The 72089-nt window shown below is 43.3% G+C and overlaps 1 protein-coding gene across 1 annotated transcript; it reads left to right on the top strand.

The window, feature by feature from the left end:
• The first annotated feature begins 37098 nt into the window (after positions 1-37098).
• LOC138246442 (mucin-6-like) lies at positions 37099-48941 on the top strand. The gene is made up of 4 exons (XM_069201056.1): positions 37099-37200; positions 38163-38220; positions 40130-40192; positions 45368-48941. Exons 2-4 carry the CDS (start codon positions 38181-38183, stop codon positions 46075-46077), a joined length of 813 nt encoding a protein of 270 aa, XP_069057157.1. The 5' UTR covers positions 37099-37200; positions 38163-38180; the 3' UTR covers positions 46078-48941.
• Positions 48942-72089: the final 23148 nt, after the last annotated feature.

The raw sequence follows: 72089 nt of genomic DNA, 5'->3' as shown, positions 1-72089 counted from the left end.
AGTTCGGCATCTGAGAACCGGGGGTGTCTTTGGGGTGCCATAGGGTGATGTGGATGAAGTGTGGGGTGGTGTATGTGTGGTAGCGTGTGGTGAGTGTGGTTATGTGTGCTGTTTTGTGCGTGGATATTGTGTGGGTGATGGTGTGGTTTGCCTCTGTGTTATGGTATTGTCTAAGCAGTGCTGTCTATCTCTGGCTTTCTGTCGGGTTTTTTTTCGTAGGGGTTTGTGGGTGATGTGGGTGTGTGTTTTATATTGTATTGGGTGTGTGGGTGTGTTGTTTGTATGTGTATCAGGTGTGTGTGTTTCAAATTGTCCAATGTGGTTGTGTTTTGTAAGAGTGTGTGTATTTTGACCGCGGCGGTGTGCACCGCCAATGGAATACCACGGTTGAAAGACCGCCGCGTGGATTCGTGGGTCGGAATGGCATGGGCGTTTTTCTGTTGGCGTGACGGTGGAGGTTTGGTCATCGCCAGTTTTTCGCTGACCTTTGGTGTGGCGGACTTTTGTGGATGTCGGGTTTTTGGCGGTTTGCCAGTTGCGGGTCAGAATGACCGTGGCGGTTTACCGCGGCGGTGTTATGGCGGTCTTCTGACCGGCGGTAAGCGCCTTTTACCGCCGAGGTCAGATTGACCCCCTAAATGTCTTGATTATTTTAACTTAAAGGTAGATATTATTACCATATTTAAGTTGAACTTTAATTTTTTTAACTGAATTTCCAAGGTTTTTTCTAACATACTTTTCAGGGTCACCACTAAGCAGTCACAAGGAAAAAAGGGAGGGTTTTCCAAAAATACATTTTCCCCATGTAATTTCCCACAGGACTTTTATGAAGGATTTTAGAAAAATGAGAGAACAGAATTACACTAAATTTAGCAAAAAGCTACTTCAGGAAGTGGGCTTTTTTATTATAAATCTGTTCAGCCACTTTTGAGAAATTAAGATTCAATTATTAGTGATATCTCAATGGTTGGTCCAGCAGGAATACCACAATACTCCTGTGGTAAAGCAAATAAGATGAATAAAGAAATTATTTCTTTGCGGCAGCTTGGTTGGTCCCACAGGACTGAGGAATGTTGTTGGGTGGCTGCAACATCAACAGAAATGTGGCATCCTCCTACACAGGGCACGGAGACTTGGTCCTCATGTCTGAAAGTTTATTAAAAAAGCCATAACAGGGATGGATGGGGGTACATTAACTGATCCTTGTTGGGAGAGGGGGGCAGGGTCCCAATGGTCCAAATTGTAAAAAAATGGTTTTCATGGATGTCATACTGCTGTGATATGCTCTTCTGCAACCACTGACTGCTACTTGCTACCTTTTAAGGCTCTAATACTATTAAGTCTCTGCAAAGCTATCAGGGCACCAATGACAACATCCAGGGCGCAATCTGCAGAAAACCATCCATAACTATATCGGTAAAGGTTAACGCCAGGGTATGTCAGGCTACAGAGTTCGAGTTGTGATTTAAAAAGAAAAGCAGTTTCTAATTTTTGTCAAATGTAGAAAGGTAATTTCTCAAACTGCACACCAACAGGCGAAATGGCAAGCATTTTGCAGTACAGCATTTTGCAGTACAACAGATGTATTAATCAATTTGCTCATAAAATCGACATTCACCGTAGGTCACAAAACCTCCTGTCCCGCTCATATTATGAGGCAGGGGACAGTTTATAGATTGGGGTAAGTGTGTGTGTAAATACAAAGAGAAAGGCCTGCTAGGGACAGTAGAATTCCAGTCAAACTCCATACATGTGATCTCATTGCTCAAATGTGTTATTTTTTGGCTTCCCATTTTCCTGAAAGGTGCATGCTTAAAAATGTGTACATTGAAGGAAAGTCAATGTGGTGTGAATAGAGTGGTTTTCTTGACCTCTCTTTTCTCCCTTCGAGAAGGAAAGAAGTGGAAGCTGCCCTATGATGCAATTTTCCCTTTCCAAATCAGTAGCAATTCCACATGAGGTATCAGTAACTAATCAACAGTTTGCAACAACAATTGCAATCTCAAACCTTTGATACATTTCATATTGACTCACAAATGCAGGTGTGTGTGCACCTTTAAATAGTCCTCCAATTTACAAACCACAATAGGTCGCATACGCTGTTCTGTGAGTTCTTTATACTCTTATGAATCATAAAATGTTTTATCTGCATTGCAACCAGCGAATTTGTGGTTGCAAAGCAAAGGATTTTGTGAATTGCAGGCCTTTCAAGGTTATATGATGAAACATTGGCTACAGACACATAGACACTAATTACGAGTCTGGTGGGCCTGGGCCTGCAAAACTTGTGGTAGAGGTCTGACCACCACCACAGCGGCGGTCGGACTGCCACATTTTGACCGTGGCGGTTTGGCCACGGTCGGACCGCCAGCACCGCCACTTTCGGTCACCCGACGGCCTGGCGGTCCCAATCTGCCAGGGTTGCGCTGCACAGGGGATTAGCGTTTACCTGGCAGTTTCACCACCATGTAAAGTCTGGCAGAAACGGGGGCACCCCTGGCCAGACTCGTCGCGCAATTCACTATCTGCTTTGCTTTGCAGACAGTGATTAGCAGGACGAGTGCTAGTGCACCCGATGCACAACAGCATTGCCGCCGGCAGTATTACGAGTCGGAGTCAATGTTGTTGTGCATTTCCCACTGACCCAGCGGGCAACTCATAAAAGGGCTAGTAGGAAGGTGACTGCACTGGCAGTATTACGAGCCGGAGTCAATGTTGTTGTGCATTTCCCGCTGACCCAGCGGGCAACTCATAAAAGGGCTAGTGGGAAGGTGACTGCACTGGCAGTTTCCTGAACACTGGAGTTTGGTGGGTGGACTTTTCTCCCACCAAACTATTAATGAGGCCCTTTGTGTTGCCAAAATATCATGCCCAAAATATTGAGGACCAAAATATCATAGAAGTAAGTTCATATAGGTAATTATCAATTTACTATTCTTAACTCCATATTTATGTACCTTAAAGATATAAATATATTATCAAAAGACATATGTGTAGAGTTAAATTGAAATGCAATTAAAATGATTGGCAATTACATTCAGCCATGATTGTCAGAAATTCATTTTTATTCATGGATACCTTGCTTTTCTGACCAAGATAGCTGCTAGGTGAACCTACGTGTCATTGCGGCATGCCAACTCTTTCTGCCCCTCCCTAAACATTGACAATATTTTTACAATTAATTTGTCAAGTTTCATGTTTTAGTTGGTTAGCTGTAATGTACGCACAAGTGATACAGGCTGCTCCAAAGTCAAGGGCCACATTTATCAACCTTCCACACAATGCAGTAAGGCACTGTCAGAGACTTGCGTAGCGGGGAATGGCCTTCCACAAGGGAGTTGGTTGCAGGGGCTGGCTGAAGGTGTTGCAGCATAGCTCTTATAATCAAAATTAACATGAAAATGTTTACGAACTAATGCATAATAATGCTGCGTAGAAAATGTATTAATGTGTTTTACTAAACGTGAGTCCGAAATGTGCCTACAGGGAGTGGCCACCCATATATACGAGGACTAATAAAATTGACTAATAATGAGTTGTTGATGCAAAAAATTTATGATTTTGTATAAATAATAAGAGTTATACATTAAGGTTTTGCTAATTAATTCACTAGGGCTTAGTTAGCATGAGTCAGGCCTAGCTGCCCGGTTTCATATTAAATGTGTTTTTCTAACGTGCAGTGTGCTGACTTGCTGAAGGACATGTAATCGTATTTTTCCAGAAGCTAGAAGATGAGTGTAACTGTAGTAGATCTGTTCTCATGAGACTCAACTTGCTCAAGGAAACATTCTTGCTGAATTCAACAGTGTAGACTTGCTACAGGTCCAAGGTCGCTTAAAGTGGTATAGACAATGGATCCACTGACTGGGGATGCGAGAGGACCACGAGAGGATGAAATTATACCGGACATTCTACCCATTGGAGACGTCAATCAAAAGAACCAATAAACTACATGAGAACTGTTATGAGGTGACAATTGTGATGGTACGACTGGAAACTCATTGGATGGAGATAGTGGGGTGCTAAACCTGCCCAATTAAAAATTAGGGGGCTGAACAACAGAAAAGGGATAAAAACCTTTGACACAGGGAGCCACTAGGAGATGCCATTGCGAACTATTCTTGCTATTACCCAGACACTTTTTCACTCTGCCTAAAACTTTGCTGTTTGACTCTTCAAACCATCCTCACCTTTGCCTTGCCCGTTCTATACTTCTTCTCCTTAGGAGGGAAGTTTCCCTACTTACCCCGACTTGCTGAACTTTGCTGTGTTTCCTGGCTGAAGGCGAATCAACTGATGCCCTGAGGACGAAGACTTACTGTGTATGCTGACCCATTACAGAGGGTAACTATATGATGATGAAATTGTAATTGTCTGTTTGCCTTTCCTTTCTAGGTACCAACTGCTTCTTTTGACAGAGACCATGGTTAGATGTTTTCTAAATTTGTGTTGCTAAATTGTTTTGCTTGAAGCCCAACATGCCAATGCTAATTAGAGGGTAGTTAAGGAGTTCACTAAATGGACGCAAATAGACAAATGACTGAATCAATGCTTTGTTGAATAATGCGCTACTGATACTCTGCTAAGGTTAACCTATGTTGACGTTGTGTCATGTTCTAATTTTCGTGATCTTTGCTTTGAAGAAATCCTTTTTGAGTTGCCATATTATGACAATGCTGTTGTGTTTCATGGTTTTGAGACTAATAAACTTGCTAGTAGAATAGTAATCAATAGGGAATAAACATCATAAAATCGTACTAAACTGGTGTGGTTATTCATGACTGAAATTTCATGGTGGTTTCCGAGTCCGATTAATTTTATTGATTAATCTAAATGATTCGTTACGGTGACTATTGATGACGTTATTGACTTATTGATTGACATGTTGCTCAGTTATCTCGTATTAAGGTGTCTTCAATCAGGGTCAAAAGATTAATCGGCCTACAATGAGTCCCAGAGTGAATAAATTAACTAGATAGGGACGCGTTAGCAAAGGCTGTGTACCACAGGGGTTGGCCATCTGCAAGAGATTAGGGGAAGGGCCTGGCTATAGCTCAGTCCTTCAATAAAACCTCTACTGAGCATGTCAAAAGGCCGAAGGCTGTGCACAGATGGGTGTTAGCTGAATATAATGAGAAAAACTCAGAAAAGTAAAGTTAGGAATGGTATTAAGATCTTCAATTACATCATGGCATGGGCATAAGTTATAGTTAGCCTAGTATGTTATAGCTGGTGAGTTTTATTGTTTTGTGGTTGTTGTCTAAACATCAGACTTTACTTTTGAGCACCTAACTATACTGTCACTCTTTTGTCACTGAATGTCTTGATTATTTTAACTGAAAGGTAGCTATTATTACCATATTTAAGTTGAACTGAATTTCCAAGGTTTTTTCTAACATACTTTTCAGGGGCACCACTAAGCAGTCACAAGGAAAAAAGGGAGGGGTTTCCAAAAATTCATTTTCCCCATGTAATTTCCCACAGGACTTTTATGAAGGATTTTAGAAAAATGAGAGAACAGAATTATACTAAATTTAGCAAAAAGCTACTTCTACTCAGGAAGTGGACTTTTTATTATAAATCTGTTCAGCCACTTTTGAGAAATTAAGATTCAATTATTAGTGATATCTCAATGGTTGGTCCAGCAGGAATACCACAATACTCCTGTGGTAAAGCAAATAAAGTAAATAAATAATTTTTTTCTTGGCGGCAGCTTGGTTGGTCCCACAGGACTGAGGAATGTTGTTGGGTGGCTGCAACATCAACAGAAATGTGGCATCCTCCTACACAGGGCACGGAGACTCGGTCCTCATGTCCGAAAGTTTATAAAAAAGCCATAACAGGGATGGATGGGGGTACATTGACTGATCCTTGTTGGGAGCGGGGGGCAGGGTCCCAATGGTCCAAATTGTAAACAAATGGTTTTCATGCAATATTCCTGTGGGATCACAAGCCCCCAGAGGGACTCTTACAGGAACCAGTGTGACTCTCCTGTGAGGCCACATGGGAGAGTTGTGAAAGAAATGAGGTGAAGATGTCCGTGTGGGATGGCATGATGGTGGATGGGGGGGACGTACAGCAATGGGTCATTCGCTGCTTTTTGGAGTTGGCTACCCATGGGGAGTTGGGCACACTGCCTTGTACTCTCTACTTTGCACAAATGTTGTGCATTTGGGTGGATATGATCAGAAATCACCACTTAATTCACGAAAAAAACAAAGATTGCAACAAGTAGATATGGTAAAAGGACCTAACTATACATTAAAAACCTTAGCAATTCACTGGATCGAAGTGAAATTATAGTTAGGTATGGTAAGTATATGGAAGTTTATGAAAAAAAAGATTGAGGCAAGCCTTTCTAAAATGTACCATCAAAGCACACTTGAGAAGAGACAGCACTGAGAATCAAATGGTCCACTTCTCTAAATGTGTGTCAGTGCTGTCAAGGGGTTGTATAATGTTACTGATGAGGTGATGCACTGGTGTATTCATACATATGAATTTTGACTTTTTTTTGGATACACTTGTTCAGGACGGGGACATGGATGGTATTATAATATTAATTCATGCTGTCCAGTTGTATCTTAACTTTCTTTAGAGGTAAGGGAATTTGCTTCACCTTGAGAGGGTCAGACCAGTGAAGAATGAGAGGGTCGATGAAGTGGTGGACTGAACATCTCATTGGTAATGATCAGCATGCTGATTGTGAAAAGAACATTGTGGGTAAAATATACATACAGAATGTTTCTAATCCTGGGTTCAAATGTAGGGACTTCTAGTTTATTGGCTTATTTTCACTATAAATGTAACTGCAATGTCTCATTAGTGCTATTGTTTTTACAGAGCAATAATCGGGGATGGCTATTTGATCTCTATTGTGATTTTGACAAATTTGTAATATATCAAGTCTCAGCTACCCTGGAGAGTCGTCGAGGTTTTAGAGGTCCACTTTTCCAATCAAGCTCCCAATGTGTGATGAATCAAAGAATTGCACCTTTGATATTGCTATGGATTCTCCTCAATTTTAGAATCAAATATAAATTATGATTATTGTCCACTCCCTGTGTGCAAGCCTTTTATAATAATTCTCATCAGCCAGTAAAAGTTATGTATCTGCCCCTAGATTGTCAACAGTTCCTTCTTCTTGACTGTCCACTTTAGGACAGTGTCAAAACGATTTTGCACATTGATCGCCCTGTCTTCAGTGGCACAGTCCATCGAAAGGATGTGGAAAGGAATAATTATTTTGGAAATGTTCAGATTGGTTTAAGTGCTTCTAGACATCATTCCTTTATTGTCCGATTGGCTGCAAGCAGCTCGAAATGTTTTCATTGCGATTAGTGGCTGGTATGGAAATTTAGGACCAGATTTACTAAGGGCTTGTGGCAGTGTTGCGTGACTTTTTTTGTAAATGTGCCCTTTAGTCCCTCTAGCCAACAAGCCTTTCATGTGCCACCAGAGTCTTAGAAAACCATTTCACCTTTGCTTGCCTCACCTCTATAGTACTTTCAAGCCAAGAGCTACAATGATTTACCCCGAAGAAAGTTTATGCGGTTTTGCAAGAAAGAAGACACCGTTAGATCAATTAAGTTATCTAGTATTCAGTGGCTTAAGGAAACTTGAAGTGCCACTCCCACTAGCAAAGTACCTGTGGGGGACCCCCTTCCGCCTGGAACCAGTCAAGGGCCTTCGACCTGTGCACATTGTACTGTAGTGAGGAGGGGCCCCTAGAAGTCGCCCCCTCCCGCTACGTGGGGGCTGCGGGGGCATTTGTTACGCCCCTGCCACTGTTTGCTATCCTAGTTGTTCCTTCATTTGGGCTGTGCAAAACAGAGGAGACATTTCCATGTGAAATCAACTTCCTCTTTACGAAAGAGAAAAACCTTTACCTGATTTCACAAAGAGCTAAACACACATTCTCTTTCAGTGACAACGATTGCTTCGTTCTAATCGTTGCCGGTTTAAATATGTTTTTCGTTCTTCCCCTTGTCCACTTTAGTCAGTGTACCAAGAAGTAATCAACTTGTGCCAAAATTAAATTAACCAATTGGATACTTTGGAACATGTTGTGACACCTTTTCTTGCAACAACAAAAATGAAAAGTTGCAAAACTCAAAATGATACTGCAATACAAGAAGAACACATTGGCAAAGGCACTACGCCTGTGCTAAGAGAGTCATTCTCAACCAATTTAACATGTTCCATCATGCACAAATGCGTTTTATCACATTAAAGCCTGCTGTGATTGCTTTATTAAAGATAGGGTAAAAGTATGAAAAAAGAGTTGTTTCTGTATAGAATGCATAAAGGCAGGAAATAACTTCACCGTTTGATGATTGAGTGTTGAGTGTAGTTCTGAAATATAAAATAGTTCTGTGCATTCTAGAGGAAGCACTTTGTTGGAGTCGGAATTATAGAACAAATAATTTAAAGTGTGAGGTGGAGAGTAATACTACTTTGGGTGGGTTCAAAGCTCACTCTATGTATATGTTGTATATGTTCGACCTGACCCTTTCTTCAGGGTCATCCCCAAACATTTTGTCCCCCTCCCTCTCTTTTTTTAACCTCATTTTTGTTGGCTTTAGGACTCTAGGCACTTTACCATTGCTGACCAGTGCTAATGTGCAAATGTTCTCTGCTTAAAACATGCTAACATTGGCTTATCCACAATTGGCATATGTAATGTACTTTTAAATCTCTAGTTCACCATGTGTGCCCAAGGCCCTTAAATTAGATTCTACTAGTGGGTCTCCAGCGCTAATTGTGCCACCCAGTTAATTAGCACTTCAACATGTCTCAGGCCTGTCATCGCAGAGCATTTGCAGAGCATTTGTGTGCAATTTTCAACTGCAATGTTGACCTGGCCTCTTGCCAGGCCCACACCTTCCTTTTTAATACATAGAATTCACCGCCAAGATAAGCCCTATACAGGGTGCAGTGTATGTAAAACAAACAGGACAAGTACTTTTAAGTTTTACATGTGCTAATAGTGAAAAACTCTTTTCAATTCATTTTCACTACTGCAGGACCTATCTCTCCCTTGGGATAACATTGAGAATGCCTTACTACATTTCACAAATGCAGTTTCTAATTAGGAGACGATGGGATGCCCAAGTTTCGTGGTTCTGGAATCACAGTTTAAAATCAAAATTTATGGAGAAGTCAGATTTTAAGTTGTAATTCTGAAAATGTCACTTTTAGAAAGTTGGCATTTTCTTTAACCATCTGGTGTGTTCTTGGGCATTCCCTCCAGACAGCCACACACAAAGGCAACTTAGGTGTCACTGAAGGGTCATCCTGAGCCTTATTGGAAATCTTGGGCAGGATGAATGGAGGATACACCTGAATTGGCTGTGTTCTGATCCCACGCAAAGGTCCACATAACCCACTGTAGTGAGTATGGAGCCATGGCAGGACAGACAGTGTCTCTTTGTACTTAAAAGGCCTCTCTTGAAAGTCTTCCCCACTTGAAAGACACAACTGGGTATATGTACTAGACCCCAGACACCATCAACTCAGTATTCATCTGGGCTTTGGATACTCTGCAAGTAAGAAGGACTGCTGTGCTGCTGAAAGGACTGTCCCTCTGCTGGACTCCCGCTCTGCTGACCTGCTGCCTGCTGCCATTCTTGCTTGGTAGTGAAAAGGACTGGATCTGAATCTCTCTAACCCAGAACTAAAGTGAATCCAAGGGTTTGCTGGCTTGCCTCCTGTTTTGTGAAGTCTCAGGAATGAAAAAGACTTCCAACTCACCTGCTACAGCTCCTAGGCCTGTCTTCAACCAGCTTCTGACCCCCAAGAGGCACCTTTCGTGACCTAGGCCCTTGGAAGTGTTTTTTGGCTCCTGAAATCAAAGCACATTCGCACTGGTACCACACCGCTCTTGAGAAGAATCAGCGTGGGCACAGCAAATTTGTCACTTCGCACAGCAAGCATTGACAGTCATCAATGTGAGGCTCCAGTCCCCCCATCTGCAACACCTAGCTGACACATCGTGCCCACAGACCACCACCAGCGACGCTCTCCTTGCTCCCAGCAAACTTCTGCCCCACAAACAGACTGTTAGACTAATTCTTGAGAAGGTAAAATCTAAGCATGACTTGTCTAGGACTTTGTCAAACCCATGCTTTATCGCTGTCAGCCTGATCTTTTGGATTTAACCTGGTCTAGCGCAACAAGATAGCTCAGTTTGACACTTTATGGTTTTACGTGCTACATTTCAGTTTATTTAAAAAAAATTCATATATCTACTTCTACTGACTACACTTTTGTTGTTTTGGTCTTGTTTTGTTCATTAAATAAAGCTCTATTTTTCTAACCAGGTGTGGTGATATTTTTGTGTGGTGTTTTCACAGTTTTACTGTTTGAAGTGTTGCACAAATACTTTATACATTACCTCTTAAGCCTGACTGCTCTGTGCCAAGCTATCAGAGGATGAGCACAGGCTAACCTAGGGTGTGTTTGTGATTTACCCCAACTGGGATTGTGGTTCCTGCTTGGAAAGGGTGCATACCTCTGCCAACCAGAAACTCAGTTTCTTACAATATATGTGAAAATGTGCTAAGAATACATCTTGCACACATATGTACTGTCAAACCAAACCTAAAACATTGAAAGCTGAGATGCAAGTTGTGTAACTTAGTGACAAAGAGTCTCAAATCAGGTACTGGAAGCGGGCGTTGGCTCAAATAATGCAATCATCAGAAATGACTAAAAAACAGCATTTGGTGCCCCAGGGAGTAATTTGGACTATGTGAACGCTCGCGCTGAGATAATCTGCTCATTCCCAGCCGACCTGTGTTGGAAGAACTTCGGAAGTGCTAAGGTTGACAACAGGCATGTTTCAGTTCGCACTGCTTTCGAGCTCTTAAATTAATGTCCATGAGTTGGGTTTCATTAACATGTTTTCATATTCGCTGTTTTCAGCAATGTTTGGGACCAAAATGTTTAATTTCAGTACGTGATTAAACTATGTCAATATATTACACGAGTGAGAATTCCCAGTGAAAATTGGTGGTTATTTGCCATTTCTCTTTTCCTTCTTAAATACCATTCCAATACTGATATTTAATTGTCCTCCGTTTAATTAAATTGTTTTAGTATGTTTACATTTTTCGACTACTGCCTAATAGCAAAGCAGGCAAAGAATACAAACTAAGAACCTTTTTAGAGAAAGAGTACATGAAAGCGCAAAATAGAGTGATAAAATCAGGGTGAGAGGAAATAATTGACCGCCAAAATCCGAACTCTGGACTGCAAGAACAGAGAAAGTCACAGACTAATGCTGACAAGTGACAGAGAAAAAGAAGACATATGCAAAAGTCAGAGCGAGAATTAGGGACTAAAAAACACTTTGGCCTAGATTTACACTTTTTTTGTGCCACATTTTCTTCATTTTTTTTTATGCAACAACAGCGCAAACATACAAAATTCAATTACATTTAGTAAGTTTGCGCTGCTTTTGCTTCAAGAAATGGAGCAAATGTGGTGCTAAAAAAAGTATAAATCTGGGCCTTTGGGCCTCATTTACGAGGCCCATGGCGCAGGGCGGTGCAGCAAGTGCCCATCACACATTTCACCCTTACAGCGATGTATATAGGGAAGAGAAATATGCATCAACACCGACAAAAGAAAATTAGATAAAATTTTTGCAAACAGTAGGAAAGAAAGATAACTAGACCGTGAAGGTGCTTTGCAAGCACCATTACATATCGCACCTTCCCCCTCAGTCATTCATGAACCCCTGCCTTCTAAAACCAAATCCACATCGCCTTCTCATGGTTACTTAACTTCTTTTCTTTGCAGGACAGCTTGACCCTCAGAATGGTGAAGACAACTTATAATCTTCTTGGGCTGGCAGCAGGTGAGTGGAACCCAAGCTTAAGGGAGAGAGCCTGGAAGATCTAATAGAAGAGTAGATTATAATTTAAGACCACACGCCCTCTTGTTCTCAGCCCCTTCAAAGGCCAGGGGTTGTGAGGTTAATAGCCCTATTACTGGGAGGGACTTGAATTTTGTTCTCCATTTTTAACAAGTCATAGAACTAGCCCAAATTGTGTATTGTGTCATCACTTCATATTCTATTGAGTTGGCACAATAACTTCTAGATATTGACTGAACATTTGTCCAACAGTTAGTCCTTGACCTCTGGAACAGCACCGCCATCATCTCTTTACTTACTAGGATTCTCTTTATGGCCCTTTCAGTACTTGCTTGCAAAACTATAGGGAACGGTGAAATCGACCCACACATCTAAAGCACATCCTATACACTTTCATGCAGAAAAAAACAGCAAGAATTACATTAAAACATCTCCAAAGCGCCATTGGCTGATTCCAAGACCAGGAGCGTAGCTTGCTCACTAAGACTGAGGAATGTGGGAGTGGGAGGATTGTGCGGAATGAGCTTCAAGTTTCCAAAATATCATGCTGGGATTTCATGTTAACAAACATTATATGAGAAGCACAACAAGATGGGGGTCTAAAGGGGCAGTGGAAAGAGAGAGGAGCTTGGATTGCTAGGCGCACTGAAAACACAACATGTTTTAAACAAATCAACATTTTAATGCCTTCAAAACAGAGGCAGAGACAGTGTGAGAGTGTGTGTTTATGGAAAGTATGATGGAACAATGCATGCGTATATTACGATTGCCTCAACAATGAGGTCTCAAAAACGACCACATCTTTACAACGCATGCCTTTACCACGCATACCTTTACAATGAATTTCATTGTAAAAGCATGTTTGGTAAAGGAACACGTGTGATAAATTCTCTCCTTATCTGTCCCCTAACATCTGATACCATACTCCACAGTGCCTAAGCCCTTACAGCTGCCCCTTCCACCACCTGCCCTGACCCCTCAACCCCACCCTGACCCTTAAAAGTAACCCTGCCCTGTCCTAAGAACTGCCCTAAATAACCTTCCCCACCCCCAACCTCACCACCTCCACCCTGAACCCTAATACCTACCCCGCCCTGTCATTAAAATCGTTGACGCTAGTGTAGCAAAGCACCACAATAGCATCAAAAATGTTGATGCTATTGTCCTAAAGACTGCCATGATGTGCCGTATTGTAAATATGGCACAACCATAGTGTCGTTGGGTAGATATGTAGGCAGAGGAAACACAAGAAAAGTTGCCCATTAGACTGGTGCACCACGTTCTAGTCAACATTCCCCTATATTCCAGCAAAATACATGTTACAGAAGGGCCACTTCATAATACTGAATTGCTCTGGGGGATGCAAAAAGTGGGCATACACGTCGTTGCACCACAGGGGCAATTTCTGTCTTTCCTATGTGTGCTCGTGACTAAACAATTGGTTGAAGTAAATAATGTCTGTTTTTTATCACTTGACCTAGGACCTGATAGATTTGATCCAAAATCTAATTTGACCCCCTATATAATTGGATGAAACCTACATGGTTTAGTATGACATTTTTCATAGTAAATATTTGGTGGAGAGTCTTTTTGAGCAGTACTTTCTATGGTGTCCAATGAGAAGGCAATTGCTTTCCATTTGACTTTTTTTTCACATTTTATTTACTTTCTGCTGCTGCAAACTAAATGGCATATTGATCTTCAGAATAATTCTAGCATGGTGATCCTAATTTCTATGTTTATCGATAAAGAAATTTGCAAAAAGATAAGTTACAATATGGTGCTTCCATTTTTGTTTATATTCCAGTGCTGACTGCAATGCTTGGAACTATAAAATGTGATGATGATGATGATGGCGATGATGACGATAGTAAGTAAACATCACACATGTATCATTCTGGGCGCAGGGATCCATTACTCTTCATGCCTCATTTTGTATCATAGTATATTATCTTTTCACAATTAAATTGATTGAATTAATCTGCTTTGCGATGTCACTATAAAAGTTTTGTTTACCTGAAGGCAATGCCAGGGCTAACACAAAGAAGAGGGTAAGGGATACGAGAAATGGTAGCTGTAGGTTTGAAGAAAATGCCAACATAGTAATTGTCAGAGGTTGATCCTTGCGTTAAGTCTAATTATATTTTCCAAATCAACAGTGAGGTTTCTTCCTGTTGCTTTTGTTACTATTCTTTTTCTTGTCACTCTTCATCTCATTCCATACTCTCCCTTTTGTCTTTCTTTTCTGCTGTGATCACTTTCTCCCTCTCTCTCTTAGAGCAGAGCTGTCTGTCTGGGCAGAATCTGATCCTATGCACCTCAGCGACTGTATCTCTCAAAAACTCACCTCTGAGCTGCTTTTCCTTAATACTTTGGAAATCTCACTTTGAGTGAGTCTCATGCAGGAGATTGTGACAGGAGGAGGTGAGATGCCTGGGTCATGGCATATGGTTTGGCCACACTCCAGTAACAACTATTGCAATGTGATGTGGCAATCACACTCCCTAAGAAGAGGTCAGCAGAGATATTAATCACAAAACATCAATGCTTCCCCTTGCAAGAGGGGTGGATGCCTTCAAGCGCTAACATTAGGAGCTACTTTCATTGTGCATCATTCACACCTTCACAAAAAAATGGTTATGTTAGACTTTTCATCCTTGACGTGGTCTCCCTTAACTTTTTGCCTCCGTTTCCCAAGTTGTTGATGTGCGCTGGACTCTGTTTTTGCTTTTTTTGTTACTCTGGGCACTTTACCACTGCTAACCAGTGCTAAAGTGCAAGTGCTCCTTTCCAAAATATGTATGTAATTGGTTACCCATGAGTGAAATATTTGATTTACTATTAAGTCCCTAGTATAGTGCACTAGAGGTGCCAAGGGCCTGTAAACCAAATGCTACTAGTGGGCCTGCAGCACTGGTTGTGCCACCCACATAAGTAGCTCTGTAATCATGTCTCAGACCTGCCACTGCAGTGTCTGTGTGTGCAGTTTTAACTGTAAATTCGACTTGGCAAGTGTACCCACTTACCAGGCCTAAACCTTCCCTTTTCTTACAAGTAAGGCACCTCTAAGGTAGGCCCTTGGTAGCCCACAGGGCAGGGTGCAGTGTATGGTTATGGTAGGGCATATAGTAACGTGTTTTATATGTCCTAATAGTGAAATACTGCTAAATGTGTTTTTCACTGTTGCAAGGCCTGTCCCTGTCATAGGTTAACATGGGGGCTACCTTTAAATATTATTAAAGTGTAGATTCCCTTTGGGAACAGATGGACATGTGGAGTTTTGGGTCTCTGAGCTCACAATTGGAAAATACATCTTCTACTAAAGTTGATTTTAAGATTGTGTTTTTGAAAATGTCACTTTTAGAAAGTGAGCATTTTCTTGCTTATACCATTTCTGTGACTCTGCCTGTTTGTGGATTCCCTGTCTGGGTCAGTTTGACAGTTGGGCTGGTTGCACCTCACACTAGACAGTGACACAAACGGAGCTGGGGTGTAGTCTGCATTTCCTCATGAGCCATCTGTGGTAGGAGGGAGGGGAGGAGTGGTCCCTCACACTTGAAAGGGCTGTGCCTGCCCTCACACAATGCAGTATCCAACCCCATGGTGAGTGTCTGGGGCCTGGCCTGGGCAAGGCAGGATTTCACAAACAAGAAAGACTTTGCTTTGAAGTAGGCCTACTTCAAAGGAGAAATTGGGTATAAGAAGGGCACCCAAAACCACAGACTTTAGAACACTTCAGGAAACCAAGAGGAACCTCTGCCTGGAGAAGAGCTGAAGAGCTGAGGAAGAAGAGCTGACCTGCCTGTGACTGTGCTTTGTGGAGCTATCCTGCAGTTGCTGCTTCTGCCTGTGCTAGAGGACAAAGACTGGACTTTGCGTTGCCTTCCTTCTTGTGAAGATCTCCAAGGGCTTGATTTAGAGCTTGCCTCCTGTTGTTTGAAGTCTCAGGGACAGCAAAGAATTCTCTCTGCCAGCGCCTGGAGCCACTGGAGAGACTTCTACTCTGCCAAGTGGTGACTATCCAGTTCCTGGGACCCTGAGAAGAGAAGCTGGCAGCCCAAGAGTGAGAGATCCACGCAAAGACCGCCATGCGGGCAAAAGATCTGGAAGATCGATGCCCGCGGCTGGAGAAATGACGCGCAGCATCGCTGACAGAGGCTGGTGAGATTGCAACCCGCGTTGCGTGGTTTTTGGATCATCGTGCAGCTGGATTTCTGTGCAAACACTGCTGGGCGTGTAAAAACAATGCACGGCCTGCCCGGACCTGAGAGTGCTGATGCATCGCTCTTCTGCGGAGAGAAGAAGCAACACCCCCTCCGACCCGACGAAAGGAGAAATGACTCAAGGTCTCCCTCGTGAGCGAAATCGAAACATTGCAAGCCCTTTTTGATGCACACTTGCCCGAGCGGGTTCATTTTTGACGCGCCCAAGGTACATTTTCACGCTAACAGTGTTAGTGTGAGTTTAAAATTACATGAAGTCTCTTTTTGCATTTTCAGTGATAACTTGACTTGTGTATTGTGGATTTTTGTCGTTTTGGTCTTGTTTTGTTTAGATAAATACTTCCTATTTTTCTAAATCTGTGTTGTGTCATTTTGTAGTGTTTTCATTAAGTTACTGTGTGTGTTGGTACATAAACTTTAAACCTAGCACCCTGAAGTTAAGCCTACTGCTCATGCCAAGCCACCAAGGGGGTAAGCAGGGGTTAGCTGAGAGTAATTCTCTTTTACTCTGAGTTGAGTGTGTGAGGGTACTTTTCGTAGACAGGAGGTAACCTGACAGCCAACCAAAGACCCCATTTCTAACAGGCTACAACTCGGAAATTGATGTGTTCTACCAGTATTTGTAACACCTTTTACATGTATAAATGGTATATTCAAGTCATGTTATTTGCAATCTATTTATGTCAAATATGATACAAATAACTTTAAGTATCTACTGTATATTGCTATATGCATTTTTCTGCAGCTCTTTGACGTTACTAGCATCTCCATCCTTGCTTTCCAGCTTATATTTGGTGATTTTTGTTGGCAATCTAACATCCTCTTGTGGATAGTTGTGGAACCATCTTACAAGTAGGTAGTACTTATGTACATCTCATCAACAAGGCTCTGGTCTCAGCACTGACTTCATGGATATTTCCTTTTTGCTCCAAGTTACAATGTACATAATGTCGAATTGTTCCCTTCTCTACTAATTGTTGTGTCATTTTTTTCTTTTGTAACCAATACTTTGTCTCTGGGTAGGTTTAACCTTTAGAAGCAACAAAACACACATGCAGCTAACTGGACTGATAACCAGTGGAAAGACAAACCTTAGTCTTGAAATAAGTTGACTTTTTCCCCAAAATGTTAAACATTATTGTGCTTAGGTAGTAAAAGGAACTGGAAAAGTGCATATATGGGGTCCTATTTAAGGAAAGAGGTGCTGAATGCATTGCAGCACCACCTTTCTTATGCCCCATAGTGCCCCCCCAAAGCCAAGATGTGGGCGTCATATTCAAGATACAGTGCACCATGGCAGTAGTCACGGAACTAGTGTCAAAATCTTTGTTGCTAGTTTGGCGCTTTGGAGTATTAACGTAAAAAATGTGGACTCTAATCCTACAAAGCACATTGAGGCCCAAGCATTAAAATCTTTTAGATTTCTTTGCACCATTTTTTTCAGCACCCCTAAAGGAGGAATGCCCCCCTTGCATGCATTATGCCAAGTGCACGCATAATGTGGAGCAAGGGTTTATAAAGTGGTGCATTGCATGCATTGCGCCACTTTGTAAATATGGTTCAGTGATTTTGGACTCGTATGGCCACATTACCGTAAAATAAATGACACTAATGTGGTGCAAGGAGGCGCTAGGCCATCTCAAATCTGGGCTATAGTCTTTTGCAGCACCAAAGCACCACCAAGGTCTATAGATAAAAAGAAATACAATTTCCACTAAAGAATCTATTTTATTGATTTCAGTTGCACAAAATGATGCAGCTCCGATGTAGGAATGAGGCAACATTTTAAAAAAAATCAATGTTATTTGTTTTCAAACAACTTGGACACTGGGGAACAGCTGTGCACTGAAACAATACAAAGCCTCCAGAGTGTATTTTTGAGCAGTTCAGTTTGAAGAAATAATGTCTTCCAAAAACACAGCCGTAGTCACTTGCAGGAAGTGATTGGAAATTCATGTCACAATCTTCAGAACTTGTGGTGAGCAGTCTGTGCTTCAAGGGTCCCAAGCCTCCAGGAACTCTTCACACTCTTCTTGAGGTGAAACACCGTGGATTTCCATGAGAGACAGACTTTTTTAGCACTCTCAGAAGGACCACTACCTGGTATTCAGTTACTAATGTTTTTCATATGGCATTTTAGTACACCCCTTGGTATATTTACTAAGGATTCCTGCAATGAGGCCTAGCATTGTGTGGTCAGGAAAAAGATGAACAGCTCCATATTTATAAAGATATAGCACTATTCAGCGCCTTCTATGCACTGACACATGGGTGGCTTTCTAGTGGTAATGCAGGTACTTTGTGCATGGTTCAAGATACCTTCCTACACAAAGACAATCTCTAGTGGCATATTTCTCTTTCTATGTGTGCTGTATAAAACAGCACACATGGAAAGAGGAAGTCAGAAGGAGAAAAGAAGATATTACTCTCCTTGTTACGCCTCTGTCAGGTAGGTGCACCATTTTTGTTTGTAAATCTGGGTGCGTGTCAAAATCCATGCTTGGCTGCACTGGCACACCCATATAATGTCTACCCAATTCAAAGTGACTCAGGATCAGTCTAAGGTCAAAGGCTCCTTCTCGTCAATGACACTCTTATACATATATGGTACAACCTTCTTGGGAACCCAAATTCAGCAAATCTACAAAAAACATTTGTCTATTCATTGACGTTTACAATTGGTTATATTACTTTCTGCTAGAAAAACAGGTGGTGATTCAGTGCCTATTGTTGCAGAGCCCCTACCTTCTGCCCCATCCTTGCTTCTCATACAGCACGAGGCTCAGGTCAGAGCCTTGAGATATCTGTGAGTCGAAAACATGCTATGGTTGTATGCTGCCATATTGTACTAAATCTAATAAATATTAATACCAGAAGCTGTTTTTAAAAATGCATTGATATATGATTATAAACTCCAGTGCACTAGGACATTTGATAAATGATTTATATTAATACTATCATTTCCCTTGTAGAAAAGTGTGATGAAAACATGGAATTCTCACCCTGTGGTAGATCCTGTCAAAGAACCTGTCAGAATATTTCCAATATGGGGCCAACTAAGAGCTGCACAGAGGAATGCAAGCCAGGATGCTCATGTGTGTTTGGGTATGTCCTACAGAATGGGAAATGCATACCTGAAAAGAACTGTCCCTGTCCCGAAAACGCAGAATATAAGAAGTGTGGTGGGGTCTGCCGATTTACTTGTGAAGATGTGGCCAACTTGGGGGCTCGGAAGATTTGCCCAATGATCTGCACTGGAGGATGTGCCTGCAAGGATGGATATGCTTTCAAATCTGGTAAATGCGTCCCACAGAAAGTGTGTCCCTGCAAGGAAAATGCGCAATACAATGACTGTGGTACTTGTCGGAGAACCTGCGAGGATGTGGCCAATAACGTCACTGCAAAACCTTGCACAAAGGACTGCCAGGACGGATGCTTCTATAATAAGGGATATGTCTTAAACTCGACTGAATGTGTCCTTGAGAAGCAATGTCGCTGCAATAAACATGCACACTATGAGACCTGTGGCACTGCATGCCCAATCACATGTGATAATCACCTCAATCCATCAAAATCTTGCATAGAGCCATGTGTGCTAGGGTGCTTCTGTGACAAGGGATATGTGAAGTCTGGTAACACGTGTGTACGTCCAGAGCAGTGCCCCAGAACAATCACCTCATAAAGCGGTGGGGCAATGTCTTCATGGCTCTCTGAACTCTATGTAGGAAGTAAACATACCTAATTCACAATGGTAAACTTATAAATGTACAATCAAGGGGATTTTTCTGCAAGGCAAAACAGATAAAATAAATGTACTCCACTGAAATAATGTTGTACATCAGGGACTTCCAATTTAAAAAAATAGAAGTGCGATTAAGAATATCATAGAGAACGGTAGCAGAGTTAAGGTTTCGACAAAAACTACACATTCAAGGCATGCTAGTTTACGTTTTTTGCGAATAAATTCATGGTGAATTTGTTTCTTACTCGTGCCCTCTCCCCTACACACATATCTCCACTTCGCCTGTAAATATGTAATTGCACAAGTGGCACAGGCAAAACAAAACACCATATTCCCAACCCTGCAATGATAATGTCCAAGCCTTAGGTCTGCAGTGTCTGGGATTTGTAAACACTGTCGTGCTATGATACCAGTTATTCTCTGGGGAGCATTAACTAGTAAACAAACAATACAAAGCTACTAAAAGTCACACTTTCGTGGTCTATCATTCACAATGCACATACCAGCGAAAATACTCCATATCGTGTGATTGCAATGCTCTGTGTGTTGGGAGCCATTAAGAGTAAAAGATAAACTATGGTTTCTAATAAGCATTGTAATGGCAGTTAAAAGCTTGAGCTGGCTGACTTCGGTCTGATTCATTCGACATTAATATGTTCATCTAACTTGAACATTCTTTCGAAGTGGAATGAATGAAATATTTAGATCTCTGCTGTAGAGATGTATTTGTAGTGTCTATGCCAAAAGTTACAATCTCATTAAGGTAGCTCAGTAGATAAGGTGCTAGGTTTGCGAGCACATACAGGTTTTCCCCCTCATGAAAGGCTCAGTGAGTTATGTATGTGCCTGTAGGAGAGCACCAAATGCAACACGAAAAAAGGAAACAGCATTCAACAAAATGTGGGCCTCATTTACAAAGTTTTGGCGCAGGGAAGTGTCGCAAGCCTTTTTGCTTCTCTGCCCTGCGTCAAAACAAAACGGTAGGAATGCACCATATCTGCAAGATACTGTGCATTCCTGTACTTGTACCCTGCACTGCCTCACAAGTTGCTGCAATGCGCCAATGCAAGCACCCTTGCACCATGCTGCAAGGATGCCTCCGTTGCAGGGATGATTTTTTTTTATGCAGGAAGGCACAACTTCCTGCACGACACCTTCCTCCACAAAAACAATCACAAGAGGAATTTTCCTCCTTCTATGTGTGCTGGACAGTATGTAAGCGGTATTTCTACAGCACCAGCCTAACCATGAGGCAGCTAAACACTTAATATGGTCAAAGTGATGCTTAAAGTTGGCGAATAATAGGAGAGGAAGCTGAGTTGTAATTGATTAATGCATTTTGATGTTATATTTGTTAGAGGGGAGTCTTTAAATCTTTTCTAAATTGGAGGATGGTGTGGCAGTCCTGATGAATAAGGGGATGTTGTTCCAGATGATTTGCACATAGAGAGAAAAAGCCTATTGTTTAGTTTTTACTTCTTGCACTTATTAGTCTGCAGTGTGAAGATATCCTGACTGAGACTGTGGAGAGAACAATCAGAGTCTGGTCAGCTTGTCTGCAATCTAAGCGTGGATGCATGCACAGACTTTGCAAATGAAGCAGGTAGTTTGGATGACGTTGCATGCTGGCCAATGGAGTATCCATCAGGCTTGTGGTGATGTGATAATTGTTGATGAGATGGGCTGTGATATGTATAATGCCCTTAATGGGTGCCTGTGTGGGGTCTGGGAAGCTGAGGAGTAGGGCATTATCAGCATTCAGATGCAAGAGTATAAGGGCATAAACAGAAGTTCAGAAGTCACTTGCTGGAATAATTTTTTGATTATCCTTAGAGGAGAGAGCTGGTAACAGGCTGCCTTTGACTTTAGGCAAGGTTTTCCTTTAGGGAGATGTTGGTGTCCCGGGTGATTTCCAAGTGATTTTGCATTTGGTAAGAGTTGTAGTTCAAAACTGCCAGGGTTTTTGTCATTGAGCCAAGAAGGTTCTGTATCTTGTTTGTTGTTCTGAATAGATATTCTGTCTTGATTGGGTAGAGCTTCAGGTAGGCGCTAGGCATCCATGTCTGGATGATGTGCAAGGAATCTTTGAGGCAGAAATACATTTTTCTTTCAAACATCTAATGCTCTGCAGGAGGAACAGCCCTGAATTTGCTTTTTCATTAAAAAGCCTGCAGGAGGAGGAAGGACCCAGCTGGAAAGTGAAGCCTTCTACGAAATATGTATTTTGCCAGTCAACGTCAAATTCCAATACTACAATGCCCATTACTGTGAGTCAGATAAAACACCTGGTGTAGCAATTTCACCTTCAGAAGTAACAATAATCTGTGATCCTGGGTGCAAAATATCCAGGGCACTGTAAGAAAGCCCCTATGAAATGGGATATTACAGCAATGTTTTGTCATTATTTTCCTTGGGAAATTCTCTAATTCTGGTCCATTTTTCTGGAATAAATTCTGCCAGGATTTACTTCCCAAAAATGCTTTCTTGTAAAAACACTTCTACTATTGCCACAGTGTTAGCAATACTATATTAGGCAGACACTCCACTTTCTTCCCATATCTAAAACGCAAGATACCTGGAATGAGGGCTTCTAGATAATGCTATAACCACATGTGCCATTTTAGAACATTACTCAACACTGTAAATTGCAACTGTCTGTACTTTTTACTAAAGTTCACAGTAAACAGGTTAGTGAAACTACAGTTATGTGCAAAACATTCCACTTTGTATCAGGTGTGCCCGACCATTAAAAATACATCATTCAATTTCCACACCCATTCCTGAAGCTGTAATGCTCAAACATTATGCTGAAGACATTGCTTTATTTTTTTAAACCTAAGCTCACTACTATGCTATCTGCTCGGATGTGAGAAAGTGACTCTTTTTTATGGTCATTGCGATTTTCTGTTGGCTGATACTGGTGTGGTTTTGACTATATAAACTTGGACACTGCTAATCAGGCCCCAGTGCATGTGTTCTTACACTTAAAACATATTGAAATCGAGTCCTAAATGTCATATTTAACTTTCTATGATACTATTGTATATAGTGCCAAAGATACACCCATAGCATGGAATGGTAAATGTAATCTATGGAATCCAGCACTACTGTGCCATCTGCACAACTGTAGAACAGCTTACCATCCTCATTAAGAGGATGTCAGAACCTGACATTATTTAAAAAAACACTGAAGACTTAGATCTTCCCTGTTTAGTGGTCTTAGGTTCTGTGTGGAATGCCAAGGACACAGTTCCATCACTAAGACTGAGACTCACACCTTCACCCGAGCTGATGACCTCATCAACGGACTAGGCACTGCTAAGTTCCTCAGCCCCCATGATCTTATATCAGGGTATCTGCAAACTGCTCTGACTAAGGGGGGCAAACTGAGGCCAGCATTCTAGACCCCAGAGCACCACTTACGCTTTTAGGTGATGCCCCTTTGTTTAAAGAATGCACCTGCCAGCTTCCAGAATCTGGAGAACAAGGTGCTGGCCGGAATGGAGGCCTTTAGTGCTGCTTACTTCGATGACATAGCTGTCAAAACGAGCAGCTGGGAGGACATCCTCTTCCACCTCGAGGAGGTACATCAGGCTCTGCAACAGGCAGGCCTGATTATCAAGTCCTGCAAGTGCCAGATAGGTCAGAGCTCTATGGTGTACTTGGGACACCTTGTAGGCGGGGGCAAGATGCATCTCCTCCAGGTCAAAATAGAGACTATCTTGTCTGGGAACCTACTAAAATCCAAACAGAAATGAGGACCTTCCTGAGCCTCACTGGATAATATAGAAGTTTGTCAAGGGGTATGGCACCATTGACTGAGCTGATTTACAAGAAGCTGCCCAAGAAGGTGATCTGGACGGAGCCTGATAAAAAGCCTTTGACACCCTCAAAGCGGCCATATATACAGCACCTATTCTCAACTCCCCTGATATCTCCTAGGAATTTATAGTGCAGACAGATGTTTCACAGCACGGCAAAGGGACTGCACTGTCACAGTTAAGTGAGGAGGGCCTTGACCAACCTATAGCCTTCAACAGTAGAATGTTGTTTCCCAGGGAACAGAGGTGGAGAGGTCTAGAGAGAGTCTTTTGTTTTAGTGTGGGTACTCAAGAAGCTAAGAGCAGACCTGTTTGTGGACTTATTTCTGAGTTCAGACAGATCACAGAACCCTCAGACAGCTCATGGTAATGAGGGGTGAGAATCCCTACCTGTTGAGGTGGTCATTCCCCCTGCAGGGAATGGATTTATGATGGAACACAACCCTGGTTCAGACCACTTCAATGCTAATGATCTGTCTGAATTATTCTGTTGTAGTAATGAAAACACCCAGTAGGTTGGGTCGTTCTCCCCACTTTCAGATGGGAGTGACACATATTAGACCTGTCAGCCTTAGAGCGGTCTTCCCTCAAATGTTTTGCCTTCGCCCCTCCTGTTTTGAAGAATTTGTTTGTTTTTTTAGCTGTAGGACTGCCAACCTGTGCTAAAGTGCTTGTGCTCATTCCCTAAACCATGCTAAAACTGGCTTACTCCTGATTGGCATATTTAATTTACTTAATAAGTCCATAGTAAAGTGGTATAACATATACTGAGGGCCCGTGCTACTAGTGGGCCTGCAGCAGATATTGTGCAGCCCACTTCATTAGCACCTTAAACTAAAACAAATTCCTTGCCAGGCCTAAAACTCCCTAACTAGCCCATAGAAAGGGTGCATTGTTCTAAAAAGTGGCACATGCATTTTTATGTTTCACATGTTTTACATGTGGAAGAAGTTTGGGAGAGGATTGGGCTGCGTACATTTGGGTTACCACTAGTAGCGTCTTCAACTTCAATGCTGGCACGAGGACTAAAAATGGGATCCTCAGACCCACCCTTTAGTTTACTTCTGTACCCATGGAAGGACTCTCAGAGAACTGCCCTATTGCCTGCTGTGTTCTAGGACTGCCCTGCTGCACCAAGATGACTGTCCTGCTGCCAGAAGCCTTCCTTGTGCCCTCTGAAGACTTTCCTGCTGCTTGACCCCTGCTTTTGTGCTTGAATTGGGGACTTCCAGAGTGACTGCAATGGCTAGTTGGCTGGTCTCCTAGTCAGAGCCACAGAGACAGGAAAGATTCCAAATATCTTGAACGCCCACCCGGATCCAGCCTGAGTGATTCCTGACCCTCCAAGTGGTGCCTTGAAAGTGGTGTTAACAGTGCCTAGATAGCCCAAATCCAAAACTTCGAACATTTTCAACCAAAAAGTGCTCTGAGGGCCTACCTGCTTGCTGATCCACCTGAGGGGTATTGCTGGTTGCAGTGGATCCTACTATGTTCTTCTCCACATCAGCAAATTTTCTTCAGCGACTGCTCACTGTAGTTTTCCAGCCTTGTGGAATTATAGTTCCATAAAAGAGACATTGAGACATATTTATATTTGCTGCAGGGATGGCACCTCTATTGTGTCTGCCCTAGTACCAGCCCTATGACGTTTATGCTGTGCCTGTCAGTGAGTCATCCAAGGCGGAGACCCAGTCAGTTGTCCAACCTGCGATCCCTGGAATTTCTGGTCTAGCCATTCTCTGGCCACCGCTGGTGTGTCAAGAAAAAGAGATTGCCACTCATGTATGATTTTTAGTTTGGCTGGGAATATCAGTGCATAAAGAAGCCCAAGGGTTCTCGGATGACGTTTCACTTCCTGAAAGGAGGCCCTCTGTCGTTTCACCGCAACTATGTAATCCTTATATATACACACTTTTGTTCCCTCAATGGTGAGCTGCGCATGTTCTCAGGCTGCACGGAGTGGCATGTCTCTGTCTCTAAAGTTCAAAATTTTTGCTACTATCGATCTCGGGGGGCACCTGGAACTGTTTTCCCGGTAGGTACTCAGTGTGCCTGCTCCAGTGTGAAAATGGCAGGCAGCCTCTTTGGAACCACCTGTCTTGATAAACTGAGTTTGGTGGGTGCTTCAGCTCCCTCTGGCATGCCCACTATGCAGATATTATTCCTGCACACCCTGCCCTCCTCATCTTCAGAACGCTCTTGAAGTTGTTCCACTTGTTTACGTAACTGTACCACCATTGATCCATGTTCCGCATTCTCTGGAGTTAAAGTGGCTAATGTCTGTTCTGTCGATTTGACCCTGTCTGCAAGTTTATGGTGATCATCCTTAAGTTGCTGTTCAATTGCCACCCTGTAATAACGTATTTCCTGCAATTTAATGTCCAGTTTATCTACTGGAGGTTGGAGGTGTCACCATTGTGGGGGGAATGCAGTCTGCAGGAGTCAAGGTCACGTGGTCCTTTAGAGTTCCATCGAGGGCGGGGAACGCACCCACAGGCAGTCTTGAGGGCTTGGTGCGCTCCATAATGAAAGCTAATGCAATGATCTTAAGCAGCAATCAACATACAGCAAGTGTTGTCTACGAGGAGGGTTTCCCGCCTCAGCCACCCTTTCAGCGGGGTCTCAATGTTGGCCATCGGGTATCTTTACATAGTGCCCGATCACTGGATCCCGGGCAGCGCCGTCACAAGAAATCAAGCCAATACAGAAGGGTCATCCCCCTGTAGCGATCCGCCTTCCATAGATCCCAATTACAGTGTCACGGGTGAACCAGTTGCCAGCACTTGTTGCAGACAAGGGTTGTTCAGCAGAGAACTAGTTAAAGGTGGGTGGCTCTGATCTGCTCCAGCCCTGTTCACAGAGGCCGTACACACCTCTGTGCGGGTCCCCCGCCTGTCCCCAGCCAGCCCTCACAGGTGTCCAGTTGTGACATTTAAAAGGCTCACCTGGACAGCCGTGCGGCGCCATGAGCCCCTCCCACCACACCGGGCTGCCACTCCTCACTGGAACAGGTCAGTGCCCCCTTCCCGGGCTGACGCCGGCAGCCTAGCACCTCTGGTGCCCCCCAGGTACCTCCGTATATCAGTGGGCCGCACAGGGTTAAGGTGTATGAACAGACTCCAGCCGCTGATGAGTATGACCCCACACGGGTCCCCCGCAGCTAGGCTGCTGCTCCCATCCGCATCTTCGGATCCCACCCAGGCCCACTTTGTATTCCTCCAATCAGGCGTGCCACCCCAGAGACCTTCACCACACCACTGGGGGGCCAGATAAGGTAGGAGAGCAATCAAGGCCTCACCTCTCCTTCGGGCCGACTGCGGATTAACAGGACTCTCAGGGGCTGGGCACATTACCACCTCCGACACCAGTGTCAAAAAAAGCACGTCCCAGCTCAGCACTGCCGCAGCTAGGCTGCCGCCTTGTCCGCACCTCCGGATCCCGGCCCTCTCCTCACCTCAGCCGACCCACTCAAAGTGAACCAAGTCCTTCGCCGGGGACTGAACCAGTCTATTGGGGCAGCCTAGACAGCCCACCGGCGGGAGCATCACCGGGGGCCGAGCACCAGGCCTTCACCTGGTGTGGCATTGCCAAGCCCGGTCCCAGCCCTGCCACAGTCACCGAGGAGCCCCCACTCATTGACTTCCCTGTCTCTGGTGCAATCTACTCTCCGCGCAGCGTGGGCTTCCCTGGGGCAGTGTATTGTGCCGATTGCAGCTAATAGTAATAATAAATTATGGGTTCGGAGCCGCATAGTTAGGCGTCTGCCACCGTTGGCCCCTGGCCATGCCCGCAACTAAAGTTAGTTAACAGCGCCTTATTGACAAAATATCTCGGATTTCGATAGTCAATGGTTTGACGATTAACAAGAAGAAAACTAAGATCATGGTAGTGAGAAACTGATTTCAGGAAAAGCATACATGGTAACTATAAGGCCAACAATTGGCAGAAGTTATAACATACAGATACCTGGGAGTACTATTTGATGAATGAGACTCCTTCCAACAACATAAGGATGACATGGGAAGGAAGGGAAATACGTTACTCCTCGCATTTCATACAGACAAACAGAGATCAGTAGGTGGTCCAGGCTATACACCACTACCAAAAGTGATATCTGCTAAATTATTACCAAGTATCACCTATGGAAACAAGTCACTGCTGAGCAGGGATGCTTTAAGCTTGACTATAATTCTTTCCAAAACATAGGTCGCTTTTTCGCCTTCCCCACAATGTCTCAGCAGCTCGCCGGCTCAGATAAGGCTGGAGTTTGGCCTATTAAATCAAACTATTGCAAAGAAAGGCGCATATGTTAAAATTTGGAAAAGAATAAAGCCATATGAATCAAATCAACTATGTCAAGCTCTTTGATAAGACTTGCAAATAAATATAAATGCCCCATCACGGCAGTACTTACAAGCAGCGATTGATGATTTGATGGTTCGCCCATTATGGGAAATGCGTTTGTCGCGGGTATCGATCCCAGGGCATTTTAGATGTGTGACAAATGCATTTTGGTGTGGTTAGGTGGACATCAGTACTAAAATGTGTCTCTCTAACCCCTTAAGCTTGGTACTTGGCAGCGTTGGTTCTACATGTAAGTAAATTATTTCCGCGTTTTGCTTTATTCCTCCTGCAATGACATATCGGACGTGTAAAGCTCATTGTTGATTTTGAATATTTGTAGGCATATTGTTTAGGCCCTAAAATTACAACATAAAAGGATAAACGTTGACTCTAAATGTTAGTACTGTCTGGGCGTATTTTAAAAGTGTGCTAATTTTCCATTCAGATGTAGGATGTCAAGGGTTGTAAGCTATGACTAATCCACAGGGATTCAGGTGAGCTTAACTTCTGAGGTGAACAATTTCGCTACTTCATCTTTCTGCAGTTTCTCAGAGCAGGCAAGGTTTCCACCATGATTATGCGAACCCAGAATTTGTCATGAAGCTGTCCCATGTCATTAGGCAACCCAGCAGGACCTGTGGCAGATGATTACCCTGGATAGTTACTCTCACCAGGAGTGAAACAGTACTTCTCAGGCTGCCACTAGACCAGATGAAATTAATCACCTATTTCACTAGGATAAATTGAGAATGGCAGGGGTCTCTAAACTGGGAAGGGCCTACATTTCGTGTGGCGCTCAACAAGAAAGGACTCAGGATGGTGAGAGTAGAAATGGCAGCCAGTTCTTAGAGGCTCCTATTGACATTTTTGCAGGGGTCTGCATTTCAAAAAATAGCTAAACTTTCCTTTTCCATTTCTTAGGTACCAGTCTTCTCATTGTGTTTGCTTCTGGTCACACAACCACAGATGTCATACTGCTGTGATATGCTCTTCTGCAACCACTGACTGCTACTTGCTACCTTTTAAGGCTCTAATACTATTAAGTCTCTGCAAAGCTATCAGGGCACCAATGACAACCTCCAGGGCTCAATCAGCAAAAAACCATCCATAACTATATCGGTAAAGGTTAACGCCAGGATATGTCAGGCTACAGAGTTCGAGTTGTGATTTAAAAAAAAAAGCAGTTTCTAACTTTTGTCAAATGTAGAAAGGTAATTTTTCAAACTGCACACCAACAGGCAAAATGGCAAGCATTTTGCAGTACAACAGATGTATTAATCAGTTTTCTCACAAAATCGACATTCACCGTAGGTCACAAAATCTCCTGTCCCGCTCATATTATGAGTCGGGGACATTTTATAGACTGGGGTAAGTGTGTGTGTAAATACAAAGAGAAAGGCCTGCTAGGGACAGTAGAATTCCAGTCAAACTCCATCCATGTGATCTCATTGCTCAAATGTGTTATTTTTTGGCTTCCCATTTTCCTGAAAGGTGCATGCTTAAAAATGTGTACATTGAAGGAAAGTCAATGTGGTGTGCATAGAGTGGTTTTCTTGACCTCTCATTTCTCCCTTCGAGAAGGAAAGAAGGGGAAGCTGCCCTATGATGCAATTTTCCCTTTCCAAATCAGTAGCAATTCCACATGAGGTACCAGTAACTAATCAACAGTTTGCAATAACAATTGCAAACTCAAACCTTTGATACATTTCATATTGACTCACAAATGCAGGTGTGTGTGCACCTTTAAATAGTCCTCCAATTTACAAACCAAAATGGGTCACAAACACTGCTCTGTGAGTTCTTTATACTCTTATGAATCATAAAATGTTTTATCTGCATTGCAACTAGTGAATTTGTGGTTGCAAAGCAAAGGATTTTGTGAATTGCAGGCCTTTCAAGGTTATATGATGAAACATTGGCTACAGACACATAGACACTAATTACGAGTCTGGTGGACCTGGGCCTGCAAAACGTGTGGTAGAGGTCTGACCACCGCCACAGCGGCGGTCGGACTGCCACATTTTGACCGTGGCGGTTTGGTCACGGTCGGACCGCCAGCACCGCCACTTTCGGTCACCTGACGGCCTGGTGGTCCCAATCTGCCAGGGTTGCGCTGCCCTGGGGATTAGTGTTTACCTGGCAGTTTCTCCACCATGTAAAGTCTGGCGGAGACGGGGGCACCCCTGGCCAGACTCATCGCGCAAGTCACTATTAATGTGTTTTACTAAACGTGAGTCCGAAATGTGCCCACGGGGAGTGGGCGCCCATGTACACGAGAGTTTGAAATTATACCGGACATTCTACCCGTTGGAGACGTCAATCACAAGAACCAATAAACTACGTGAGAACTGTTATGAGGTAACAATTGTGATGGTACGACTGGAAACCCATTGGATGGAGATAGTGGGGTGCTAAACCTGCCCAATTAAAAATTAGGGGGCTGAACAACAGAAAAGGGATAAAAACCTTTGACACGGGGAGCCACTAGGAGATGCCATTGCGAACTATTCTGGCTATTACCCAGACACTTTTTCACTCTGCCTAAAACTTTGCTGTTTGACTCTTCAAACCATCCTCACCCTTACCTTGCCCGTTCTATACTTCTCCTCCTTATTAGGGAAGTTTCCCTACTTACCCCGACTTGCTGATCTTTGCTGTGTTTTCTGGCTGATGGCGAATCAACTGATGCCCTGAGGACGAAGACTGACTCTGTATGCTGACCCATTACAGAGGGTAACTATATGATGATGAAACTGTAATTGTCTGTTTGCCTTTCCTTTGTAGGTACCAACTGCTTCTTTTGACAGAGACCATGGTTAGATGTTTTCTAAATTTGTGTTGCTAAATTGTTTTGCATGAAGCCCAACATGCCAATGCTAATTAGAGGGTAGGTAAGGAGTTCACTAAATGGACGCAAATAGACAAATGACTGAATCAATGCTTTGTTGAATAATGCTCTAATGATAATCTGCTAAGGTTAACCTATGTTGACGTTTTGTTATGTTCTAATGTTCGTGATATTTGCTTTGTAGAAATCTTATTCTAGTTGCCATATTATGACAATGCTGTTGTGTTTCATGGTTTTGAGACTAATAAACTTACTAGTAGAATTGTAATCAATAGGGAATAAATATCATAAAATTGTACTAAACTGGTGTGGTTATTCATGACTGAAATTTCATGGTGGTTTCCGAGTCCAATTAATTTTTATTGATTAATCTAAATGATTTGTTATGGTTACTATTGATGACGTTATTGACTTATTGGTTGACATGTAGATTAGTTTTCTTGTCTTAAGGTGTCTTCAATCAGGGTCAAAAGATTCAACGGCCTACAATGAGTCCCAGAGTGAATAAATTAACTAGATAGGGACGCGTTAGCAAAGGCTGTGTACCACAGGGGTTGGCCATCTGCAAGAGATTAGGTGAAGGGCCTGGCTATAGCTCAGTCCTTCAATCAAAACTCTACTGAGCATGTCAAAAGGCCGAAGGCTGTGCACAGATGGGTGTTAGCTGAATATAATGAGAAAAACTCAGAAAAGTAAAGTTAGGAATGGTATTAAGATCTTCAATTACATCATGGCATGGCCATAAGTTATAGTTAGCCTAGTCTATTATAGCTGGTGAGTTTTATTGTTTTTTGGTTGTTGGCTAAACATCAGACTTTACTTTTGAGAACCTAACTGTACCGTCACTCTTTTGTCACTAAATGTCTTGATTATTTTAACTGAAAGGTAGATATTATTACCATATTTAAGTTTAACTTTAATTTTTTTAACTGAATTTCCAAGGTTTTTTCTAACATACTTTTCAGGGTCACCACTAAGCAGTCACAAGGAAAAAAGGGAGGGGTTTCCAAAAATACATTTTCCCCATGTAAATTCCCACCGGACTTTTATGAAGGATTTTAGAAAAACGAGAGAACAGAATTACACTAAATTTAGCAAAAAGCTACTTCAACTCAGGAAGTGGGTTTTTTATTATAAATCTGTTCAGCCACTTTTGAGAAATTAAGATGCAATTATTAGTGATATCTCAATGGTTGTTCCAGCAGGAATACCACAATACTCCTGTAGTAAAGCAAATAAAATAAATAAAGAAATTATTTCTTGGTGGCAGCTTGGTTGTTCCCACAGGACTGAGGAATGTTGTTGGGTGGCTGCAACATCGACAGAAATGTTGCATCCTCCTACACAGGGCACGGAGACTCGGTCCTCATGTCCTAAAGTTTATAAAAAAGCCATGACAGGGATGGATGGGGGCACATAGACTGATCCTTGTTGGGAGCGGTGGGCAGGGTCCCAATGGTCCAAATTGTAAACAAATGGTTTTCATGCAATATTCCTGTGGGATCACAAGCCCCCAGAGGGACTCTTACAGGAACCAGTGTGACTCTCCTGTGAGTCCACAAGGGAGAGCTGTGAAAGAAATGAGGTGAAGATGTCCGTGCGGGATGGCATGATGGTGGATGGGGGGGACGTACAGCAATGGGTCATTCGCTGCTTTTTGGAGTTGGGCACACTGCCTTGTACTCTCTACTTTGCACAAATGTTGTGCATTTGGGTGGATATGATCACAAATCCCCACTTAATTCACGAAAAAAAAAAGGTTGCAACAAGTAGATATGGTAAAAGGACCTAACTATACATTAAAAACCTTAGCAATTCACTGGTTCGAAGTGACATTATAGTTAGGTATGGTAAATATATGGAAGTTTATGAAAAAAAAAGATTGAGGCAAGCCTTTCTAAAATGTACCATCAAAGCACACTTGAGAAGAGACAGCACTGCGAATCAAATGGTCCACTTCTCCAAATGTGTGTCAGTGCTGTCAAGGGGTTGTATAATGTTACTGATGAGGTGATGCACTGGAGTATTCATACATATGACCTTTGACTTTTTTTTTTATACACTTTTTCAGGACGGGGACATGGATGGTATTATAATATTAATTCATGCTGTCTAGTTGTATCTTAACTTTCTTTAGAGGTAAGGGAATTTGCTTCATCTTGAGAGGGTCAGACCAGTGAAGAATGAGAGGGTCGATGAAGTGGCGGACTGAACATCTCATTGGTAATGATCAGCATGCTGATTGTGAAAAGAACATTGTGGGTAAAATATACATACAGAATGTTTCTAATCCTGGGTTCAAATGTAGGGACTTCTAGTTTATTGGCTTGTTTTCACTATAAATGTAACTGCAATGTCTCATTAGTGCTATTGTTTTTACAGAGCAATATTCGGGGATGGCTATTTGATCTCTATTGTGATTTTGACAAATTTGTAATATTATATCAAGTCTTAGCTACCCTGGAGAGTCGTCGAGGTTTTGGACGTCCACTTTTCCAATCAAGCTCCCAATGTGTGATGAATCAAAGAATTGCACCTTTGATATTGATACGGATTCTCCTCAATTTTAGAATCAAATATAAATTATGATTATTGTCCACTCCCTGTGTGCAAGCCTTTTATAATAATTCTCATCAACCAGTAAAAGTTCCGCTTCTGCCCCTAGATTGTCAACAGTTCCTTCTTCTTGACTGTCCACTTTAGGACAGTGTCAAAACGATTTTGCACATTGATCGCCCTGTCTTCAGTGGCACAGTCCATCGAAAGGATGTGGAAAGGAATCATTATTTTGGAAATGTTCAGATTGGTTTAAGGGCTTCTAGCCATCATTCCTTTATTGTACGATTGGCTGCAAGTAGCTCGAAATGTTTTCATTGCGATTAGTGGCTGGTATGGAAACTTAGGACCAGATTTACTAAGGTCTTGTAAATGTGCCCTTTTGTCCCTCTAGCCACCAAGCCTTTCATGTGCCACCAGAGTCTTAGAAAACCATTTCACCTTTGCTTGCCTCACCTCTAAAATACTTTCAGGGCAAGAGCTGCCATGATTTACCCCGAAGAAAGTTTAAGCGGTTTTGCAAGAAAGAAGCCACCGTTGGATCAATTAAGTTATCTACTGTTCATTGACATAACTAAACTTGAAGTGCCACCCCCACTAGCAAAGTACCTGTGGGGGACCACCTTCCTCCTGGAACCAGTCAAGGGCCTTCGACCTGTGCACATTGTACTGTAGTGAGGAGGGGCCCCTAGAAGTCGCCCCCTCCCCCTACGTGAGGGCTGCGGGGGCATTTGTTACGCCCCTGCCACTGTTTGCAATCCTAATTGTTCCTTCATTTGGGCTGTGCAAAACAGATGAGACATTTCCATGTGAAATCAACTTCCCCTTTACAAAAGAGAAAAACCTTTACCTGATTTCACAAAGAGCTAAACACACATTCTCTTTCAGTGACAACGATTGCTTCATTCTAATCGTTGCCGGTTTAAATATGTTTTTCCTTCCTCCCTTTGTCCATTTTAGTGAGTGTTCCAAGAAATAATCAACTTGTGCCAAAATTAAATTAACCAAAGTGCTACTTGGGAACAAGTTGTGACACCTTTTCTTGCAACAACAAAAAAGAAAAGTTGCAAAACTCAAAATTATACTGCAATACAAAAAGAACACATTTTCAAAGGCACTACGCCTGTGCTAAGAGAGTAATTCTCAACCAATTTAACATGTTCCATCATGCACAAATGCGTCTTATCACATTAAAGCCTGCTGTGATAGTTTTGTAAAAGCAGGGTAAAAGTATGAAAAAAGAGTTGTTTCTGTATAGAATGCATAAAGGCAGGAAAGAACTTCACAGTTTGATGATTGAGTGTTGAATGTAGTTCTGAAATATAAAATAGTTCTGTGCATTCTAAAGGAAGCACTTTGTAGGAGTCGGAATTATAGAACAAATAATTTAAAGTGTGAGGTGGAGAGTAATGCTACTTTGGGTGGGGTCAAAGCTCACTCTATGTATATGTTGTATATGTTTGACCTGATCCTTTCTTCAAGGTCATCCCCAAACGTTTTGTCCCCCTCTTTTTTTTACCTCCTTTTTGTTGGCTTTAGGACTCTAGGCACTTTACCATTGCTGACCAGTGCTAATGTGCAAGTGTTCTCTGCTTAAACCATGCTAACATTGGCTTATCCACAATTGGCATATGTAATTTACTTTTAAATCTCTAGTTCACCATGTGTGCCCAAGGCCCTTAAATTAGATACTACTAGTGGGTCTCCAGAGCTAATAGTGCCACCCAGTTAATTAGCACTTCAACATGTCTCAGGCCTGCCATCGCAGAGCATTTGTGTGCAATTTTCAACTGCAATGTTGACCTGGCCTCTTGCCAGCCTCACACCTTCCTTTTTAATACATAGAATTCACCGCTAAGATAAGCCCTATACAGGGTGCAGTGTATGTAAAACAAACAGGACAAGTACTTTTAAGTTTTACATGTGCGAATAGTGAAAAACTCTTTTCAATTCATTTTCACTACCGCAGGGCCTATCTCTCACATAGGATAACATTGAGAATGCCTTACTACATTTCACAAATGCAATTTCTTATTAGGAGACGATGGGACGCCCAAGTTTCGTGGTTCTGGAATCACAGTTTAAAATCAAAATTTATGGTGAAGTCAGATTTCGAGTTGTAATTCTGAAAATGTCACTTTTAGAAAGTTGCCATTTTCTTTAACCATCTGGTGGGTTCTTGGGCATTCCCTCCAGACAGCCACACACAAAGGGAACTTAGATGTGACTGAAGGGTCATCCTCAGCCTTATTGGAAATCTTGGACAGGATGAAGGGAGGATACACCTGAATGGGCTGTGTCCTGATCCCACGCAAAGGGCTACATAACCCACTGTAGTGAGTATGGAGCCAGGGCATGACAGACAGGGTCTCTGTGTACTTAAAAGGCCTCTCTTGGAAGTCTTCCCCACTTCAAAGACACAACTGGGTATATGTTCTAGACCCCAGACAAAATCAACTCAGTATTCATCTAGTCTTTGGATACTCTGCCAGTAAGAAGGACTGCTGTGCTGCTGAAAGGACTGTCACTCTGCTGGACTCCCGCTCTGCTGTGCTGACCTGCTGCCTGCTGCCATTCTTGCTTGGTAGTGAAAAGGACTGGATCTGAATCTCTCTAACTCAGAACTAAAGTGACTCCAAGGGTTTGCTGGCTTGCCTCCTGTTTTGTGAAGTCTCAGGAATGAAAAAGACTTCCAATTCACCTGCTACAGCTCCTAGGCCTGTCTTCAACCAGCTCCTGACCCCCAAGAGGCACCATTTGTGACCTAGGCCCTTGGAAGTGGTTTTTGGCTCCTGAAATCAAGACACACTCGCACTGGTACCACACCGCTCACCAGAAAAATCAGCGTGGGCACAGCAAATTTGTCTCTTCGCACAGCAAGCATTGACAGTCATCAATGTGAGGCTCCAGTCCCCCCATCTGCAACACCTAGCTGACACATCGTGCCCACAGACCACCACCAGCGACGCTCTCCTTGCTCCCAGCGAACTTCTTCCCCACAAACAGACTGTTAGACCAATTCTTGAGAAGTTAAAATCTAAGCATGACTTGTCTAGGACTTTGTCAAACCCATGCTTTATCGCTGTCAGACTGAACTTTTGGATTTAACCTAGTCTAGCGCAACAAGATAGCTCCGTTTGACACTTTATGGTTTTACGTGCTACATTTCAGTTTATTTTTTAAAAATTCATATATCTACTTCTACTGACTACACTTTTGTTGTTTTGGTCTTGTTTTGTTCATTAAATAAAGCTCTATTTTTCGAACCAGGTGTGGTGACGTTTTTGTGTGGTGTTTTCACAGTTTTACTGTTTGAAGTGTTGCACAAATACTTTATACATTACCTCTTAAGCCTGACTGCTCTTTGCCAAGCTATCAGAGGATGAGCACAGGCTAACCTAGGGTGTGTTTGTGATTTACCCCAACTAGGATTGTGGTTCCTGCTTGGAAAGGGTGCATACCTCTGCCAACCAGAAACTCAGTTTCTTACAATATATGTGAAAGATGTGCTAAGAATACATCTTGCACACATATGTACTGTCAAACCACACCTAAAACATTGAAAGCTGAGATGCAAGTTGTGTAACTTAGTGACGAAGAGTCTCAAATCAGGTACTGGAAGCAGGCGTTGGCACAAATAATGCAATCATCAGAAATGACTAAAAAACAGCATTTGGTGCCCCAGGCAATATTTTCGACTATGTGAACGCTCACGCTGAGATAATCTGCTCATTCCCAGCCGACCTGTGGTGGAAGAACTTCGGAAGTGCTAAGGTCGACAACAGGTATGTTTCAATTTGCACTGCTTTCGAGCTCTTAAATTAATGTCCATGAGTTGGGTTTCATTAACATGTTTTCATATTCGCTGTTTTCAGCAATGTTTGTGACCAAAATGTTTAATTTCAGTATGTGATTCAACTATGGCAATATATTCAACGAGTGAGAATTCCCCGTTAAAATTGGTGGTTATTTGCCATTTCTCTTTTCCTTCTTAAACAGCATTCCAATAATGATATTTAATTGTCCTCCGTTTAATTAAATTCTTTTAGTATGTTTACATTTTTCGACTACTGCCTAATTGCAAAGCAGGCAAAGAATACAAACTAAGAACCTTTTTAGAGAAAGAGTACACGAAAGCGCGAAATAGAGTGATAAAATCAGGGTGAGAGGAAATAATTGACCACCACAATCCGAACTCTGGACTGCAAGAACAGAGAAAGTCACTGACTAATGCTGACAAGTGACAGAGAAAAAGAAGACATATGCAAAAGTCAGAGCGAGAATTAGGGACTAAAAAACACTTTGGCCTAGATTTATACTTTTTTTGTGCCACATTTGCTTAATTTTTTTTACGCAAAAACAGCGCAAACATACAAAATTCAATTACATTTAGTAAGTTTGCGCTGCTTTTGCGTCAAGAAATGGAGCAAATGTGGTGCTAAAAAAGTATAAATCTGGGCCTTAGGTCCTCGTTTACGAGGCCCATAGCACAGGGCAGTGCAGCAAGTGCCCATCACACGTTTCACCCTTACAGCTAGGTATATAGGGAAGAGAAATATGCATCAACACCTACAAAAGACAATTAGATAACATGTTTGCAAGCAGCAGAAAAGAAAGATAATTAGACCGTGAAGGTGCTTTGCAAGCACCATTACATATCGCACCTTCCCCCTCAGTCATTAACGAACCCCTGCCTTCTAAAAACAAATCCACATCGCCTTCTCATGGTTACTTCTTTTCTTTGCAGGACAGCTTGACCCTCAGAATGGTGAAGCCAACTTATTATCTTCTTGGACTGGCAGCAGGTGAGTGGAAACCAAGCTTAAGGGAGAGAGCCTGGACGATCAAATAGAAGAGTAGATTATAATTTAAGACCACACGCCCTCTTGTTCTCAGCCCCTTCAAAGGCCAGGGGTTGTGAGGTTAATAGCCCTATTACTGGGAGGGACTTCAATTTTGTTCTCCATTTTTTAACAAGTCATAGAACAAGCCCAAATTGTGTATTGTGTCATCACTTCATATTCTATTGGGTTGGCGCAATAACTTCCAGATATTGACTGATCGTTTGTATAACAGTTAGTCCTTGACCTCTGGAACAGCACCGCCATCATCTCTTTACTTACTAGGATTCTCTTTATGGCCCTTTCAGTACTTGCTTGCAAAACTATAGGTAACGGTGAAATCGACCCAAACATCTGAGGCACATCCTATACACTTTCATGCAGAAAAAACAGCAAGAATTACATTAAAACATCTCCAAAGCGCCATTGGCTGATTCCGAGACCAGGAGCGTAGTTTGCTCACTAAGACTGAAGAATGTGGGAGTGGGAGGATTGTGCGGAATGAGCTTCAAGTTTCCCAAATATCATGCTGGGATTTCATGTTAACAAACATTATATGATAAGCACAACACGATGGGGGTGTAAAGGGGCAGTGGAAAGAGAGAGGAGCTCGGATTGCTAGGCGCACTTAAAACACAACATGTTTTAGTCAAATCAACATTTTAATGCCTTCAAAACAGAGGCAGAGACAGTGTGAGAGTGTGTGTTTATGGAAAGTATGATGGAACAATGCATGCGTATATTACGATTGCCTCAACAATGAGGTCTCAAAAACGACCACATCTTTACAACGCATGCCTTTACCACGCATACCTTTACAATGAATTTCATTGTAAAAGCATGTTTGGTAAAGGAACACGTGTGATAAATTCTCTCCTGCTCTGTCCCCTAACATCTGATACCATACTCCACAGTGCCTAAGCCCTAACAACTGCCCCTTCCACCACCTGCCGTGACCCCTCAGCCCCACCCTGACCCTTAAAAGTAACCCTGTCCTGTCCTAAGAACTGCCCCTAATAGCCCACCCCTGCTGTGAACCCTAAAATCTATCCTGCCCTGTCCTAAAATCTACAGACCCCCTTCCCCTGCCCTGTACCATAAAACCTTCCCCACCTCCAACCTCACCGCCTCCACCCTGAACCCTAATACCTACCCCACCCTGTCCTTAAAATCTTTGACGCTAGTGTAGCAAAGCACCACAATAGCATCAATAATGTTGATGCTATTTTCCTAACGACTGCCATGATGTGGCGTATTGTAAATATGGCACAACCATGGTGTCGTTGGGTAGATATGTAGGCAGAGGAAACACAAGAAAAGTTGCCCATTAAGACTGGTGCACCACTTTCTTGTCAACATTCCCCTATATTCCAGCAAAATACATATTACAGAAGGGCTACTTCATAATACTGAATTGCTCTGGGGGATGCAAAAAGTGGGCATACACGTCGTTGCACCGCAGGGGCAATTTCTGTCTTTCCTATGTGTGCTTGTGACTAAACAATTGGTTGAAGTAAATAATGTCTGTTTTTTATCACTTGACCTATGACCTGATAGATTTGATCCAAAATCTAATTTGACCCCCTATATAATTGGATGAAACCTACATGGTTTAATATGACATTTTTCTTAGTAAATATTTGGTGGAGAGTCTTTTTGAGCAGTACTTTGTATGGTGTCCAATGAGAAGTCAATTGCTTTCCATTTTACTTTTTTTTCACATTTTATTTACTTTCTGCTGCCGCAAACTAAATGGCATATTGATCTTCAGCATAATTCTAGCATGGTGATCCTAATTTGTATGTTTATCGATAACGAAATTTGCAAAAAGATAAGTTACAATATGGTGCTTCCATTTTTGTTTATATTCCAGTGCTGATTGCGATGCTTGGAACTATAAAATGTGATGATGATGATGATGGCGATGATGACGATAGTAAGTAAACATCACACATGTATCATTCTGGGCACAGGGATCCATTACTCTTCATGCCTCATTTTGTATCATAGTATATTATATTTTCACAATTAAATTGGTTGAATGAATCTGCTTTGCGATGTCACTATAAAAGTTTTGTTTACCTGAAGGCAATGCCAGGCCTAACACAAAGAAGAGGGTAAGGGATACGAGTAGTGGTAGCCGTAGGTTTGAAGAAAATGCCAACATAGTAATTGTCAGAGGTTGATCCTTGCGTTCAGTCTAATTATATTTTCCAAATCAACAGTGAGGTTTCTTCCTGATGCTTTTGTTATTATTCTATTTCTTGTCACTCTTCATCTCATTCCATACTCTCCCTTTTGTCTTTCTTTTCTGGTGTGCTCACTTTCTCCCTCTCTCTCTTAGAGCAGAGCTGTCTGTCTGGGCAGAATCAGATCCTATGCAGCTCAGCGACTGTATTTCCCCAAAACTCACCTCTGAGCTGCTTTTCCTTAAAACTTTGGAAATCTCACTTTGAGTGAGTCTCATGCAGGAGATGATGACAGGAGGAGGTGAGATGCCTGGGTCATGGCATATGGTTTGGCCACAGTCCAGTAACAACTATTGCAATGTGATGTGGCAATCACACTCCCTAAGAAGAAGTCAGCAGAGATATTAATCACAAAACATCAATGCTTCCCCTTGCAAGAAGGGTGGACGCCTTCAAGCGCTAACAATAGGGGCTACTTTCATTGTGCATCATTCACACCTTCACAAAAAAATGGTTATGTTAGATTTCCATCCTTGACGTGGTCTCCCATAACTTTTTGCCTCTGTTTCCCAAGTTGTTGATGTGCGCTGGACTCTGTTTTTGCTGTTTTTGTTACTCTGGGCACTTTACCACTGCTAACCAGTGCTAAAGTACAAGTGCTCCTTTGGGTCCCCATGAGTGAAATATTTGATTTACTAGTAAGTCCCTAGTAAGGTGCACTAGAGGTGCCCAGGGCCTGTAAACCAAATGCTACTAGTGGGCCTGCAGCACTGGTTGTGCAACCCACATAAGTAGCTCTGTAATCATTTCTCAGGCCTGCCACTGCAGTGTCTGTGTGTGCAGTTTTAACTGTAAATTCAACTTGGCAAGTGTACCCACTTACCAGTCCTAAACCTTCCCTTTTCTTACAAGTAAGACACCCCTAAGGTAGGCCCTTGGTAGCCCAAAGGGAAGGGTGCAGTGTATGGTTATGGTAGGGCATATAGTAACATGTTTTATATGTCCTAACAGTGAAATACTGCTAAATTTGTTTTTCACTGTTGCAAGGCCTGTCCCTGTCACAGGTTAACATGGGGGCTACCTTTAAATATTATTAAAGTGTAGATTCCCTTTGGGAACAGATGGACATGTGGAGTTTGGGGTCTCTGAGCTCACAATTGGAAAATACATCTTCTACTAAAGTTGATTTTAAGATTGTGTGTTTGAAAAGGCCACTTTTAGAAAGTGAGCATTTTCTTGCTTATACCATTTCTGTGACTCTGCCTGTTTGTGGATTCCCTGTGTGGGTCAGTTTGACAGTTGGGCTGGTTGCACCTCACACTAGACAGTGACACAAACAGAGCTGGGGTGTAGTCTGCATTTCCTGATGAGCCATCTGTGGTAGGAGGGAGGGGAGGAGTGGTCCCTCACACTTGAAAGGGCTGTACCTGCCCTCACACAATGCAGTCTCCAACCCCATGGTGAGTGTCTGGGGCCTGGCCTGGGCAAGGCATGATTTCACAAACAAAATAGACTTTGCTATGAAGTAGGCCTGCTTCAAAGGAGAAATTGGGTATAAGAAGGGCACCCAAAACCACAGACTTTAGAACACTTCAGGAAACCAAGAGGAACCTCTACCTGGAGAAGAGCTGAAGAGCGGAGGAAGAAGACTGCGCTGCCTGTGACTGTGCTTTGTGGAGCTATCCTACAGTTGCTGCTTCTGCCTGTGCTAGAGGACAAAGACTGGACTTTGAGTTGCCTTCCTTCTTATGAAGATCTCCAAGGGCTTGATTTACAGCTTGCCTCCTGTTGTTTGAAGGCTCAGGGACAGCAAAGACTTCTCTCTGCCAGCGCCTGGAGCCACAGGAGAGACTTCTACTCTGCCAAGTGGTGCCTATCCAGTTCCTCGGACCCTGAGAAGAGAAGCTGGCAGCCCAAGAGTGAAAGATCCACGCAAAGACCGCCATGCGGGCAAAAGATCTGGAAGATCGATGCCCGCGGCTGGAGAAATGACGCGCAGCATAGCTGACAGAGGCTGGTGAGATTGCAACCTGCGTTGCGTGGTTTTTGGGTCATCATGCGGCTGGATTTCTGATGCAAACACCGCTGGGCGTGTAAAAACAACGCACAGCCTGCCCAGACCTGAGAGTGCTGACGCATCGCTCTCCTGCGGAGAGAAGAAACAACCCCCCCCCCCTGAGCCAACGAAAGGAGAAATGACTCAAGGTCTCGCTCGTGAGCGAAATCAACACATTGCAAGCCCTTTTTGACGCACACTTGCCCGAGAGGGTTTATATTTGACGCGCCCAAGGTACATTTTCACGCTAACAGTGTTAGCGTGTGTTTAAAATTACATGAAGTTTCTTTTTACATTTTCAGTGATAACTTGACTTATGTATTGTGGATTTTTGTTGTTTTGGTCTTGTTTTGTTTAGATACATATTCCCTATTATTCTAAACCTGGGTTGTGTCATTTTGTAGTGTTTTCATTAAGTTACTGTGTGTGTTGGTACATAAACCTGACAGCCAACCAAAGACCCCATTTCTAACAGGCTACAACTCGGAAATTGATGTGTTCTACCAGTATTTGTAACACCTTTTACATGTATAAATGGTATATTCCAGTCATGTTATTTGCAATCTATTTATGTCAAATATGATACAAATAACTTTAAGTATCTACTGTATATTGCTATATGCATTTGTCTGCAGCTCTTTGACGTTACTAGCATCTACATCCTTGCTTACCAACTTATTTTTGGTGATTTTTGTTGGCAATCTAGCATCCTCTTGTCTATCGTTAGGGAACCATCTTACAAGTAGGTGGTTCTTAAGTACATCTCACCAACAAGGCTCTGGTCTCAGCACTGACTTCACGGATATTTCCTTATTGCTCCCAGTTACAATGTACATAATGTCAACTTGTCCCCTCCTCTACTAATTGTTGTGTCATTTTTTTCTTTTGTAACCAATACTTTGTCTCTGGGTAGGTTTAACCTTTAGAAGCAACAAAACACACATGCAGCTAACTGGACTGATAACCAGTGGAAAGACAAACCTTAGTCTTGAAATAAGTTGACTTTTTCCCCAAAATGTTAAACATTATTGTGCTTTGTTAGTAAAAGGAACTGGAAAAGTCCATATATGGGGTCTGATTTAGGGAAAGTGATGCTGCATGCATTGCAGCACCACCTTTCTTATGCCCCATAGTGCCCCCCCAAAGCCAAGATGTGGGCGTCATTTTCAAGATACAGTGCACCATGGCAGTAGTCACGGAACTAGTGTCAAAATCTTTGTTGCTAGTTTGGCGCTTTGGAGGATTAACGTAAAAAATGTGGACTCTAATCCTACAAAGCACATTGAGGCCCAAGCATTAAAATCTTTTAGATTTCTTTGCACCATTGTTTCAGCACCCCTAAAGGAGGAATGCCCCCCTTGCATGCATTATGCCAAGTGCACGCATAATGTGGCGCAAGGGGTTATAAAGTGGTGCAATGCATGCATTGCGCCACTTTGTAAATATGGGTCAGTGATTTTGGAATCGTATGGCCACATTACCGTAAAATAAATGATGCTAATGTGGTGCAAGGAGGCGCTAGGCCATCTCAAATCTGGGCTATAGTCTTTTGCAGCACCAAAGCACCACCGCAGTCTATAGATAAAAAGAAATACAATTTCCACTAAATAATCTATTTTATTGATTTCAGTTCCACAAAATGATGCAGATCTGATGTAGCAATCAGGCAACATTTTAAAAAAATCAATGTTATTTGTTTTCAAACAACTTGGACACTGGGGAACAGCTGTGCTCTGAAACAATACAAAGCCTCCAGAGAATGTATTTTTGAGCAGTTCAGTTTTTGAAGAAATAATGTCTTCCAAAAACACAGCCTTAGTCACTTGCAGGAAGTGATTGTAAGTTCATGTCACAATCTTCAGAACTTGTGGTGAGCAGTCTGTGCTTCAAGGGTCCCAAGCCTCCAGGAACTCTTCACACTCTTCTTGAGGTGAAACACCATGGATTTCCATGAGAGAGAGAGACTTTTGTAGCACTCTCGGAAGGACCACGTCCTGGTATTCAGTTACTAATGTTTTTCATATGGCATTTTAGTACACCCCTTCGTATATTTACTAAGGATTCCTGCAAAGAGGCGTAGCATTGTGTGGTCATGAAAAAGATGAACAGTTCCATATTTATAAAGATATAGCACTATTCAGCGCCTTCTATGCAATGACACATGGGTGGCTGTCTAGTGGTAATGCAGGTACTTTGTGCATGGTTCAAGATACCTTCCTACACAAAGACAATCTCTAATGGCATATTTCTCTTTCTATGTGTGCTGTATAAAACAGCACACATGGAAAGAGGAAGTCAGAAGGAGAAAAGAAGATATTACTCTCTGTGTTATGCCTCTGTCGGGTAGGTGCACCATTTTTGTTTGTAAATCTGGGTGCATGTCAAAATCCATGCTTGGCTGTACTGGCACACCCATGTAATGTCTACCCAATGCAAAGTAATTCAGGTTCAGTCTAAAGTCAAAGGCTCCCTCTCATCAATGACACTCTAATACATATATGGTACAACCTTCTTGGGAACACAAATTCAGCAAATCTACAAAAAACATTTGTCTATTCATTGACGTTTACAATTGGTTATATTACTTTCTGCTAGAAAAACAGGTGGTGATTCAATGCCTATTGTTGCAGAGCCCCTACCTTCTGCCCCATCCTTGCTTCTCATACAGCACGAGGCTCAGGTCAGAGCCTTGAGATATCTGTGAGTCGAAAACATGCTATGGTTGTATGCTGCCATATTGTACTAAATCTAATACATATTAGTACCAGAAGCTGTTTTTAAAAATGCATTGACATATGATTATAAACTCCAGTGCACTAGGACATTTGATAAATTATTTATATTAATACTATCATTTCCCTTGCAGAAAAGTGTGATGAAAACATGGAATTCTCACCCTGTGGTAGATCCTGTCAAAGAACCTGTCAGAATATTTCCAATATGGGGCCAACTAAGAGCTGCAAAGAGGAATGCAAGCCAGGATGCTCATGTGTGTTTGGGTATGTCCTACAGAATGGGAAATGCATACCTGAAAAGAACTGTCCCTGTCCGGAAAACGCAGAATATAACAAGTGTGGTGGGGTCTGCCGATTTACTTGTGAAGATGTGGCAAACATGGGGGCTCTGAAGATTTGCCCAAGGATCTGCACTGGAGGATGTGCCTGTAAGGATAGATATGCTTTCAAATCTGGTAAATGCGTCCCACAGAAAGAGTGTCCCTGCAAGGAAAATGCGAAATACAATGACTGTGGCACTTGTCGGAGAACCTGCAAGGATGTGGCCAATAACGTCACTGCAAAACCTTGCACAAAAGAGTGCAAGCACGGATGCTTCTGTAATAAGGGATATGTCTTAAACTCCACTGAATGTGTCCTTGAGAAGCAATGTCCCTGCAATAAACATGCACACTATGAGACCTGTGGCACTGCATGCCCAATCACATGTGATAATCACCTCAATCCACCAAAATCTTGCATAGAGCCATGTGTGTTAGGGTGCTTCTGTGACAAGGGCTATGTGAAGTCTGGTAACACGTGTGTACGTCCAGAGCAGTGCCCCAGAACAATCACCTCATAAAGCGGTGGGTCTTCATGGCTCTCTGAACTCTATCTAGGATGTAAACATACCTGATTCACAATAGTAAACTTATAAATGTACAATCAAGAGGATTTTTCTGCAAGGCAAAACAGATAAAATAAATGTACTCCAGTGAAATAACCTTGTACATCAGGGACTTCCGAGTTAAAAAAATAGAAGTGTGATTAAGAATATCATAGAGAACGGTAGCAGAGTTAAGGTTTTGACAAAAACTACACATTCAAGGCATGCTGGTGTACGTTTTTTGCGAATAAACTCATGTTGAATTCCTTTCTTATTCGTGCCCTCTCCCCTACACACAAATCTCCACTTCGCCTGTAAATATTTCATTGGCAAAACAAAACACCATGGGCCAGATGTAGCAAATTTGGAAATTGTGACTTGCAATTTGCGAGTCGGAGCGACTCGCAAATTGCAAGTCGCAATTTCCAATGCAGAACGGTGTCTCAGACACCGTCTGCGACTCGCTATGGGGTCGCAATGACCCACCTCATTAATATTCATGAGGTGGGTCGCAAATTGCGGCCCCATAGCGAGTCTAGGCACTCGCAAACATGGAGGCCTGCTGTAGTCAGCAGACCTCCATGTTCGTGACTGCTTTTAAATAAAGCAGTTTTTTTTTTTTTTAAGTGTAGCCCTTTTTCCTTAAAGGAAAACGAGCTGCACTTAAAAAAAAATCCGTAACCTTTAGTTTCGTTTTTTTTTCAGGGCAGGTAGTGGTCCCTTAGACCACTACCTTCCCTGAAAAAATATTTGTGGGTCCATTCACAAAGTGGAAGTTGCGAGTGGGTTACCATCCACTTGAAGTGGATGGTAACTGCGACACCATTTGCAACCGCATATGCGGTCGCAAATGGTATTGCATACCACTCCGAATTGCAAATAGGAAGGGAAAACCCTTCCTATTTGCGATTCTGAAATGCATATTGCGATTCGGTCCTGACTCGCAATATGCATTTCTGAATAGGAAAATGCGATTTGCGAGTCGCAAACGGCAATTTTTGCCATTTGCGACTCGCAAATGCTTTCCTACATCTGGACCCATATCCCCAACCCTGCAATGATAATGTCCAAGCCTTAGGTCTGCGGTGTCTGGGATTTGTAAACACTGTCGTGCTCTGATACCAGTTATTCTCTGGAGGAGCATTAACTAGTAAACAAACAATACAAAGCTACTAAAAGTCACACTTTCGTGGTCTATCATTCACAATGCACATACCAGTGTAAATACTCCATATTGTGTGATTGCAACGCTCTGTGTGTTGGGAGTTGGGAGCCATTAAGAGTAAAAGATAAACTATAGTTTCTAATAAGCATTATAATGGCGGTTAAAAGCTTGAGCTGGCTGACTTCGGTCTGATTCATCCGACATTAATATGTTCATCTAACTTGAACATTCTTTCGAAGTGGAATGAATGAAATATTTAGATCTCTGCTGTAGAGATGTATTTGTAGTGTCTATGCCAAAAGTTACAATCTCATTAAGGTAGCTCAGTAGGTAAGGCGCTAGTTTTGCAAGCACATACAGGTTTTCCCCCTCATGAAAGGCTCAGTGAGTTATGTATGTGCCTGTAGGAGAGCACCAAATGCAAAACGAAAAAAGGAAACAGCATTCAACAAAATGTAGTCCTCATTTACAAAGTTTTGGCGCAGGGCAGTGTTGCAAGCCTTTTTGCTTCTCTGCCCTGCGTCAAAATGGTAGGAATGCGCCATATCTGCAAGATACCGTGCATTCCTGTACTTGTACCCTGCACTGCCTCACAAGTTGCTGCAATGCGCCAATGCAAGCACCCTTGGACCATGCTGCAAGGATGCCTTCGTTGCAGGGCTGATTTTTTTTTATGCAGGAAGGCACAAGTTCCTGCACGACACCTTCCTCCACAAAAACAATCACAAGAAGAATTTTCCTCCTTCTATGTGTGCTGGGCAGCACACATGTAAAGAGGAAAAAACAGGGAAATATAAGGTTATTTCTCCCCATTATGCCACTCTTACGCCACCCTGAGGGAGGCGTAGGAAACTGACGCATTCCCAGGTTTACAAAAACGTGTAAATCTGGAAATGCGTCAGATTCCATGGGTGTTGCCTGGGGCCACCCACAACAACACCCATGGAATGGCCCTTCAAGCATGCATGAAAGGGGGGGCCATATCAACAAGGACATGTAAAGCCACACAAAGTGGCTTTGAGCGGCCTTGTAGATATGGCCTTGCAGGCTGTCCCGTCTGTGCACTGGCGGCACAGGCCGTTTGTAAATGTAATCTGCATGTAAAGTCCCATTAAAATCTTTTCCAAGACTCTTGAAAAATTGGTCTTTCCCCCATCCAGTCTAATGAGTTTTCAAATCCACTCTGCCATAATACATTGCTTATGGAGGAAACACCACTTAAAGAGATCTTCAAATGTACCATTTATGGTGCTGGCAGAATGTACTTGGTGTGGTTCTCACTCTATGTTCAAATGTCTCCTAAAACATCTTGCTTTGGCCTAGTTTGCTGAACTAATGCACTATTTATCACTGCTTGCATTCACATATCCTGAAGGTATGTCCTACACAGAAATAAATAATTGTGCTGGTCTAATTTCGTCATATATGTACATTTTATTCTTCTAACTACTTCAGCTACACCTCTACATGGCATGACATGCCCAGCTGTATTCATTCCCAGCTGTATTAATCCCAGGCTCCATTAACACTTGTTATCCAGATACATAGGTTGCTTAGATGCCCATTTTATTGTATATTCCTCCATTAACAACACTTTTCCGTCAGACCAATATTTGGTGGTTTTTTTCATCCAGATGCTGCTCAATAAATGAAAATAAATTCTTATAAACATTGACATTCCTTGCAGTGTGACGTTTTTGACTCTAGTATTGGGCCCTGGCAGAATTTTATCATCTCAAGTATCCCTTGCGCTGCGTGCTCTGAACCCCACCACAACTCATGCCCGATTATGGGTGGTCCATTAACTTTGATGAGCTGGGGCTCACAGGAGTTACTGGTCCCACTGAATTAAAACGTGTGCGTTTCACCCAGGCAAACTGGTGAGAACGGCAACTAAAATCCTGTGGTAAAGCTCTGGGGAGAACCTGGATAAGGACGCAGAAAGACCTATTCACACATTTTATTACAAAAAAAAAGTATAATTCCTCTGTTTCCTTGCCCAGAATTTACCAGGGTCCTCGGTAATGACAATTAAAAGGCACAGATAATGGGGATCACAGAGTCACTCAATATGTTACACTGTGAAATATTGGGGACTAGTGCTCCTGCAAGGGGTCTGTGAAGTCCCATAATTGCAACCAGGGTGAGACTGGAGAATCAAAAGCAGCCCTGGCACAAAAGCTCCAACCAGGTGCGCTCTCTTCTTCTCCTCACCCTCTCTCTTTCCATCCATCCTCTCTCCTTCACTCTCTTCTCCATATCTGCGAGCTCTGCCCCTCTTTCTCTTGATGCCTGCTGTGCCTGCTGCAATTAATATCAAGCAGCTGTGAAAAGTGGAAGAGGCACCAGGGGCGGCCCAGGCTTTTAAACTGGCAGCAAATGGTTCCAGCCATGCAGCGGCATGCCCAGTGGAATAAAAGGCAGACCAGCCCTGTTTGTAAGCACCTGTAAATATTGTAAAAACGATGTTCACCGCAAGAAATACCCGAACATGCTTCCACAAGAAAACTGTGACTGAGGAAAAGCTAAACATGGCACACAGTCCTAGGCATCAGAAATACTGCAAGTTACCAGAAGGACACATTTTCAGAGTACTGCTGATAATCTGATGTCAGTGCATTTTTCAATACTTAGACATAGTAGTGTCATTTTTAACATAGTATTCCCATGGCTCACCTCTGGCCTACAAATAGTAGTGGGTCAATTTCGAAACTTCATATCCTCTCCACTTAAACCCGCAGTGGAACTAGAAAGTACAGTGGAAAATGCACAGAATATACGTGTGCCAGTATGTAAGCGGCATTTCTACAGCACCAGCCTAGCTATGAGGCAGCTAAACACTTAATATGGTCAAAGTGATGCTTAAAGTTGGAGAGTAATAGGAGAGGAAGCTGAGTTGTAATTGATTAATGCATTTTGATGTTATATTCGTTAGAGGTGAGTCTTTTCTAAATTGGACCATGGTGTGGCAGTCCTGATGAATAAGGGGATGTTGTTCCAGATGATTTGTGCATATAAAGAAAAAGCCTGTTGTTTAGTTTTTACTTCTTGCACTTATTAGTCTGCAGTATGAAGATATCATGACTGAGACTGTGGAGAGAACAACCAGAGTCTGGTCAGCTTGTCTGCAATCTAAGCGTGGATGCTTGCGTAGACTTTGCAAATGAAGCAGGTAGTTTGGATGATGTTGCATGCTGGCCAATGGAGTATCCATCAGGCTTGTGGTGATGTGATAATTGTTGATGAGATGGGCTGTGATATGTATAATGCCCTTAACGGGTGCCTGTGTGGAGTCTGGGAAGCCGAGGAGTAGGGCATTATCAACATTCAGATGCAAGAGTATAAGGGCATAAACAGAAGTTCGGAAGTCACTTTCTGGAAGAATTTTTTGATTTTCTTTAGAGGAGAGAGCTGGTAACAGGCTGGCTTTGACTTTTAGGCAAGGTTTTCCTTGAGGGAGATGTTGGTATCCCGGGTGAATCCAAGTGATTTTGCATTTGGTGAGAGTCGTAGTTCAAAACTGGCAGGGTTTATGTCATTGAGCCAGGTTGGTTCTGTATCTTGTTTGTTGTTCTGAATAAATAATAGATATTCTGTCTTGATTGGGTAGAGCTTCAGGTAGGCGCTAGGCATCCATGTCTGGATGATGTGCAAGGAATCTTTGAGGCAGAAATACATTTTTCTTTCAAACATCTAATGCCCTGCGGGAGGAACAGCCCTGAATTTGCTTTTTCATTAAAAAGCCTGCAGGAGGATGAAGGACCCAGCTGGAAAGTGAAGCCTTCTACACAATATGTATTTTACCAGTCAACGTCAAATTCCAAGACTACAATGCCCATGACTGTGAGTCAGATAAAACACCTGGGGCCAGATGTAGCAACAAACCAAATTGCGAGTTGCAATTTGCGAGTCCATCCGACTCGCAAATTGCAACTCGCAATTTGGTATGCAGTACGGTGTCTCAGACACCGACTGCGACTCGCTATGGGGTCGCAATGACCCACCTCATGAATATTCATGAGGTGGGTCGCAAATTGCGGCCCCATAGCGAGTATAGGCACTCGCAAACATGGAGGCCTGCTGTCGTCAGCAGACCTCCATGTTCGTGACTGCTTTGAAATAAAGCAGTTTTTTTTTTTTTTAAGTGTAGCCCGTTTTCCTTGCAGGAAAACGAGCTGCACTTAAGAAAAAACAAAACCTTTAGTTTCGGTATTTTTTCAGGGCAGGGAGTGGTCCCTTGGACCACTCCCTGCCCTGAAAAAATATTTTTGGGTCCAGTCACAAACTGGAAGGGGTCCCATGGGGACCCCTTCCAATTTGCGAGTGGGTTACCATCCACTTGAAGTGGATGGTAACTGCGATGCCATTTTTCGACCGCGTACGCGTTCGCAAATGGTATTGCATCCCACTGCGAGTCGCAAATAGGAAGGGAACACCCCTTCCTATTTGCGAGTCGGAAATGCATTTTGCGAGTCGGTTCCGACTCGCAAAATGCATTTCTGCATAGGAAACTGCGTTTTGCGACTCGCAAACGGCAAATTTTGCCGTTTGCGACTCGCAAACAGTTTCCTACATCTGGCCCCTGGTGTAGCAATTTCACCTTCAGAAGTAACAATAATATGTGATCCTGGGCACAAAATATCCAGGGCACTGTAAGAAAGCCCCTATGAAATGGGATATTACAGCAATGTTTTGTCATCAATTTACTTGGGAAATTCTCTAATTCTGGTCCATTTTTCTGAAATAAATTCTGCCAGGATTTACTTCCCAAAAAGCTTTCTTGTAAAAACACTTCTACTATTGCCACAGTGTTAGCAATACTATATTAGGCAGACACTCCACTTTCTACCCATATCTAAAACGCAAGATACCAGGAATGAGGGCTTCTAGATAATGCTATAACCACATGTGCCATTTTAGAACATTACTCAACACTGTAAATTGCAACTGTCTCTACTTTTTACTAAAATTCACAGTAAACAGGTTAGTGAAACTACAGTTATGTGCAAAACATTCCACTTTGTATCAGGTGTGCCCGACCATAAAAAATACCCCATTCAATTTCCACACCCATTCCTAAAGCTATAAAGCTCAAACATAATGCTGAAGACATTGCTTTATTTTTTTAAACCTAAGCTCACTACTATGCTATCTGCTTTAGTGACTATTTTTTATGGTCATTGCCATTTTCTGCTGGCTGATGCTGGTGTGGTTTTGACTATATAAACTTGGGCAATGCTAATCAGGCCCCAGATCAGGTGTTCTTATGCTTAAAACATATTGAAATTGGGTCCTAAATGTCATATTTAACTTTCTACTGTATGATAGTATTGTATATGGTGCCAAAGATACACCCATAGCATGGAATGGTAAATGTCATCTATGGAATCCAGCACTACTGTGCCATCTGCACAACTGTAGAACAGCTTACCACCCTCATTAAGAGGATGTCAGAACCTGACATTATTTTAAAAAACACTGAAGACTTAGATCTTCCCTGTTTAGTGGGCTTAGGTTCTGTGTGGACTACCAAGGACACAGTTCCATCACTAAGACTGAGACTCACCCCTTCACCCGAGCTGATGACCTCATCAATGGACTAGGCACTGCTAAGTTCCTCAGTCCCCTTGATCTTATATCAAGGTATCTGCAAACTGCTCTGACTAAGGGGGGCAAACTGAGGCCAGCATTCTAGACCTCAGAGCACCACTTACGCTTTTAGGTGATGCCCCTCTGTTTAAAGAATGCACCTGCCAGCTTCCAGAATCTGGAGAACAAGGTGCTGGCCGGAATGGAGGCCTTTAGTGCTGCTTACTTCAATGACATAGCTGTCAAAACGAGCAGCTGGGAGGACATCCTCTTCCACTTCAGGGAGGTACATCAGGCTCTGCAACAGGCAGGCCTGATTATCAAGTCCTGCAAGTGCCAGATAGGTCAGAGCTCTATGGTGTACTTGGGACACCTTGTAGGCGGGGGCAAGATGCATCTCCTCCAGGTCAAAATTGAGACTATTTTGTCTGGGAACCTACTAAAATCCAAACAGAAATTAGGACCTTCCTGGGCCTCACTGGATAATATAGAAGTTTGTCAAGGGGTATGGCACCATTGACTGAGCTGATTTACAAGAAGCAGCCCAAGAAGGTGATCTGGACGGAGCCTGATAAAAAGCCATTAACACCCTCAAAGCGGCCATATACACAGCACCTATTCTCAACTTCCCTGATATCTCCTAGGAATTTATAGTGCAGACAGATGTTTCACAGCACAGCAAAGGGACTGCACTGTCACAGTTAAGTGAGGAGGGCCTTGAACAACCTATAGCCTTCAACAGTAGAAGGTTGTTTCCCAGGGAACAGAGGTGGAGTGGTCTAGAGAGTATCTTTTGTTTTAGTGTGGGCACTCAAGAAGCTAAGAGCAGACCTGTTTGGGGACTCATTTCTGAGTTCAGACAGATCACAGACCCCTCAGACGGCTCATGCTAATGAGGGGTGAGAATCCCTATCTGTTGAGGTGGTCATTCCCCCTGCAGGGAATGGATTTATAATGGAACACAACCCTGGTTCAGAACACTTCAATGCTAATGATCTGTCTGAATTATTCTGTTGTAGTAATGAAAACACCCAGTAGGTTGGGTCGTTCTCCCCACTTTCAGATGGGAGTGACACATATTAGACCTGTCAGCCTTAGAGCGGTCTTCCGTCAAATGTTTTACCTTCGCCCATACTGTTTTGCAGAATTTGTTTTTTTTTAGCTGTATGACTGCCAACCTGTGCTAAAGTGCTTGTGCTCATTCCCTAAACCATGCTAAAACTGGCTTACTCATGATTGGCATATTTAATTTACCTAATTTACTGAGGGCCCGTGCTACTAGTGGGCCTGCAGCAGATATTGTGCAGCTCACTTCATTAGCACCTTAAACTAAAACAAATTCCTTGCCAGGCCTAAAACTCCCTAACTAGCCCATAGAAAGAGTGCATTGTTCTAAAAAGTGGCCCATGCACTTTTATGTTTCACATGTTTTACATGTGGGAGAAGTCTGGGAGAGGATTGGGCTGCGTACATTTGGGTTACCTCTAGTAGCGTCTTACAATTCAATGCTGGCACGAGGACTAAAAATGGGATCCTCAGACCCACCCTTTAGTTTACTTCTGTACCCATGGAAGGACTCTCAGAGAACTGCCCTATTGCCTGCTGTGTTCTAGGACCTCCCTGCTGCACCAAGATGACTGTCCTGCTGCCAGAAGCCTTCCTTGTGCCCTCGGAAGACTTTCCTGCTGCTTGACCCCTGCTTTTGTGCTTGAATTGGGGACTTCCAGAGTGACTGCAATGGCTAGTTGGCTGGTTGGCTGGTCTCCTCGTGAGAGCCACAGAGACAGGAAATATTAGAAATATCTTGAACGCTCACCCGGATCCAGCCTGAGTGATTCCTGACCCTCCAAGTGGTGCCTTGAAAGTGGTGTTAACAGTGCCTAGATAGCCCAAATCCAAAACTTCGAACATTTTCAACCAAAAAGTGCTCTGACGGCCTACCTGCTTGCTGATCCACCTGAGGGATATTGCTGGTTGACCTGATTTTGCAGTGGATCCTACTATGTTCTTCTCCACATCAGCAAATTCTCTTCAGTGACTGTTCACTGTAGTTTTCCAGCCTTGTGGAATTATTGTTCCATAAAAGAGATATTGCTGCAGGGATGGCACCTCTATTGTGTCTGCCCTAGTACCAGCCCTATGACGTTTATGCCGTGCCGGTCGGTGAGTCGTCCAAGGCGGAGACCCAGTCAGTTGTCCAACCTGCGATACCTGGAATTTCTGGTCTAGCCATTCTCTGGCCACCACTGGTGTGTCAAGAAAAAGAGATTGCCACTCATGTATGATTTTTAGTTTGGCTGGGAATATCAGGCAGTCTTGAGGGCTTGGGCTTGGTGCGCTCCATAATGAAAGCTAAGGCAATGATCTTAAGCAGCAATCAACATACAGCAAGTGTTGGCTACGAGGAGGGTCTCCCACCTCAGCCACCCTTTCAGCGGTGTCTTAATGTTGGCCATCGGGTATCTTTAAATTGTGCCCGATCACTGGATCCTGGGCAGCGCCGTCACAAGAAATCAAGCCAACACAGAAGGGTCACCCCCCTGTAGCGATCCGCCTTCCATAGATCCCAATTACAGTGTCACGGGTGAACCAGTTGCCAGCACTTGTTGCAGACAAGGGTCGTTCAGCAGAGAACTAGTTAAAGGCGGGTGGCTCTGATCTGCTCCAGCCCTGTTCACAGAGGCCATACACAACTCTGTGCGGGCCCCCCGCCTGTCCCCAGTCAGCCCTCACAGGTGTCCAGTTGTGACATTTAAAAGGCTCACATGGACAGCCCAGCGGCGCCATGAGCCCCTCCCACCACACTGGGCTGCCACTCCTCACTGGAACAGGTCAGTGCCCCCTTCCCAGGCTGACGCCGGCAGCCTAGCACCTATGGTGCCCCCCAGGTACGTCCGTATATCAGTGGGCCGCACAGGGTTAAGGTGTATGAACAGACTCCAGCCGCTGATGAGTATGACCCCACACGGGTCCCCCACAGCTAGGCTGCCGCTCACATCCGCATCTTCAGATCCCACCCAGGCCCACTTTGTATTCCTCCAATCAGGCGGGCCACCCCAGAGGCCTTCACCACACCACTGGGGGTCCAGATAAGGTAGGAGAGCAATCGAGGCCTCACCTCTCCTTCGGGCCGACTGCGGATTAACAGGCCTCTCAGGGGCTGGGCACATTACCACCTCCCAGACCAGTGACAAAAAAAGCACGTCCCAGCTCAGCACTGCCGCAGCTAGGCTTCCGCCTTGTCCGCACCTCCGGATCCCGGCCCTCTCCTCACTCAGTCGAGCCACTCACCCAGTCCTTTGCCGGGGACTGAACCAGTCTATTGGGGCAGCCAAGACAGCCCACCGGCGGGAGCAGCCCCAGGGGTCCAGCACCAGGCCTTCACCTGGTGTGGCATTGCCCATCCCTGTCCCAGCCCTGCCACAGTCACCGAGGGGCCCCCACGCATCGACTTCCCTGTCTCTGGTGCAATCTGCTCTCCGCCCAGCGTGGGCTTCCCTGGGGCCGTGTATTGTGCCGATTGCAGCTAATAGTAATAATAAATTAGGGGTCCGGAGCCGCATAGTTAGGCGTCTGCCATCTTTGGCCCCTGGCCATGCCCCGCAACTAAAGTTAGTTAACCGCCTTATTGACAAAGGGGACGCGCAACTCTGGTCATTTTTTTTTGCTTACCTTGCTACAGGACACAGGGCTGTCGGCTCGGACCACCGCAACTAGCGGCACCCGCTTCGCGGCCGCCGCCGTTGTAGGCTGCCTGCTAAAACACGCTGGGAGGACTACAATACCCAGAATCCTCTGGGTTTCCTGTGCGCCAAGTGGCCCGAAAGTGCTGTTACGCCCCCCGGGCCCTTAAATTGCAACAAGGTACACCGCACCGCGGGACGCGCAACTCTGGTCATTTTTTTTTGCTTACCTTGCTACAGGACACAGGGCTGTCGGCTCGGACCACCGCAACTAGCGGCACCCGCTTCGCGGCCGCCGCCGTTGTAGGCTGCCTGCTAAAACACGCTGGGAGGACTACAATACCCAGAATCCTCTAGGTTTCCTGTGCGCCAAGTGGCGCGAAAGTGCTGTTACGCCCCCCGGGCCCTTAAATTGCAACAAGGTACACCGCACCGCGGGACGCGCAACTCTGGTCATTTTTTTTTGCTTACCCTGCTACAGGACACAGGGCTGTCGGCTCGGACCACCGCAACTAGCGGCACCTGCTTCGCGGCCACCGCCGTTGTAGGCTGCCTGCTAAAACACGCTGGGAGGACTACAATACCCAGAATCCTCTGGGTTTCCTGTGCGCCAAGTGGCGCAAAAGTGCTGTTACGCCCCCCGGGCCCTTAAATTGCAACAAGGTACACCGCACCGCGGGACGCGCAACTCTGGTCATTTTTTTTTGCTTACCTTGCTACAGGACACAGGGCTGTCGGCTCGGACCACCGCAACTAGCGGCACCCGCTTCGCGGCCGCTGCCGTTGTAGGCTGCCTGCTAAAACACGCTGGGAGGACTACAATACCCAGAATCCTCTGGGTTCCCTGTGCGCCAAGTGGCGCGAAAGTGCTGTTACGCCCCCCGGGCCCTTAAATTGCAACAAGGTACACCGCACCGCAGGACGCGCGCGGGCGGCGCCGGGCTAAGCCCGGGCAAACGGCGGGCCCTCTGTGGCCCTCAGAGGCCTGAAGAGTCTGGACTGGGCACGGGACTCTGCCTAAACTGTAAATTAGCTGTATTACATCTTGATTACGCGATTTTGTGTTTTGTATTGCTGAATTATAGCTGGTGGTATTTACTGCAACCAACCTATGAAGGCTAACTGTAATAACTCTGCCAAAAATCTAGGGGCTACTATGCTTGATAACTACCTGGTTAAGGTGGTTAAAAAGTTTAATAGCGATCGCAGAGTCTCCCTAGGGAAAGGAGGTTCCCCCGTTCAGACACACCCTAGTTCCTCCCCACATATAGTGTCTACTTTTGAGGATCTGGGCGCCAACACTGATAAGGATATGATACTAACTGAGGCACAGATACATTCTAATCCCTTAGACTCAACGGGTATAATTGGCGAGAGCCCATCTAGCCCCGTGGTTATGGCAGAGACTCCCCCCCCAACCAGCAAGAGCAGTTAGGGCTTGTAGAAAGTCGTTGGGCAAAAGAGGAGTGGGGAAGGTCAGCAATTCTCGAAAGCCCCTCGAAGCAAAATCCCATACTATTAAAACAAAAGGATTAGACGGGGGATCTGATAAGCCAGTGGGTTGCTGTCATAACAGGCAGTATATAGAAAATATACTGGCAACAGTAGAGGATAAGTTAGCGACAAAAATGGCTGACATTTTTAGCACATTATTGCTGAAAATTGAAGTACTTACCCAAGAGGTTCATAGTCTGAGGGTACAAGCAACATCGACACCAGCAGATGTACTAACGGTACCTCTAGATTTACCATCTGGAAATTGTGTTGAGCAGGCAATACTCGCGGGCAGCAGTTTAAGACACAAAGCCCCATGTAACGAAACAAGTTTGGAGGCGGAGCCCACTATACTTAGGGAACCCGAAGTGATTCGAGGGTCCCTAGAGGGTAGGCCTCAACCAACTCGAGTCCATAAGGAAGCAAGAGAGCACAACAATAATTATAATGTTAGGATTGATCTCCCACCGGAGGCCGCTCCATTTGTATGTATATTGTCAGGAGTCCCAGAACTTAGTCCAGGTAAAAAAGAAGGTTACAATGACTTAAAAAACAAAGTAGCCTTCTGGCTTACTAAGAATAGACCCCTCCCCCCTACCATTGATGGTAAAATCTTAAATGTGAGAAGGGTGGGTTGGCTTGGCCACATGATTAAAGATATCCCAGGTGATCTGGTAATAGTTAATTTCAGGAGTACTAATGTGGTCCCATTTTTGAGAGGCTGGTGTCCGCAACTTGCAGATGGACCAATAGTCACGTGGGAACTACCAGACTTTTATCCTACGGTGTATCCCGAGGTGAAGGTGCTTTCCCAGATTAACAAAAATGTCATTAACCCTCCCAGTGGATGGTTCGCACCAGAAAGCATTGAACCCTTGATTACTGTCGGGAGATATGGGCCGTTATCCTGCCTAGATGAGAATGATTGACTCATCGGGAGAGAAGAAATAGTTAATTTAACTTTATTGAAATCCCCCCACATAGAAGATATAAGTTGGAAGGCTATTGCCACAGATCAAAGTAATAATCCTGACACTACCCCTGTTGGTACATTGTCTGCATTACCCAATTTTAGTACGGACTCACCCTCTGCTTTAGCTGAGCCTGTTGATATGTTATCAAGGTATATATCCTGGAATATAGCCGGTCTGGAGTCCAGCCAGTGTATTCCTGATTGGAGGGACTTCATAGATCAGGGCGATATAATTGCATTCCAGGAAACATGGGCTATCACACCGATATTTCGGGTGGGGTATCTGAATTTTAGCAAGCCAGCAATTAGAGGCCAGAAAGGGCGTCCTGTTGGAGGTCTTACAATTTGGGTCCGCCAAAGTGCGGGTGTAAGAGTTGAAGAAGTGACAATTGATAGTCCAGACATAATTGCCTTAAAGATAAAGTCCAACCAAGGTACAAACATCCTGTTGGTTAATATTTATGTCAGGGGCCTCCAGGGAGGAAGGGTTTCTCCGACCCTCCTCCTGTTGGATGACATTTTATCAGGAACAACGACCGATGGCCACAAGATTGTGATGGGGGATTTTAATACTTGTTTTGAGCCTTTGGGTATTGAGGATGGCCCGCTCACCGAGGATGAGGATCTATCCTGGGGTATTCCCCAACTCGAGATACCTCCGATTGCTAAGTGGTCGAGCTCAGCCACCTATATCAAGGGGCTATGCCTGGATATGGGTCTAAGAGCTGTTAATGGAAGGGTCAAGTCAGATAGGAAGGGCAGGCATACGTTCAACAACGGCAGACACAGTAGTCGTATCAACTATATTTTGGTCGATGTGAGGCAGTGGTTTGCAGTTGTTGATATGCTAGTTACGGAACGCCCAGAGAGCGATCATGACCCGCTGGTTTTGACCTTAAGGGATTCCAGCTTTCAGAGGTCTGAGGGCAGTGGTCCTAATATAACAGAAAAAGAGGTCATTGTGAGCAATGATACGCGCAGGGTACGCTGGCCTAAAATAGCTATGGACGCTGGGGCCCGCAGGGCGATAAGAACCTTAGTGTCTAGTTCTGTGGAGCTTTTAAACAATTGTGGCTCACAGGACGAGATTAACAGCAAACTTATACGTACCCATTCTGACTTGTTTCAGGAACTTAAAAAGTTGTTCATCAAATTTAGCCCTAAACAACCTAGGACCAAGAAATACTCATCCACTACCTGGTTTGATAAAGAGTGTAGCAAGATAAAAAGAGTTCTCTTTGAGGCTATTAAAAACAAAAATCATAGCCAGATTAGATCTTGTAGAAAACTCTACAATGAGGCAAAACGCAAAGCAAAACAAAAGTGGGATGAGGAACGCTGGCTTATGCTGTCAGAAGCCTGTGGTAAACGCAATATGCAACAGTTTTGGTACCTCATAAAATGGGTTATCTCGCAGGACGCGCACTATAGCCCAGCATCTGTCTCTAATCATCAGTGGGTAAAAAAATTTGAGGATCAGTTTAAGTGTCATACAGTAGAAGTGACTATACCCTACTGTCTTGAGCCCGTCGAGCCGTTAATATTCTCAGTTACTGAAGTTATCAATTGCCTGCAAAACATCCCCAAAGGGAGGGCCCCTGGCCCAGATGGTATTCCAGCTGACATTTTTTTGGAAGACCAGGTCCTGTGGGTACCTTATATACTCCACCTGGTGAATGCAGTTGCAGCAGGCGCTAAAATTCCTGACTCATGGTATGGGGCAGAAATCCTTCCTATATACAAGAAAGGCGATCGCTCAGTACCCTCAATTTACCGGCCTATCAGCCTTATTGATGCGATCCAAAAAATCATAGCGCGCCTCATTTTAGGGAGGATACAGGAATGGATAACAGACTCAGATATTTTGACTCCGTTGCAGGCGGGTTTTAGACCTCATGTAAGCACCCTTGATCAAGCCTTTCGTTTTGCCTTTTTATATTGGAAAACAGTTTTTTTGGGTAAGGGCAAGTTGTATGCAGCTTTTGTGGATTTAAGATCTGCATTCGACTTGGTCCCTAGGACTAAATTATGGGATTGCATACTGGAACAGGGAATGCCCAGGGCTCTAGTGCGACTCTTAATGAATCTTCATGCATACACTTATGCCCAAGTCCGCTGGGGTAAGCCTGGCGAGGTTACGGACAGGTTTCATGTTTTGAAAGGTGTTAGACAAGGATGTGTCCTGGCTCCCACTTTGTTTTTCCTGTTTATTAACGGGGTTACCAAATATTTTGCAACACATCCCACGGATGCTCCCCAGACAGCGGGAATGAAAGTACCATTGCTCATGTTCGCGGATGATACCTTGTTATTATCAAAGACAAGGCAAGGGCTCCAGCAGGCCCTACTCAGATTTGAGTTATTTTGTGACGAGCATGAGCTAGAAGTAAATGTTTCTAAAACAAAATTCATGGTACTAAGAGGTCAAACACAAACTGTGGCAAGGGTTAAAATGGGTGGTGCTATTCTTGAGCAAACTAATGAATTTACATACCTGGGTGTGCATTTTAGTGATAATTTTAGTTGGAAACCCCAGATTGATATCCAAGCACTTAAACATGTTCAATTAGGCGGTGCCCTTCTTAAGGAATATAAAAGATCATTTACCCGCCCAATGTCCCCACTTATGGAAATCTATGGGTCAAAAATTCTTCCCTCAGTCTTGTATGGGGCAGAGCTTTGGGGTTATAGCAATCTGGACCGACTGATGCTGGCCCAAAATAGATTTACAAGAGGGGCGGTTGGTCTTCCGAGGTCATCCCCACGCATCCCGCTCCTTTATGATCTTGGGCTCCAACCGGTGGAAGATCAAGCCAGATTTCGGCCCTTGGCCTTCTGGCGGAGGTTGTGGTCTACCCCAGAGCTGTTATTATATGCGAAAGCATGCCTCGAGGTAAGGGAAACCCTAGGATCCGATAAGATTGGTTGGTTTAAGGGTGTTAGAACCACCCTTTGTGCCATGGGTTTAGGTGCCCTTTGGCACAACCCAGACTCAGCTACTTTTCCTTCAAAAAAAGAGCTGAAACAACTATATTGGGAATGGGTGGTAGGCATAAGACACTCATCCCTTATAGGTAGTTCCCTTACAACAACATTTGTACACGTGAAAGATGTCTCTGCAATTGAAAAGTACTGGGATGTTATTACAAAACCTATGGACCACAAATTATATCACCAAGTTAGAGTGGGCTCAATACCATTAAGGTGTTTAACCTCAACCTGGGGCACTGGAGGCCCAGATAATTGCCCATTGTGTACTGAAATGCGGGAAAATGTGAGCCATTTGTTTTTTGTCTGTCCATTATATGCTGCCCCAAGGAAGAAGTGGTTGGTACCCCTATGCAAAAGTCTGGGCACACAATCGGCCGAGACTGCGTGTAGGATCCTTAAAACTGATCTTTCACCTACTATAGCAATAGGGATGGCCAAATTCCTGGGGTGGGCATGGATAATTCGTTCTGAACTACTAAAACAGCTACATGTTTTAGATAAGTAAATTATCTTGAACTTTAGAACTGAGTTTTTAAAGTAATGTACTTCTTTTTTTAATATGTTAAAATATTTAACAAATGAAGCATTAGATAGATTTATTACGTTCTTAGTAGCTTTTATGAAATATTGTATTTATTGTTTTAATCGTTAGCACTGATAATTTTATAAGTATTATGACGTGTAGCATGTCTTTTATGATGAAATATCGAATAAAGACTTCATTGACTTGACTTGACTTGACAAAGTATCTCGGTGTTCGATAGTCAATGGTTTGACGATTAACAAGAAGAAAACTAAGATCATGGTAGTGAGAAACTGATTTCAGAAAAAGCATACATGGTAACTATAAGGCCAATAATTGGCATAAGTTATAACATACAGATACCTGGAAGTACTATTTGATGAATGAGACTCCTTCCAACAACATAAGGATGACATGGGGAGGAAGGGAAATACATTACTCCTCGCATTTCATACAGACAAACAGAGATCAGTAGGTGGTCCAAGCTATACACCACTACCAAAAGTGATATCTGCAAAATTATTGCCAAGTATCACCTATGGAAACAAGTCACTGCTGAGCAGGGATGCTTTAAGCTTGACTATAATTCTTTCCAAAACATAGGTCGCTTTTTCGCCTTCCCCACAATGTCTCAGCAGCTCGCCGGCTCAGATAAGGCTGGGGTTTGGCCTATTAAATCAAACTATTGCAAAGAAAGGCGCATATGTTAAAATTTGGAAAATAATAAAACCATATGAATCAAATCAACTATGTCAAGCTCTTTGATAAGACTTACAAATAAATATAAATGCCCCATCACAGCAGTACTTACAAGCAGCAATTGATGATTTGATGGTTCGCCCATTATGGGAAATGCCTTTGTCGCGGGGAACGGTCCCAGGTCATTTTAGATGTATGACAAATGCATTTTAGTGTGGTTAGGTGGACATCAGTACTAAAATGTGTCTCTCTAACCCCTTAAGCTTGGTACTTGGCAGCATTGGTTCTACATGTAAGTAAATTATTTCCGCGTTTTGCTTCATTCCTCCTGCAATGACGTATCGGACGTGTAAAGCTCATTGTTGATTTTGAATATTTTTAGGCATATTGTTTAGGCCCTAGAATTACAACATAAAAGGATAAACGTTGACTCTAAATATAAGAACTGTCTGGGCTTATTGTAAAAGTGTGCTAATTTTCCAGTTTGAGTGCAAATACGTCACAGACACCAATGATGCAGTCTGGAAATGTTTTGTTGCAAGGCTTAACAGCGCAACAGTTGAACGAGTGGTTAGATAAACTCAACACTCCGCAGACTACTTCAGTGACCGAAGAGAGATCAGAAAGAGAAGAGTACCTGAATTTTGTGATGTTGGGTGTGGAAGCCACAGAATTAGTAGAAGGAACAATGGGGGTGAACAGACTGGAGTCATACACGAAAGCAGAATTGAGGTTTCTGTGCCCCAAATTAACCAAAGAAGTGAGCAGGGTGCATCAAAGGTTGGCAAACCTAGCGGACAAATACGGTATAGACTTAGACAATACTAAGCATTTGAAGAGGAGTTATTGGTTAGACTTTGAACCTAAAGATTTCGATCACATGAGATCCACCGGAATGAAGGCACATCTTAAAGAGATATTGCAGAGTGCTCAAATTTGGGGAGCATTAGAGAAGTGGGAAGGCAGATGGGCAAAGAAGAGAGATAAAGAGAAAGGTGACTGCCCGGAACCAAAGCAGGTGAAAGCTGCACCAGACACGGGGACAATAAAAATGTTACCAATGAGAGAAACAGCTGGAGAGGTTCTAGTCCATGTACCATGGTCTAGGGGTGACATCCTGTCATTCACAAATGACTAGCCCAGGTTGAGGGAAAAGACAATAGAGTGGTATCAGCAGACGGTCAGGTTTGTGAAGCTTGCGAAATTTCTTTGGGAAGACTTGGGTACATGGTTTGAGATCATAGTCCCAGCTGATTTATGGCTTGAGTGCAAAAGGGGTGTGGATTGGCCAACAGAGGAACCGCTAAGGGACAAGATTACTGGAGCAGCGTCTTCTGAAATGATGAGGTATTACCATAAGGTGATTGAGTTTTTTAAACAGAAGGTGTTGCCGAATGTGACTGATTGGCAGAAGATAGATCGAACGTCACAGGAAGGGTCGATACATGCTTACTATGACAGGTTGTTGAAGGCATTTACACACTATGGTGGCACTGAGGTCATAGAACCGAAAGACATGAATCACCTTGTGTTCTGGTTTGTTGAAGGGTTGAGACCAGAGATTAGCCAGATGATTAAGAATCATTTGATCTGTTGGCAAGCAAAGCTGATTGATGAAGTGTTGCAGTATGCGAAATACTGTAGCGATGAGATTGAATTGAAACAGAGAAAGCTGAAAGAAAAGGTCATGGTGATGCAAATTAAGGCAGCTCAGGCAGGGATGCAAGGAGATGGAGTACAGCAGATGGTACAGCAGCAGCCTCAAGGGAACGAGATGTTCCAACCGCAAACAAGAGGCAGAGGTCGGGGAGGTTTTGTGAACCGTGGTCCATACTTGAATACTGTTGTGGTTCAAAATGATGTGCAAGGGATGAAAAAGGTGTTACCATGTCACTCGTGCAGGAGCGTGGGACACTGGAAGCAGGAGTGCCCAATGATGGTGCAGGATGGTGTTGTTCAACAAAGCAATGATGTCGGTACATTTCAAAATGTGAGGGGTCCAAGAATGAGGGGTCAAAATCCGAACTTCCAGAATAACATGGTGCAAATGCAGGGCCTCCAGCCTATGCAACAAATGCAAATGCCAAGTGTTCAACCAGCACAGATGCAGCAGGTACAACAGCAGATTCCCACTGTACCTAGACAGCACATGCAGTTACCATTAGCTCCAATGGGACAGCAACAGGTGATGCTTCCTCAACAGGTCACAGGTCAAACAATGAGTCAAAATGATACAGTACAACAGTTCCCATTGCGTAGTGAGGATGGAATAAACGACGAATGGTCGGATGATTGTTCAGATAGTGAGGAGTGCAGGCTTGCAGTGTCCCTAGAAGTAGATCAGAGGGGAAAGGTGATGGGGCATAAGGTTTCATTCCTACTTGATACAGAAGCTACACGCTCTCCAGTCAGAAGTGCGGAGGTTCCGAAATTGCCACTTTCGGGGCGTACCATAAGGGTGGTAGGAGTAGCAAATCAGCTCCTGACAAATCCGATTACAGATCTGGTCCAAGTTGAGATTGGTACCTTCTAGGGATTGCATAGGTTTGTAGTCTGTGATTCAAGTCCCTACTGGGAAGAGACTTACTGTGTAAAACGAGGTGTTCAATTACCTGTTCAAATGAAGGGATTGAGGTGCAGACAAACGGTGATGATGAAGGGGGACGATGGTCAGATCTTAAAGTCGGAGACAGAGACCGCAAATGAGGAGTACCCTTTGATAACCTTCTTCCCAATGTTCACAGTGACTGATTTGCCAGCCGAATTACAGGGAACAGTGACAGAGAAAGTGTGGGACTTGACAGGAAAGGAAGTGGGATTAATAAGAGGAGTAGAGCCAGTCAAGGTAGAAGTGAAGCCAAATGCAGTGTTTCCCCAGGTACCGCAGTACCACATGGCACAAGATGTTCTTATACAGGTGATGCAGATAATTGTTGACTTTGTAAAGCAAGGGGTTCTAAAAGAAGTGATGAGCAGCCCGTGTAATTCACCAATAATGGGTCTAAAAAAGCCTTGTGGGAAAGTTCGAATTGTTCAAGACCTGAGAAAAATGTATGAGATTGTGGTAAAATGTTGCCCCATAGTGCCAAATCCAGCCGTGATTATGTTTCAGGTTCCATGTGATGCAGAATGGTTCACAGTTGTGGACCTGTCTCAAGCATTCTTTTCGGTGCCTCTTCATGAGGACAGCCAATTTCTCTTCAGTTTCAAATTCCTGGACAAGGTTTACAGTTGGTGTCGAATTCCTCAAGGGTTTTCTGAATCACCTTCCATCTTCAATCAGATATTGAAGAAGGACTTGGAATCATTAGAATTGCCTTTTAGTTCGACTCTAGTACAGTACATTAATGATTTGTTAATTGCGTCCAAAACTAGAGATGACTGCAGGTACGCTACTATTGCCTTACTGAATCATTTGGTAAAGAACGGACATAAAGTGTCCCCAAAGAAGCTACAGTACTGTCAGAAAGAGGTGAAGTACTTAGGTCACCTGATTGAAAAAGGGTCGAGGATGGTATCCAAAGAAAGGGTGACAGTCATACTGCAGAAGAATCCCCCGACAACCAAGAGGGACGTTAGGATGTTTTTGGGAATGGTGGGCTACTGTCGTCAGTGGATTCCCAACTTCTCGATTATTTCTAAACCTTTGGTGAGGTTGACTGTCAAAGAATTTCAAGACGTCCCGGGTGCCATAAACATGTCCGAGAAAGAGATGAGGGCATTCATTGAAATGAAGGAAAGCATGTGCAGGGCACCAGCTTCAAGTATGCCTGATTATACAAAGCCTTTTGTATTGTTTTGTCATGAACGTGATGCTTGTTCTTTGTCTGTCCTGACACAGGTCCATGGAGGTGCAAACCACCCAGTAGCATATTTTTCAGCTACTTTGGACCCAGTTGCAGCAGCCTTACCGGGTGGTTTGCGTGCAGTTGCAGCAGTTGGTCAAAGCCTCGCTCAGTGTGAAGGTATAGTGATGGGACATCCCTTAACAGTAATGGTCCCACATTCAGTTGAAATTCTGTTGATCCGAACAAAGACTCAACATTTGACTAATGCTCTCCTGCCTAAGCATGAAACAATGATACTGGGGTCACCTAATGTATCTTTAAAGAGATGTACTGTATTGAACCCGGCAACTTTGCTTCCTAATGAAAATGCAGACATTCATGATGTTGAGGAGGTAGAACATGATTGTCTTGAGGTAACGGATCTGTGCACCAAACCGAGACCCGACATTAAAAATACCCAATTGGAAGAAAATGATTACATTATCTTTGTTGATGGTTCATGCCTGAGAGATTCATTAGGAGTACTGAGAGCTGGATATGCCGTGTGTACAATCTCTGGTGTCCTAGAAGCATCCTGGCTCAAAAGAGTATACTCTGCTCAAGTGGCTGAATTAATTGCTCTTACTAGGGCATGCCACGCTGCTGAGAACCTGAAAGTCACTATTTATACTGATAGCAGATACGGATCTGGAATTGTCCATAACTTTGGCCAGTTGTGAACACAGAGGGGTTTCCTGACCTCTTCTGGTTCCCCAGTGAAAAATTGTGAAAGAATTAAGGAAGTGTTGCAAGTGATTCAGTTACCTCTTGAAATTGCCGTGGTGAAATGCAGTGCTCATGTTAAATCACAAGACTTTTTGTCAATGGGAAATGGATATGCAGATCAAGGTTTTGTGCATTGAAGTGTATATTGTTCCAAGACCAATGGGAATTGTTACCTGAAACTGAAAATGAAACATGCTCAGGGTATGCATTAAGGGTGGTTGACACACTGGATGAGTTGAGATTGTTACAGGGACGTGCCAGCAAAGAGGAGAAACGCTCTTGGCTCAAAATGCAATGCGTACAGAGATCTGATGATTTATGGGTTTCAGAGGAGGGGAAAATGGTTTTGTCAAACAGCCTTTTGTCACAGTTTGTGAGGTTTTACCATGGTCAAGCACATGTTGGGAGAGACGCAATGATCAGGTTGTTCAAAGTCGATTGGTTCAATCCAAAATTCAGACAATCTGCGGAGGTTATCTGTCACAGGTGCATTATCTGTCAGCAGATGAATGCAGGGAAAGGGGCCGTGGTGAATTTGAGCCACATTGGGAGAGCAGGAGGTCCATTTAGCAGAATGCAGATGGATTTTATTGAGATGCCTGTATGTGGAGGTCTGAGGTACGTGTTGGTGATTGTGTGCATTTTCAGTCACTGTATTGAAGCTTACCCTACACGTAGAAATGACAGTCTCACAGTAGCGAAGCTGCTGCTTAGGGAGTTGATACCACGTTTCGGGTTTCCGATCTCTTTAGAATCAGATTGGGGAAGTCACTTCAACAATGAGGTGATTAAGCTCTTGTGTGCTGCTCTGAACATTGAACAAAAATTACACTGTAGCTACAGCCTGAGGCATCAGGACTAGTGGAGCAGATGAATGGTACCTTGAAGTCGAGAATGGCAAAGATATGTGCAGCCACAAATTTGAAATGGCCAGATGCATTGCCCTTAGTGCTGATGTCAATGAGAAACACACTCGACAAGAAAACAGGATTGTCTCCTCATGAAATTTTTATGGGCCTAGCTATGAGATTGCCCGCAGTGCCTGCAAATGCTCTTGTGAATATCACAGATGATATGGTGTTGGACTTCTGCAAGGGTCTGGCTGACGTGGTCTGCTCTTTCTCTCACCAGGTGGAAGCTACTACATTGCCTCCGATAACTGATCCAGGTCACACCCTGAAAGCCGGTGACTGGGTTTTTGTCAAGAAACACGTGAGGAAGTCGTGTTTGGAGCCACGTTGGAAGGGGCTGTATCAAGTAATACTGACAACTACTACTGCTGTGAGATGTGCAGGACTTCCAAATTTGATCCATGCCAGTCACACAAAGAAGGTGATGTGTCCAACGGATGAGGAACTCTAATTGTCAAAAACAACAGCTGCAGAGAAGTAAGTCTAAGGGCCGGAGAGTAATCAAAGGGGAACTGAGACTGAAGGAGAGCCCGTTGAGGACGGCTTGGTCACTCAAACAGCAAACGAAATCCAGAGGGGTGACGGTGAGCCTATCTCAACTGAGACGCCAGGAGGACGGACCCAAAGAGAGGTTCTCCGAGAAGCAGACGGATACGGGTTCGAAGTTGAGCCCTTGACAGACCCTGAAGGCGAAGGAGGTGAGGAAGAAGGAGATCAAAGTGTTCCGACTCCTCCTGAGCCGCTTGCAGATCCATCAAGAGAAAACACAATAGCACAAGAGGAGGGTACTGTTCAACATCCTGAAAGGTCAAGTGGTAAGAAACCACTTAAAGGAGATAATTGGCCGGAACCACAAGCTGCAAAGGAGAAAGTGGTCCTTAATGAAACAGTAGAAGAAGAAATTGACACAACAAGGAAAGAAGATCTCAGTGAAGGAGAGTTGCAGGGTGATCGCAAACTGAAAAGAAAGAGAGTTGCAAACAGCAGGTACTCGGGTCCTGAATGGGCTTATGCGACATCAGCTGAGTGGCAACAAGAATTCTTGGCATTCTGTTTTGATTGAGAAATTCCAGGTCAATGCTACGGCACCTGAATTCAACCATAGAAAGAGACTGTGTTAAATTGAAATTAAATAGAGAGAAACCTGAGAAAAGAGACTGATAAATTACTGGATGTGACACTGTTAACCTGAATTGACTCTGAGAAACCGATTATGACAAGCTGCTAACCTGATTTGACAAACAGTCATGGGAGTAAGTGAAACGCTGTAAATACTTGCCAAGAGAGAGACTTTGCACGAAAAGAAAAGAAAAAAAGGAAAAAAAAAAAGAGCTTTAAATCTTCCTCAAGTTGATTGTTTGCTTTATATTATTCTGCTCTCTGATTCTTTACAGAACATGAGTAACACTAGAAATAATGATAATATGAGTAGGATTCGTAGATGGTTGAGTGTTATTTTGGGTGTTGCATGTGCAATAGTGATTATAGGTGTGATTGTGGGAATGCCATTGGTGGATAGGAGTGCGATTAACAATGCTCCAACTCCTGAGACTGCTAACTAACACCATGGGAGAGGTTTGAGCAGGATACAAAGTATTTGCATGAGGGAACTAATACGAAAAAGGAACTATCTACTAATGTCTTCCATCGCTTATTGAATGAGTATGTTGAAACAATGGATGCGAAGAATTACTATGTGTGCACGAAGATTCCTTTGTCAGTACAAGAAGGGGTTACTTATCATAGTTTGCTGCTTACCTACAGAATAAGCTGTAGTTTGCTATTAACAAGATTCTATGATCAAGAACATATTCAATACTTCTATTTTAATCTAGATGTGGTGTTTTCTTTTGTGCCTATAATTGAGTTTTTAAGTAAGATATCTAAGGAACATAACATAAAAATAGTTAGGGGTTTCTTTGAGCCGACACTGACATTTGGGACAGCTTATGCACACCACAATAATCTAACTTGTTTACAAACACCTGTAGAGAAGATCTTCTTAGATCACATTGATGATAGAAGAAAAGGGTTAAAGGAAAAGCTAGAAAAGGGATTAGGAAAATGAACGTTTGCAAATGATTATGCTTATAGTGCAATAAAGACGCAAGGCAAGCCAGCTGTAGATGCATTACACGTAGGAAAGCTTTGTATATACAGGCCAAAATCTGATCATGACACTTTATTTGTGGGAACGATTGAGTGCAGGCATGTGTTTTTGTTTCAGAATAAGTGGACATTCATGTTAAATGGACAGGATCCAGCGATCCCTTGGATCTATAACATATGTGAACTCAATGCTTATTACCGTCTTCCAAAGGGATGGTAGGGACATGTTATTTGGGAATAGTTTTCCCAAAGATCTACCAATTTGACGACTTAAAGAAATTTCCTAAAATGTCTGAATTACATCATACTAGACAAGAGAGAGAGACAGCGGCTGCTGTCGTAGGTAATATATTTGGCGCCATAATTCCTTCAGTGGGGGTTATCTTAAACTCCATAAAGATTTGAAAGTTGTCTACTATTGTGCATAACGTGCTGACAAACTTCACAAGGTCGCCTAAACCGCTATAGACAATGGAACCACTGACTGGGGATGCGAGAGGACCACGAGAGTATGAAATCATACCGGACATTCTACTTGTTGGAGACGTCAATCACAAGAACCAATAAACTACGTGAGAACTGTTATGAGGTGACAATTTTGATGGTACGACTGGAAAACCATTGGATGGAGATAGTGGGGTGCTAAACATGCCCAATTAGAAATTAGGGGACTAAACAACAGAAAAGGGATAAAAACCTTTGACACGGGGAGCCATTAGGAGATGCCATTCCAAACTATTCTTGCTATTACCCAGACACTTTTTCACTCTGCCTAAAACTTTGCTGTTTGACTCTTCAAACCATCCTCACCCTTACTTTGCCCATTCAATACTTCTCCTCCTTATGAGGGAAGTGTCCCTACTTACCCCGTCTTGCTGAACTTTACTGTGTTTCCTGGCTGATGGCGAATCAACTGATGCCCTGAGGACGAAGACTGACTCTGTATGCTGACCCATTACGGAGGGTAACTATATGATGATGAAATTGTAATTGTCTTTCCTGTCTAGGTACCAAATGCTTCTTTTGACAGAGACCATAGTTAGATGTTTTCTAAATTTGTGTTGCTAAATTGTTTTGCATGAAGCCCAACATGCCAATGCTAATTCGAGGGTAGTTAAGGAGTTCACTAAACGGGCGCAAATAGGCAAATGACTGAATCAATGCTTTGTTGAATAATGCACTAATGATACTCTTCTAAGGTTAACCTATGTTGACGTTGTTTTATGTTCTAATGTTTGTGATCTTTGCTTTGAAGAAATCTTAATCGAGTTGCCATATTATGACAATGCTGTTGTGTT

Source organism: Pleurodeles waltl, chromosome 7, assembly GCF_031143425.1.
Source record: "Pleurodeles waltl isolate 20211129_DDA chromosome 7, aPleWal1.hap1.20221129, whole genome shotgun sequence".
NCBI classification, from domain to species: Eukaryota; Metazoa; Chordata; class Amphibia; order Caudata; family Salamandridae; genus Pleurodeles; species Pleurodeles waltl.
This window is presented reverse-complemented; position numbering and strand designations above follow the sequence as displayed.

Bases quoted from the DNA above. Each gene is read 5' to 3' on its own strand.
- LOC138246442 (XM_069201056.1), top strand. From the start codon at position 38,181: ATGGTGAAGCCAACTTATTATCTTCTTGGACTGGCAGCAG. The intron at 38,221-40,129 runs GTGAGTGGAAAC...TTTATATTCCAG, and splicing joins TCTTCTTGGACTGGCAGCAG to TGCTGATTGCGATGCTTGGA. The intron at 40,193-45,367 runs GTAAGTAAACAT...TTTCCCTTGCAG, and splicing joins TGATGGCGATGATGACGATA to AAAAGTGTGATGAAAACATG.